The following is a 72,089-nucleotide window of genomic DNA, read 5'->3' as shown; positions in this document are numbered from 1 at the left end:
TAGACTCAACTCGCCGAGTTGGTCCATCAACTCGTCGAGTTCCATAATCCATAAAACCCTTAAATCTCAATCCTACTCGTTGAGTCCTTTCATGAACTCGTCGATTTCATCCTCATAGCACAGTCAGAACCTTTTACCCATAACTCTCCGAGTCCCTCCTTGAACTCGTCGAGTTTCTCAATCTTCATAACCCAAACCATGTCCAACTCGTTAAGTCGTCTTCTAGACTCAACGAGTTTACTCGGTAACAGAAAAGGTTGGGGGGACCACGACCTAACTCGCCAAGTCGTATGAATGACTCGTCGACTCTCCCTATAGTCTAAATCTATACAGTCATTAGTCATTTCTAGTTAGGCTTACTGCATTCAAATCATAGATCTGGTTTCCTAGGGTCGATGCATCACGTAAAGTTTCTAACTTTACGTCCATGCATGGGTTATTTAGCTCAAGAATCCCTAAAAAGTGGTTCACATGTTGCATGGGACTCCCATGGCCATAAAGTTGGCACCTTTATGCCATGGAGTCCCTCAAAGGCTCCAGATCCGATGTCATGACTCCAAAACATGCTTGCATCCATGAATGGTTCCGAAATATACTCTTTAAAGCCCTAAACTACTCAATAAAGAGATCAACTAAATGAATAGTCAAGGTATAGACTTTATACCTCAGACGAGTCAGAAATGCAGCACAACTCTCAGATCTACTGGCTTCCTCTTGAATCCTCAAGCTTCTCCTTCGTTTCTCAAGCTTCAAAATCACCAAGAACACACAATAATGGCTCAAAAACACTCAAATGTGGATTAGGGTTTCGTAGCTAGGGTTTGGGGTGATGGAGGCTGCAAATGAGGCCACCCTTAGAAGGTTAAGGTGCTTAAATAGGGTGCAAACCCTGAAAATTAGGGTTTCACTTTGGCATCCCTACTCGTCGAGTCGAGGCTCCTCAACTCGTCGAGTAGGCTTCAAGTGTCGCGTCTAAAAATCCCATTCCTACTCGACGAGTTTGGGGCCTCCAACTCGTCGAGTCCCTCTGTAAAAATGAATAATTCTAAATAAAATACATGCCAGGAACTGGGCGTTACAAATCTCCCCCACTTATTTTAGACTTTGTCCTCGAAGTCTGGTGCATCTGGGAAAAGCTCGGGGTAGTGCTCCCCCATCTCGTCCTCCGGCTCCCAAGTCCATTCTGAGCCCTTGCGGTGCTGCCATTGCACCTTCACTAACTCGATCTTCTTGTTCCTCAGAACCTTTGTCTTCCTGTCGAGGATGGCTACCGGCCGCTCGATGTAGTTCAAGCTCTCATCCACCTGAATATCCTCTAGAGGCACCACTGCGGAGTCATATACCAAGCACTTTCGCAGTTCGGAGACATGAAAGGTGCTGTGAATCTGACTAGGCTCGGCTGGTAGGTCCAATCTATACGCCACCTTGCCTTCCCGGGCCATAACCCTAAAAGGACCAATGTACCTGGGGTCCAACTTGCCCCGCTTTCTGAAACGGATGATACCTTTCCAAGGTGACACCTTCAGGAGGACCATATCTCCTACCTGAAACTCCAGGTCCGAACGGCTCTTGTCGACATAACTTTTATGCCGACTCTGAGCAGTCTGAAGCCTGCTCTGGACCAGCTGGATCCTCTCCATCGTCTTGAGTACCACTTCGGTACTCCCCATGACCCTCTGCCCAACCTCACCCCAAAATATCGGGGTTATGCACTTTCTCCCATAAAGCATCTCAAAGGGAGGACGGTCGATGCTCGCGTGGTAGCTATTATTGTAGGAAAACTCTGCCAAGGGAAGGTAGGTATCCCAGGTACCACCAAAGTCTATGAGACATGCTCGCATCATATCCTCCAAAGTCTGGATGGTCTGCTCGCTCTGACCATCCGTCTGCGGGTGAAAAGCTGTGCTAAAATGAAGACGAGTACCCAACTCGTCATGAAATTTCTTCCAGAATTTGGAAGTAAATCGCACGTCTCGGTCAGAAATTACGGAAACTGGCACTCCGTGTCGAGCTACTACCTCTCTGATGTAGATGTCGGCCAACTTCTTGGCCGAGATGCTCTCCTGAATTAGGATGAAATGAGCACTCTTAGTCAACCGATCCACGATGACCCAAATCGAATCCACTCCCCGTGCGGTCCTGAGAAGCTTTGTGACGAAATCCGTAGTAATATCTTCCCATTTCCACATAGGGATATCCAACGGCTGTGTCTTGCCGTGAGGCCTCTGGTGCTCGGCTTTGACCTTCCGGCAGGTCAAGCACCTTTCAACGTACCAGGCTACATCCCGCTTCATGCAGGGCCACCAGTAATCAGGACGAAGATCTTTGTACATCTTCGTTGCCTCGGGATGGATAAAAAACCTGGATTCGTGCGCCTCCTCCATTAAAACCTGGCGCACACCTCCATGATACAGAACCCACACTCTATGATGGAGTGTCAACAACCCGCGGCTATCATAGTCGAAGGAGGAAACCTGACCCACAATATGCTCGCTCTTCTGATGCTCCTCCTTCATAGCCTCCTGCTGGGCCTCTCGGATCTGCTCCAGATGCGGAGTCACTACTGTCATCCTCAGACAAATGTCTCTAATCGGGGCTGACTTGCGGCTAAGTGCATCGGCCACAACATTGGCCTCCCCCGGGTGGTAAATGATCTCATAGTCATAGTCCTTCACCACATCTAGCCACCGCCGCTGCCTCATGTTCAAATTTGGCTGATCCATGAGGTACCTCAAACTCTTGTGATCCGTGTAAATGGTACAATGGACCCCATAGAGGTAATGTCGCCAAATCTTGAGGGTGAAAACAACCACCCCCAACTCTAGATCGTGCGTCGGGTAGTTTGTCTCGTGAGGCTTCAGCTGCCTCAAGACGTAAGCGATGATGTGCCCTCTTTGCATCAACACTGCGCCCAAACCTGAAATGGACACATCGCAGTACACTATAAAGTCCTCCACGCCCTCTGGCAGTGCTAAGATTGGAGCCTCGCACAACCTCTGTCTCAACGTCTCGAACGCCGCCTGCTCAGGCCCCCAATGAAATACAACAACCTTCTTCGTCAGCCCAGTCAAGGAACTGCTATCTTGGAGAAGTCCCGTATGAATCTCCGGTAATAGCCTGATAACCCGAGGAAACTACAAATCTCAGATGGAGACTTCAGAACCTCCCATCTCATCACGGCCTCCACCTTGGCCGGGTCTACCAGAATACCATTCTGGTTGACAAGGTGCCCCAGAAAATGCACCTCGCGCAACCAGAACTCGCACTTGGAGAATTTGGCGTACAAGATCTCCCTCCTTAGGGTATCCAACACCTCTCGCAAGTGCTCCTCGTGCTGCTCCTGCGTCTTGGAGTAAACCAAGATGTCATCAATGAAGACTATCACAGACCGATTCAGCATCAGTCTGCATACAAGGTTCATGACGTCCATGAACACGACAGGAGCATTGGTGAGCCCGAAGGGAATCACCATGAACTCGTAATGAACGTAGCGAGTCCGAAAAGCTACTGTCACACCCCCAAACCGAAATGGCGGAAACGTTCGGGGGTGGAGGACGTCATGTGTAGTATCACAACAATTGCATCATAGTAATCAAAGTAAACACAACCATTACATTAGATAAGTAAAATATTTACATATGTTTGATACATATTTGTATACACCAAAAGTATAGCAAAATATAAAAAGATGTGACTCTATACGCTCCGTCTTCTCAAAAGCTGCTGGAGTACCTGTCTACTGATTTCTTGAGAATACAAGCGGTTTTGAAAAGAGTATCAGCATAAAGCTGGTGAGCTCATAAGCAATGTTTTTGGTAATGAAAACCTGTTGATGAATCTAAGAAATTGTTTGTATGTTTCCAAGAAAATCCAATATTTTCTTTTATAAAAGCGTGATAACACCAGTTCCTTCTATGACCACTTAGTTCACGCTAGTTATGTATAAACCAATATCGAACAAACAGTTGATTATGTGGATCTTCCCTAGGCCCACAACCAAACAAGGAATAGGAAATGAGGCGGAAACCACACATTCCACAATATATCGAATATTCTTCATACATAACCCGGGTGCATAAACTAAGGAATCATAGAATTAACTCTGAATGTTTGTTACTGTATCCTGATGTAGTATATGAAAAATGTTAGTTTGTATGCTTGATTACTACCAGATGTATTGTATGGTGAATTCTGTATGAAAACCTCTATATAGAATGTTCTGTATGAAAAACCCTGGCTACCACCAATATGTATAGCAGTTTCATTAATTAAAATAAAACTGTGTGTTTTATCCCCTGGAATCCTCCAGTATATTGTATAGTAGTTCTATCAATGAAAGTAAAACTAATTGAAGAAATGAACCCCGTAAACAAATGGTTAGTTTATAATGTTGTGAGTCGTATAACCATGCTTGATATGACCTAGTGACCTCTACGACGTTCTTCAAGTGTTGGATGTTATGACATTTGTCACCCCAGGCATGCCTGCCTAACTGTAGCTAGCAGTTAAGGTGTGAGATTTTCAGTCCCGAATAGATCTATTCACAAATCTCACGCTCTCCCTCCAGGATACTCTGGTTATACTATGTTAGGATTTTGTTATGTACCCCGAAGGGTACAAATTGAAGTAGTGCCTCACAACCCTGTATTAACTAGTTTACGTGTTGTTTACTATCGTTCTCTTGTACTTGGAATCGTATGTATACTTTACAGAGTAGTAATAATTATACTTAAATAATTATTTAGTATGATACTCTTGTATCCAGAAAGTAGTAGTGTATACCATAAACTATATCTGCCATAGTTTATATGATTGTTAATGTAATATCCTGAGATGATAAAACTGTGTATTGAAACCCCAAACTATACCTATTATAGTTTGCATGTGTGCATCTTTGTTAAGTAATCGGTTCCTGTATTGTTCTGAAAACTATGCAATTATAGTTGTGAGTTAAAAACTTCCCTTATGCTTAGCATGTTACAAAAGGGATAAAATATCTAAGTATTTTATAAAATGTGGTGATCTTCTGGTTGTATCAATTGCATAATTTTTAATCCTGATGAAATTTTGTGTATAGAGAGTTCACAAAAACTATTTGTATTTGGCTTGTATTCCCCCTGAAAACGTTAAAATAGTAAAAGCGTAGGGGTATGAACGCACAGTTGGTTGCGTGTATGCCGGATAACGAGACTGGAATGAGGACCCTCGAGTTGTTGTACACGAAGCTAAAAGAATCCTTATGCTCCGCATGTTACAAAAGGGATAAAATATCTATGTATTTTATAAAATGTGGTGATCTAAGTATTTTATAAAATGTGTTGTACACGAAGCTAAAGGAATCCTAATAATAATTAAACACATATGTGCGTATTATTAGAGAAACCATTAATTATAGTGTTGGAAAACACTTGTTTTTGGTTATGGAATATTATCGAGACTCGATCGTAGTGGAAAAAATGGGTTTGCAGCCAAGATTCTTGATGTAGGCTGATTGCGGCCGTAAATGGGATTACGGCCATGAACTGTTCTCGGCCGTGAACAGTTCACTGCCTTTGAAGGGTTACGGTCTTTGAATGGTTCACGGTCTTTTCGTGGTGTTCTTGGTGAAATTATGAAGGTTTGAAGGGTTCACGGCCGTGAACTGATTTCGGCCCTTGAAGATTTGAAGATTTGAAGGGTGTACGGCCGTGAACTCAAGAACAACAATGCTTGGTTTTGATGAAAAGACGGATGTTTGATGCTCCAAAACGTGTTCTAAGGTGGATTGAGTGATAGATGAAGAGAAATCTAGGGTTTTTTGGGTGATGATTTTAGAGAGATTTTAGAGAGAGAAAGTGTATTTCCAGTCAGCAAAGTGTAAATGAGGGGTAGGAACACGTATATATATAGGCTGGGTTCATGGTCAGTTGCGGGGTCCACCAACCGTGATCGGTTTACGGCCGTGATCGGGTTCACGGCCGTGAACACCAGTCAGGCCGGATTTTTGCTGATTTTTGAAGAAAAACTTGGGTTTTCGCGTGATTTTGGTTCCGACTCTTATAAAAACAATCTTCTAAACCATAAGAATTTAACGGAACAAATAAAATTCAAAATTTATTTAACGGAATCGAGCTAACTTTAACGGAAAAAGGTTCGGGTTGTCACATCATCCCCCCGATAGAGGGAATTTCGTCCCGAAATTCTAACATAGAATACAAATCATGGACTCAGAAAAAGATGAGGGTACTTCTGTTGCATTGAATCTTCTCGCTCCCAAGTGAATTCAGGTCCCCGCTTGGCATTCCAGCGGACCTTCACTATCGGTATGCGACTTTGTTTTGTTTGTTTGACTTCCCGATCCATGATTTCGACTGGCTCTTCCACGAAATTAAGATTCTCGTTGATCTCTATCTCATCAAGAGGGATCACAAGGGTTTCATCGGATAAACACTTTTTAAGGTTCGACACGTGGAAGACAGGATGAATGTTGCTAAGCTCTTGGGGTAAACGAAGTTTGTACGCTACTGGACCGATCCTAGCGAGGATCTCGAATGGTCCTATGTATCTCGGATTCAGCTTTCCACGCTTTCCAAAGCGGATCATGCCTTTCCAGGGTGAGACCTTCAATAGAACACGGTCACCAACCCGGAACTCCAAAGGTTTTCGTCTCTTATCGGCGTAGCTCTTTTTTCTATCTCTTGAAGCTTTTAGTCGTTCTCGGATTTGTACTATATTTTCTGTAGTTTCTCGGATGATTTCTGGGCCAGTGAGAGAGCTATCAGGTACTTGACATCTAGCCAACTGTGTGTTACCCACCTCAGCCCAGCACAGAGGGGATCTGCACTTCTTGCCATAGAGGGCTTCAAACGGCGCAGCCTTGATGCTGGTATGATAACTGTTGTTGTAAGAGAACTCAACCAATGGAAAATGGGTATCCCACGACTTACCACAGTCTATAACGCACGCTCTCAGCATGTCTTCTAGGGTTTGAATGGTTCTCTCACTCTGCCCGTAGGTCTGTGGATGGTAAGCTGTGCTCATATCCATCTTAGTTTCAAGAGCTTTCTGTAGTGACTGCCAAAATCTCGAGGTGAATCTGCTATCCCGATCGGAGATAATGGACACAGGCACACCATACAGACGAACTACCTCTTGGAGATAGATTTGTGTCAGTCTCTCCATCTTATATGTTTCTTTGATTGGCAGGAAGTGGTCAGACTTAGTCAATCTGTCGACGATTACCCAGATAGTGTCATGGCCACTTGGGGTCTTGGGCAGTTTGGTAATGAAATCCATCGTGATTCGTTCCCACTTCCACTCAGGTATTTCTGGCTGCTGAAGTAGACCTGAGGGCTTTTGATATTCCACCTTCACCTTGGCGCGAGTTAGGCACTTGCCCACGAAGGTAGCAATTTCTGCTTTCATGTTTGGCCACCAATAGAGCTTTTTGAGATCCAGATACATCTTATCTGAACTTAGGTGAACGGAGTATCTAGTCCGATGAGCTTCGTTCATGACAACTTCTCTATAACCACCGAACTTTGGGGTCCAGATCCGGTTCATGAAATAATAAACTCCGTCTCCCTTGATCTCTAAGTTATTTTCCATTCCCCTCAAGGCTTCATCCAACACATTCTCTGGTTTCAAGGCTTCCAGCTGAGCCTCTCTGATTTTTGTGGACAGGTGGGAATGGATGGTCATTGTAAGTGCCTTCACTCTACGACCTAAATACTCTTTTCGGCTGAGGGCATCAACTACCACATTGGCCTTGTCAGGATGATAGCGTATTTCACACTCATAATCACTGAGTAGCTCTACCCAGCGCCGTTACCTCATGTTCAACTCTTTCTGATCGAAAATGTGTTGTAGGCTCTTATGATCAGTGAAGACAGTGCACTTGGTTCCGTATAGATAATGTCTCCAAATCTTTAATGCGAAAACCACTGCTCCCAACTCCAGGTCGTGAGTTGTATTATTGACTTCGGGTGCTTTCAGTTGTCTCGAGGAATTAGCAATGACTTTTCCTCGTTGCATGAGCACACAACCTACCCCTGATTGGATGCATCGCAGTACACAACGAAGTCCTCCGTCCCTTCTGGAAGAGACAAGATAGGTGCGCTGCATAGAGCCTGCTTCAATGTTTGGAACGCAGTGTCTTGACTTTCTCCCCAACTAAAGGTTACATCTTTCTGAGTCAGGGTGGTTAGAGGCTTAGCAATCCAGGAGAAATTCTGGATAAACCTGCGATAGTAGCCATCGAGACCCAATAATTGAAGGATTTATGTGGGTGTCTTCGGTGCTGACCAATTCTCGATCGCTTTGATTTTGGAAGGGTCCATGTGTATGCCTTCTTCGCTAACCACGTGACCGAGGAAAGTTACTTTTCTGATCCAGAATTCGCACTTTGAGAATTTTGCATATAGTTTCTCCGCCCTTAGAGTTTCTAGCACTAGCCTCAAGTGTTATCTGTGATCTTCCTCACTCCAAGAATAGACAAGTATATCATCTATGAACACTATTACGAACTTGTCTAGGAAAGGGCGGCACACCCGATTCATCAGATCCATGAATACTGCGGGTGCGTTGGTTAGACCAAAGGGCATTAGTACAAACTCGTAGTGACCATATCGAGTCCGGAATGTTGTTTTGGGAACATCACTCTCATGGACTTGTAACTGATGGTACCCTGATCTCATGTCTATCTTTGAGAAGTAGCCGGCTCCTTGGAGTTGATCGAAGAGGTCGTCGATTCTGGGAAGAGGGTAACGGTTTTTGATGGTAAGCTTGTTCAGTTCGCGATAATCTATGCACATCCGAAAGGACCCATCTTTCTTTTTCACAAATAAGAACGGGGCTCCCTAGGGTGAGGAACTTGGTCTGATGAATCCCTTGTTGAGTAGTTCATTAAGTTGGTTGGATAACTCTTGCATTTCTGCCGGCGCTAGACGGTAAGGGGATTTAGCTACAGGGGTAGCTCCGGGGATTAAGTCGATTCAGAACTCAACTTGGCGCTCGGGAGGAATTCCGGGAAGATCTTCGGGGAAGACATCATGAAAGTTGCAGATTTCGGGGATGCTCTCGAGGTCCTTAACTTCCTATTTCTCATTAACGACATGTGCTTGGAATGCATGGCACTCCTTTCGCAGATATTTCTGGGCTTTGATGCATAAAATGATACGAAGGGTAGAACTGAGTTTATCACCATAGATAATAAGGGTTTTGCCAGATGGCAAGTTGAGACGAATGGATTTTTCATAACAAAGGATATCAGCACGATTGGGGCTCAACCAATCCATGCCAATGATGACATCAAAGCTTTTTATGGAAACTGGCATAAGGTCGATTAGAAAAGAATGTTCGTTTAGGGTAAGGGTACAGCCTATGAATACGTCGTTAGTGCTCTCTTTCTTTCCGTTAGCCATCTCGACGGTGAATGTTTCGGTTAAAGGTTGGGATTTATGCTTGAGAAGATGTTTACATGCATGACTAACAAAACTTCTCTCCGCACCACTATCGAAAATAATACATGCATAAGAGTTGTCAAGGAGGAACGTACCCGTAACTACGGTGGGATTAGCGACCGCTTCCTCCTCGCCCATAGCTAGAACCCTCCCCGTGTTGCCAGCTGTTGCTTTTGGGCAATTTCTCTTGAAATGCCCGGTCTCTCCATAGCCATAGCAGGCGTGACCCACAGCCGCTCCAGGAGTCTGATTGGTTGGTTGGACTTGTGTCTTGCAAAAACGAGTTGTGTGTCCCTTCTTACCACAACTGTTGCATTGAAAATCATGGCAGGGTCCGTGATGATGAAAATTGCACTTATCGCACCTTGGAAGAGTACCAGCATATCTACTGGTAGGTGCTTGAGTTGCAGGAACAGCGGCAGGAGTGGTAGCAGCATGAACTGCCACTACTTGTTGTTTCTTGGAGGGCTCCTGCGAAGACTGGCCCTTACACTTGTTACAAAACTTTTTCTTCCCAATACTCGCCTTTGGTGGTTCAGGAACGGCTGCTACTGTTTCATGATCAACCGCGTGATCTATAAGAGTTTGCGCTAGACACTTGGCGTTGTCAAAAGTGGAAGTTTTAGCAGCCAAGACGTTCCCTTGAGTTGGAGGTGTCAATCCCCAAATGTACCTCTCAATTTTCTTGCTTTCCGGGGTGACCATCCCGGGACACAGCAGAGCCAGGTCGCTGAACCTAGCAGTGTACGCAGCAATATCAGAACCCTTCATCTTTTGGTTCTAGAGCTCGTGTTCTAGTTTTTGCATCTCGCCCTGTAACGACCCGAATTTATTGCCGTCATCGATATTACTTTCCGTTAGACAAATATTATATTCATAGGATTATTTTGGTTTTAAGGTTATATAACGAAATAAATTAAAAAAAAGAAAGATGTATTTAACATCTAAAATAATTAATCAATAATTAAGAGAAATATAATTAAATTAAAATGTAATTAGTTTATTAGGGTAAATGGTGTTGGGGGGCCAATGTGTCATAAATGGAAACTAAAAATGTTATGTTGTTAGGGTTAGAGGTGTTTGAAATTTAATCATGGAAGTTTAGGGACTTGATTGGAAAATGGCATTAAAAATCTCATGTATTACATTGGACGTGATTAAGGGGCTTTATGAGGATCAGCCGTTTTGATATCTTGGGGCCATATCAATCGATCAAAATAAATTTCCCCAATTGTTTATGTTGTGTGTCAAGTAGCAAGGAGAAAAAAAACGATCAATCATATTTGGGCGTGAAGTAGTCATCAGCGATTGCTAGGAAAGAAAAAGAAGAAAACCGAACGTGAAGGAGAGGGGAAAAAGGGCTGCGAGTTTTGTGAGTCAATTTGGGGCTAGGAATTGTCCTTGGTATGTCTTTGATTCTTTTCTTTTGAAATTCATTCATCAATTGATGAGAATTGGTTAATAGCATTGTCAATTCCTTTCTTTTTGGTGTTATTGATCATATCATCTTCTTCCTTGCAATCTTTGAATGTTCATATGTTTAATTCTAGTTCTATTGGGTGTAATTTTGATGGTTTATTGCTGTCAAAATTGCTTATGAACACCTTCATTAAGTTTATTGCTCAAGTTTATGTTTTGATCAAAGTTTTGGAGTCACAATTCTTCTTGTTGATTTCTAAAACTTATGTTAAATTCCACCATGAATCAAATGGATATGTTTCTGTGATTAAATCATGCTATTTCTGTTAAGAAGTTAATTTTTACCCTTATAGGTGTTTTTAGTGATGGCTTAATATGTTAAGTGGTCAAAAAACCCTTGAAACCCAAAGCTGGAAAATGCAGCAATAATTACCAATCTGTCCCTGTGTTGGAAAAATTATAGAAAAATAATCAGAAATCGAATTAATGATCTGTAAACTCTCAAAGTTTCCATTTTGAGTCTAGTTTATCCATGAATTTTTCCAGAACCTGTTGTTGCTTCTAACTTAGGTGAAAATCGCCTTTTTCACCAGCTGGTCAGAATTTAGCTGCATTGATAGGCAGATTTGTAAAAATCATATAAAATTGTAGAAAAATCGTTTGGACCTTTAAAAGTACATTCTGAAAAGCTAAAAGTCTGAACTTCTGTAATATGAAATAAAAAACGAAAGTTATACAGGTTCTAAGTTTGCTAAACCAGCTCTAAACAGGTGGCTGTTTTGGGTTCAAAACTAGGAATTTTACTTGTTAATTGATTTATGTGTTTGGCTTATAAACTTGTCATCTTTGGCATTGTAGAACTCCAATAACCTTGTTATTTGAAATTTAATAGGGGCAAGGGTGATACTTCAACCAATACAATATTTGAAGTGTGAGTTGGTCATATTTTTTGGCAAAGGTGAGTCAACTTTGTGGTTTTAAAAGTGCATTGTTAGGAGTATCCCATATCTTAGATGGATTGGGATGAACCTAGTTATCTAGGATGCATGTGCCCTTTTGATGATTGATTGTTATGCCATTATTGTTGAAATGTTTTATGTGTAATGACATCTAGGGTGTTTCATGCTAGACTCTTCCTTGTTTGGTGTGAGATGTGAGTTAGGGTCATGCTAGATTGAGTGAAGTGTATAAACATTATGTGATATGAGCATGTTAATTCTTGTTTGAAAATATTTGTTTAAAATGTTTTAGGACAAGCATGCTAGTGTTGTATTAACTTCATTGATGTGTTGTGTATGGAAGTAGTGTGTAATAACTTCATGAAATTAGATGTTTGCATGAAAATAACCCTTAAAGAGGTAATATGTTAATAAAAGAAAATTCATAATATTTACATGATTACTTGAAAGGGTAAAAGTGTAACTCCTTATTTAATTAATCATTATTAAATTAAAACGGGGAACACACTAGTGGGGCGAAGGGTAGAAACCTAGACATAGGTAAATACCCAATCCGGATATTATGATGGCCTAGTGGGTTGAAAGATACCTATAGGAAAAAGCGCTTAAGCCAACTTTGACGCCGACTGGTTTTTCTAGACAACCACTCGGGACATGGTCTTGGTACACCTTGGTATACCGGGACTGGAGTGATGTTGGTCAAGCGGTGGGACCAGCGCAAACATCACGTGGGATTTGGGAGGTGTATCTGTTGGAATTGGCACCGTTCGTACCAATCCTGAACGACAACGCATGTATACGTATGTGCACAGTCGGAGTAGCGAACGCAGCGCGCCGGGGGTAATGATTACGGGTGAGAGTCGAGCCTCACTTAGTGCATTGGGTCGTGCCGGTCATGTTAGTAGCGAACGGGGTCTAGCTTTGGGGAGGTTTTTGCGGTGAATAAATAGACCCTAACTAGGAGGTAATACTTTAATAATTACAACGATGAGCGGTGAGTGATTATTAATGTAAAGCGGAGAAACAAAATATTATATATTAATATTTAAGCGGTGAGATTAAATTAGTTACAACGGCGTTGAGGAGAGTAACTAATATAACAAGCTCTAACTGAAGAACTAAAATAAATTGAGCTAAACATGTGTTTGTTATGTGGTGTGATGTTGTATGTCTTGCTAGTGAGTCATTGACTGTGTGTGGATGTTTTGTGTGAATCCATCTATGATATGAGTGTTCTCTTAACACTGTACTATATTGACTCACTTAGCTTATGCTAACACTTGTTCTTTGCTTGTTGGTTTCTGTGGAATGGAACAGGTAGCTTGACATGATGCCTTGGTGAGGATGGGAATCTTTGGGTAGTATAATTTAGTATCTTTAGTTATGATACCATTTGGACATGTTGGGTTTTCATCATCATGTTTTTGTGAACTTTATATTTTGATGAGTTTATTTTGACATGAAAGTAACATTGGTGATGTTTCTGAAACAATCATAATAAGTCTTCCGCAACGTATTCTGTTAAATAAGTGTTTTAAAAAAAAAAATTTGGATGAAAAATCGCGATGTTACACGCCCCTCGGGCAATACTCTGCAATCATTAACTCTTTCAAACTCTCCCCGCCCATGGCATTGGCTACCGGCAGAGTTAGGGATTTGACTCGGCTATTCCACCAAGTCAGCGCTCTATCGGTGAAGGTGCAGGCGGCAAACTTCACCTTGCTTGCCTCAGGGCATGCACAGATCTCGAAAATTGATTCGATCTTCTCGAACCAACGAGTTAGGGCAATAACACCTCCATTTTTGTCGAATGATTTGGGTTTAGCGTTCATGAAATCTTTGTAGGAACACTCCTTCGGGTGTCCCTGACCGCCAGCGAGATTGAGGGGATGGGTACCACTTCCTGATTCGCTAGAGCCGCCAGAATTGATCTGCGACATTGCAGCAGCCACATTGGCTGTAACTGCTGCCTGGAACATGACAGGATCGAATTGAGGAGGTGGCGGTGGCGGAGGATCGTTGTTCTTTCTGTTAGGTCTCTTCTTGGGAGGCATCTTTTCTAAAAGATACAAGGGGAAAATGACGATAAGCCTTCTAAATTGGTCAAAAGTCAGATACTTTCGAACAAGATAAATCTTAATCCTACAACGTTAACAGAGATCTACAATAAGGGCTTACTAACATAAACATGGAATTGCAGGTCTTTCATTTGAGAGGATTAGTACTACTTGTAACAATTATGTGCAGTGTTATAAAATACTCCTATAGTATTTTAACTATGTGCTTCATTAGTATAGGATTTGGCGAGTTTTAGACTTGTCGCAACACCACAGTCACTCCCAGACACATGTTGATCATATCTCGGACAAATATAGTTGATCAGGTTATATTGGCCCCACATATGACTACATAACTATCCAGGTTTAACCGTAGTGCCCAACTCGCCCTAAATACTTTTATGTAATTCTTACTACGTTATTGCTTCTTGTAAGTATGTGTACTTGTATACTTCTTGTAAAATACTTATATTTTAAAGTATACTTTTAGTTTCAGAGCACTTCGACCCCTTTAGTGTTTATAGTTGTATACCATGTAAGGTTCGGTATACTTAGTTCATTATAAACAACAGCTCTGATACTAATCTGTCACACCCCCAAACCGACATGGCGGAAACGTTCGGGGGTGGAGGACGTCATGTGTAGTATCACAACAATTGCATCATAGTAATCAAAGTAAACACAACCATTACATTAGATAAGTAAAATATTTACATCTGTTTGATACATATTTATATACACCAAAAGTATAGCAAAATATAAAAAGATGTGACTCTATACGCTCCGTCTTCTCAAAAGCTGTTGGAGCACCTGTCTATTGATTTCCTGAGAATACAAGCGGTTTTGAAAAGAGTATCAACATAAAGCTGGTGAGTTCATAAGCAATGTTTTTGGTAATGAAAACCTGTTGATGAATCTGAGAAATTGTTTGTATGTTTCCAATAAAATCCAATTTTTTCTTTTATAAAAGCGTGATAACACCAGTTCCTTCTATGACCACTTAGTTCATGCTAGTTATGTATAAACCAATATCGAACAAACAATTGATTACGTGGATCTGCCCTAGGCCCACAACCAAACAAGGAATAGGAAATGAGGCGGAAACCACACATTCCACAATATATCGAATATTCTTCATACATAACCCGGGTGCATAAACTAAGGAATCATAGAATTAACTCTGAATGTTTGTTACTGTATCCTGATGTAATATATGAAAAATGTTAGTTTGTATGCTTGATTACTACCAGATGTATTGTATGGTGAATTCTGTATGAAAACCTCTATATAGAATGTTCTGTATGAAAAACCCTGGCTACCACCAATATGTATAGCAGTTTCATTAATTAAAATAAAACTGTGTGTTTTATCCCCTGGAATCCTCCAGTATATTGTATAGTAGTTCTATTAATGAAAGTAAAACTAATTGAAGAAATGAATCCCATAAACAAATGGTTAGTTTATAATGTTGTGAGTCGTATAACCATGCTTGATATGACCTAGTGACCTCTACGACGTTCTTCAAGTGTTGGAAATTATGACATTTGTCACCCCAGGCATGCCTGCCTAACTGTAGCTAGCAGTTAAGGTGTGTGATTTTCAGTCCCGAATAGATCTATTCACAAATCTCACGCTCTCCCTCCAGGATACTCTGGTTATACTATGTTAGGATTTTGTTATGTACCCCGAAGGGTACAAATTGAAGTAGTGCCTCACAACCCTATATTAACTAGTTTACGTGTTGTTTACTATCGTTCTCTTGTACTTGGAATCGTATGTATACTTTACAGAGTAGTAATACTTATACTTAAATAATTATTTAGTATGATACTCTTGTATCCAGAAAGTAGTAGTGTATACCATAAACTATGTCTGCCATAGTTTATATGATTGTTAATGTAATATCCTGAGTAGATAAAACTGTGTATTGAAACCCCAAACTATACCTATTATAGTTTGCATGTGTGCATCTTTGTTAAGTAATCGGTTCCTGTATTGTTCTGAAAACTATGCAATTATAGTTGTGAGTTGAAAACTTCCTTTATGCTTAGCATGTTACAAAAGGGATAAAATATCTAAGTATTTTATAAAATGTGGTGATCTTCTGGTTGTATCAATTGCATAATTTTTAATCCTGATGAAATTTTGTGTATAGAGAGTTCACAAAAACTATTTGTATTTCGCTTGTATTCCCCCTGAAAACGTTAAAATAGTAAAAGCGTAGGGGTATGAACGCACAGTTGGTTGCGTGTATGCCAAATAACGAGATTGGAATGAGGACCCTCGAGTTGTTGTACACGAAGCTAAAAGAATCCTAATAATAATTAAACACATATGTGCATATTATTAGCGAAACCATTAACTATAGTGTTGGAAAAAACTTGTTTTTGGTTAAGGAATGTTACTGAGACTCGATCGTAGTGGAAAAAAATGCGTTTGCAGCCAAGATTCTCGATGTAGGCTGATTGCGGCCGTAAAGGGGATTACGGCCGTGAACTGTTCTCGGCCTTGAACGGTTCACTTCCTTTGAAGGGTTACGGTCTTTGAATGGTTCACGGTCTGTTCTTGGTGTTCTTGATGAAATTATGAAGGTTTGAAGGGTTCACGGGCGTGAACTGATTTCGGCCCTTGAAGATTTGAAGATTTGAAGGGTGTACGGTCGTGAACTCAAGAACAGCAATGCTTGGTTTTGATGAAAATACGGATGTTTGATGCTCCAAAACGTGTTCTAAGGTGGATTGAGTGATAGATGAAGAGAAATCTAGGGTTTTTTGGGTGATGATTTTAGAGAGAGAAAGTGTGTTTCCGGCCAGCAAAGTGTAAATGAGGGGTAGGAACACGTATATATCATGGTTGCAGAAATCGGGATTAATCGACGATTAATCGTGGATTAATCGTTTGACGTTCTCCAACCGTCGAGGATTAGGGTATTAATCGGAAATTTAGGATTAATCGGGTTTGGCGGGATTAATCGGTCTTGGCGGGATTAATCGGTAAAACAAAGTCAAAAAAGTCAAAAACAAAGTCAAAAAAAGTCCAAAAAAATTAAAAATTTTAATTTTTTTTAAAAAAATCAACTTTTTTTTTTACTCCAAAATTTTCAAATTTTCAAAATTTCAAATATTATACCAAAATGTTCATATTTTCAAATTTTCAAATTACAAAATTTCTTATTTTCTAATTTTGAAGTCCTTGTTTTTCTTATGATATATTAATATCTGATTAATTTTAATATTTTATTAATAATCTATGGTCTCTGATTAATCCACGATTAATCCTCGCCAAGACCGATTAATCCCTTAACACCGGTCGACCGTCGAGCTACCGTCGAGCGATTTTTACAACCTTGGTATATATATAGAGGCTGGGTTCATGGTCGGTGGTGGGGTCCACCAACCGTGATCGGTTTACGGCCGTGATCGGGTTCACGACCGTGAACACCAGTCAGGATGGATTTTTGCTGATTTTTGAAGAAAAACTCGGGTTTTCATGTGATTTTGGTTCCGACTCTTATAAAAACGATCTTCTAAACCATAAGAATTTAACGGAACAAATAAAATTCGAAATTTATTTAACGGAATCGAGCTAACTTTAACGGAAAAAGGTTCGGGTTGTCACATGTACATCCTCGTCTCTGACTCTCATCTGATGATATCCTGAACGCAAATCGATCTTGGAAAACCAAGATGCCCCCTTCAACTAATCGAAAAGTTCGTCCATTCTCGGGAGTGGGTAACGGTTCTTCACCATTACCTTGTTCAGCTCCCGGTAGTCTATACACATCCGATGCGACTCGTCCTTCTTCTTCACAAACATGATCGGGGGTCCCCAAGGCGAACTGCTCAGCCTAATAAATCCCTTATCTAACAACTCCTGCAGCTGTGTAGACAACTCCTGCATCTCGGGAGGAGCCAACCGATATGGTGCCTTGGCTATCGGAGCCGCACCAGGGACTAGGTCGATCCTGAACTCCCCCTGCATACTGGGGCACTAGTAAGGCCCTATCCCTGAACTTGGTGGTAATCTCCACCACCGACTCAGTCGTTTGCCTCATATCCATAAACTCCCAGGCCAGCTGCTGAAGCTCCACAGCCGGCGCAAACTCAGCCCTAAACCTGGTCACAAAATCCGACCAGGTCATAACCTCAATGGCTGGGGCTCCCAATGTGTCACTGACCGCCTCCCACCAATCTCGAGCTCGGTCCCTCAAACATCCTGCAACATACCGAACCTTCGACCCCTCAGGGCAGAAACTCGTCAACTGAGCAGACTCCATGTCTGGAATCCACCTCCTGGCCACAATGGGTTCCTTCACCCCGTGGAAGTATGGCGCACCACTTCCCCTGAAATCCTTGAAGGAGAGTGTGTGTGTCCCTGACTGGCCAGATTCCATGTCGCTCCTGAACGCCCTGATATGATCCTCCATCAGCTCAATGATCCCTTCCTTGATCGACCCGAAAATCATCGGGGTCGACTCAAGGATGCCTCTCGTAATCTCGGATGCGATGAACTCGCGCAGTCCGTCATCGACTGGCTCGAAACTCGAACCCGAACTTGATCCTGACCCAGACCCTGAACCTCCTGTTCCGTGACGTGTAATCACCATTCTAAAACAAAACACATAATCGTCAGGGTCAGACATAACCTCGAGAGGTATCACACACTCTACAAGTTCCCTGGTTCTATCTCAGCCCTCCTTGACTCGAGTACGGATCCTATGCTTTCAGTAGTACGGGCCCATACTACCTTCAACATCTATCCGTACTTTCCTGAAGGATTGCCTTGACTTCACCAAGTCCCTTCTACTACTATCGTTCTACATACTATTCTCATCCTAGGCTTACCCTACGGTAATCTCCTACCCACTCTCCACCATCAGCTGCGTAAGAAGTCCATGCTATCTCTCCCTAACTAGCTCGCGAATACCATTACATATCACTAGACCAGATAATTCTTCGAATGAGAGGTCCTACCCTACAACGGTTAGACTCAAACGAGAGCTGCGAAATAGGGCTAGACCTAACCTTCTGAAATTATTTAGTCCTTGTAATATGTAACTTAACGTATTCGTTTACTAATTAATTAAAGATAACTAGAACTCCTAAAAGCACAAAGCAAGTAGCATTCGGGCTTTGAGTAACCAAACCAAGCATATCCTATTCACGCCATCATATTACTGACTAATCAGTTCTAGCATAAGCACATATAGAAGGCACATAAGGCATCTTCCTAGATCCTTAGCCTAATCTAGCATGCAGTTCTCATACACATAAAGCAGACATATAAGGCATCTTTCCTAGATCCTTAGCCCTAATCTAGCATGCAATTCTCATAATCATATTATATATCATATCAACATGTATGGGTATCTTGGGGAAAACTTATTTGAGCTCGGCCGATTGCACGCATCACACTTCTTTTTCTTTCTCAAAATCTTAATTTTTAATTCTTAGAAAATTTGTTTTTGTAAAAACTTTTCAAATCCTCGGTTTGAGTCCAGACACCCCCGAAGGTGTGTCCGAATCCCTCAAACCAAGGCTCTTATACCAATTTGTAACATCCCAAAAATCATGACCAAAAATTTCATTTTTGATATAACGATTCATAAAACAATTTATAGAAAACATCATCGAGTTATTTCATTTCATAAAATCCATAAATCATATGTCTCAAAAGCATGTCATAATATGGTAACAATGTTAGAGTACAAATCCCTAGAATCTCATATGCGGAAAATCGTATGTGTGATGCGCTGCAGTCATGCCGGCTCCTTCCCATTCGAAGAAGAGGTACCTGAAACCAAAATTGTAAACCGTAAGCACGAAGCTTAGTGATTTCCCCCATCATACCCAATACCATACAATAACATATTGTCGGACATATCTGGGTGTCCGACCTACCCTGCTGAGCATACCGAGGTGCTCAACCTACCCCTGTTAGGCATACCGAGGTGCCTAACCTACCCCTGTCAGACATACCGGGGTGTCCGACCTACCCCTCCGGTTTATCTCAACCGGTTATGGGGACTATTTCACCCCTAACACTATCACATAATAACATAACATAAACATACTGTCAGGCATACCGGGGTGCCCGACCTACCCCTCGGGTCCTTTCGACCGAATACGGGGACTATTCCCCCTACTACCACTATCATGTGACATCATACCAGGCTAGCACATAAAACATAACAGATAGTGGCATACCAGACAATTATCACAAAGACAATCATCTAACAAACAACTCCTACTAGTGGCCCGACATTGTGGCCTTAGACCCAATTCTACTGGAAGGTAACTCACCTCGAGTGTCGTGTAGTAGCTGAACTGTCCTCGGCTATGGGATCAACTCCTCTCAAACTCCTACACATAACAATCTCCTTTAATTACTCTTTCATACTCATAACCCCTTTATGGGTCAACTCTGGTCAATGGCCAAAGTCAAAGTCAACATCCTGGTTGACTCAACTCGCCGAGTTGGTCCATCAACTCGTCGAGTTCCATAATCCATAAAATCCTGAAATCTCAATCCTACTCGTTGATTCCTTTCATGAACTCGTCAATTTCATCCTCATAGCACAGTCGGAACCTTTTACCCACAACTCGTCGAGTCTCTCCTTGAACTCGTCGAGCCTCAATCTTCATAACCCAAACCATGGCCAACTCGCTGAGTCATCTTCTAGACTCAACGAGTTTCCTCAGTAACAGAAAAGGTTAGGGGGACCACGACCCAACTCGCCGAGTCGTATGAACGACTCGTCGAGTCCCCCTATAGTCTAAATCCATACAGTCGTTTCTAGTTGGGCTTACTGCATTCAAATCATAGATCTGGTTTCCTAGGGTCGATGTATCACATAAATTTTCTTACTTCACGTCCATGCATGGGTTATTTAGCTCAAGAAGCCCTAAAAAGTGGTTCACAAGTTGCATGGGACTCCCATGGCCATAAAGTTGGCACCTTTATGCCATGGAGTCCCTCAAAGGCTCCAGATCTGATGTCATGACTCCAAAACATGCTTGCATCCATGAATGGTTCCGAAATATACTCTTTAAAGCCCTAAACTACTCCATAAAGAGATCTAGTAAATGAATAGTCAATGTATAGACTTTATACCTCAGATGAGTCAGAAATGCAGGACAACTCTCAGATATACTGGCTTCCTCTCGAATCCTCAAGCTTCTCCTTCCTTCTCAAGTTTCAAAATCACCAAGAACATGCAATAATGGATAAAAAACACTCAAAGGTGGATTAGGGTTTCGTAGCTAGGGTTTGGGGTGATGGAGGCTGCAAATGAGGCCACCCTTAGAAGGTTAAGGTGCTTAAATAGGGTGCAAACCCTGAAAATTAGGGTTTCACTCTGGCAGCCTTACTTGTCGAGTCGAGGGTTTCACTCCCGCGTCCAAAAATCTCATTCCTACTCGACGAGTTTGGGGCCTCCAACTCGTCGAGTCCCTCTGCAAAAATGAATAATATTAAATAAAATACATACTAGGAACCGGGTGTTACAAGGACTGTACACACTCATCAACAACATTGAGGATTTCACATTCATTATACTACTCTGATTTTTAATAATTGTAATTAGGAACAGATGGCTTTCTTAAATTGGTTTTACAATTGGAAAGTTTTACTTTAAATAAAATGAAAATTTTCAGTCGTGAAAACGGGACCTTACACTTTGTTGTCTAATTTAGCAGTTATATTTGTAATTATAGTTATAGACTTATCAAATAGGGAGACTGTTGGATTAGGTGTCTAAGCCAATAATTGAATTTGTATATACTTGAGTTATTAGCAAAGTCCTTTTGGGTTGCCCTCAAACATAGTAATTGAATAAGATGACTTTTAGAGAGGGAGAATGATTTATTGATTTATTATATGATTAATAAATAGCAATAAATGAATTTATTAATATGTTATGAAAATAATATATTAATCAGAAATAGTAATATTTAATTAAGACTTAATAAGAAATTAATTAGAATTAATTTTGGGATTAATTGGATTAATTAAAAGTGCTGGGGTCTAATTGAAATTGTTCAATAGTTGAGCAAGAGTTTCCAGAACCTTCATCCTATGGAGGTGGATGGTTTCTGGATGAATATTCTAGGGTTTCTAGAATATCCTTATAGATAATTAGGGAGTAGATAGTTACCTAATTTGAGATATTAATATAATATTCAAATTAGGGTTATCTAGGGTTTCGCAATTCAAGTATAAATAGACTCTTATAGCTACAATTTTCAGCCACTTGATTATTCCAAGAGATAGCAAAAAATTCACCATCCCCTCTCCTCTCACTTTAAGCCTCCTTTTTGCTAGGGTTGGGTGTGAACCATTAGAGGCACAATATTTATGGTGCTAGTTTTCAAGAAACTACAAGAAGGATTGTTTGATTGTTTACTACAATAATCAAGAGGTATGTTTTCTTCTGTTAATTTCGAAATTACCTAGGGTCATAGGGTTATTGGTTTTCAATAGAATGTTACTTCAATAGATTTATGACTAGATCTAATAGGTTGTATGTACCCTTAAGTGTATAAGGATTTATCTGCGTTATTGCATGTAAACCCATCAATAAATCAAATAGTGAATTTCACTCTTTTCTTCACACCTCTTCATCCAATCTATTCCAAAACCCTCCCAAGGTCCCAAAGCCTTTTTCTAGAACTTCCTAAGTGTTAGTAGCGAAGCTTTGGAGCGTCAGAGAGCCCCGGGAAATAGAGCTTTTGGTTTAGAAGTTCTGCCTGCGTAAAGTTCGGTTTTTCGCTAAACCACCTGTAAGTTGTGTTATGCTTACCGTGCTTTAAGTATAATTTATGTTTAACTTCATTATAGTTATTATGAACCTATAAACAAGATTCACTAGTGATTCCAAGCCATTATACTGATTGATCTACTTACGGGGATGATGGCAAGACTAGATTTAGTGAGGTGTTTAAAGTGGGCTTTCCAAACAGTATACTTTGTATACCAAACAGACGCTATCTCCGATATGATCTTACATGGTTGTCCCTTATCAGCTATAAATCATTAGACTTTGATTAATGATGAATCTAGACTAATAATTAGTTGTAAGAAATATTAGACTAAGACTTAGTGATACCGATACTAGGTTACGCCAAAGGAAAAGACAGTTGCTAGCAGCGAAGCGTTGTCTAAGTTTCGAGTCATCACTTTAACAATTGAGTGCATAGTTACTTTCATATTACACATAGATATGAAGTATTTAAGATAATTACATGCTAGATGTGCATATTATTTGTGTTCCTGATATCTATTCTAGATGAACGATTTATACTTTTACTCGATTTAAAATGTATATGTATTTTTATACCTATAAATATATTGGGTAAAGATGGGTAGATGAAAGATGATATAGATGATGAGATATGAAAGATGAAATAGATGATGAGAGATGAAAGATGAAATAGATGATGAGAGGCCTTGACTTTAAAGATGACGTCATCTAGCAGAGTATAGATGACAACCACAGACTATTCTAGATAGTCCAGTGGAACGCTAGCAGACTCGTAACCTGTAGGTGTTTTTGAACCATGTATTCATCAGATGTACTCTGAAAACCCATTGACATGTATTGTGGGTGGACTCCCTAAAATAATACTGTCAATAAACAAGATGACCCCTAGGATAAATCCTTAGTAATATCTATAAAAGAAAACCTACTGATAAGTATCATGGAGGAATCCCTGAACTAGTAATGTCAGCATAGATGATCCTTAGGGTAGATCTTTAAGAAAAAAGAAGATAATGGGGATGAGAAATTAGGTTAATTGTTTGATGATTAAACATATTATTAGTATTATTGTGGGTTGAAAATCCTATGTACTCACCAGGTTTTCCATCCTGGCCCACTTAGTTTATTGTATCATAGGTAGTGATATAAAAGATACATTCTGCTGAGAGATTTGAGGAGTATTAGACCACTAGTTTAATTATTGTAAGGCTTTTAATATTTCGTAATGCTTATGTTTCTGTATTGACGATGACATCCCAATGCTTTAATATAAATAAAATACATTTCTTCTGAAATGTTTTGATAATATCATTATCATGTTTTTGTGAACAAATTCAGCAATATTATTCCTCAAAAAGGATACTCTGATTTTAAATAATCATAAACAAATCGGTCTTTTTTGGTCATCAAATTGGAGATGTCACAGAAAGCGGATTATGAAACTTATGTGTAACCTAAAAGCCCAATGTACTCGACCTAGGTAGGGAGTACTCGACTAAAGTAAATTGTAGAGTAACTAATTTTAGAGAAATTTTATACATCACAAATATCATAAGGTGATCAATTTCATAATAAATTAGAAAAACACAATAAAAATATATATGTTTGAATGTTAAATTGGTTTTATAATTAAACATTTTAGTCTTGAAATTCTTGAAGATGATACTGAGAGAGGTGAAAACATCGACGATACGTTTATCCAATATATTTACTTTAATTTTAATTTTAGAAGAGTAAATTACACGAATGGTCCCTATGGTTTGAGGTAATTTGCGCGTTTAGTCCCTAACTTATTTTTTTAACTCGGAAGGTCCCTACTATTTGTTTTTGTTACGCGCTTGGTCCCTATTGTTTGTTTTTGTTACACGTTTGGTCCCTATCTTACCTAAAAAAACTATTATTTAAATATGAAAAAATGGTGGGATAGGTAACGTAAGGTGAGGGGTGCGGTTGGAGGTGTGTTTATTTAAATAAATTAAAAAATCAAGGGAAAAATAGTATTTTTAGGTAAGATAGGGACCAAACGTGTAACAAAAACAAACAGTAGGGACCTTCCGAGTTAAAAAAATAAGTTAGGGACCAAACACGCAAATTACCCTAAACCATAGGGACCATTCGTGTAATTTACTCATTTTAGAATGATATATACAGTATACAATATACATATTAATCTTGAAGTTCTTGCGATTTTCTCATTTTTAAGTCAATTTTGATCTTTTGACCGATTTGACCCGAGTTGTCCTAAGTTTGATTGAGTTGGTCTGAGTCCGAGTAGTTTTGACCGATTTCCTTTTACTCGCCTTAGTCTAACATTGATTACCGAGTACTCGTCGAGGTGGTCGAGTTTTGCAATAATGGTTAATAGTATGAATTCAACTTTTTGAAAATGGACATGTTCTCACCGATTGCTAAACCAAGATATATAAATGGGAAAGAAGCGGATTATGAAACTTATGTGTAAGTTTGTTTAATTTAATATGTAAATTAGTAAAATTACTGTGTAAGTTTGCAATACAAATTTATGAATCTCATGTTTAACACATCATAAATTTCATGTTTGTTAACTTTTCTTTATAAGTGTACGTCTTATATTTTTTATTAATGAGGTGATGGGTACATATTCAACACATGGATCATGCATTAATGAATTATAATGTGTTTCGACCCAAAATTCAAATTGGAATAAACTGAATCGAGGCTTTCTTGGGCATGTCTTCAAAATGATACGGCGATGATTTCGAAGTAGACAATGTTCAAGGAAGATTGATTTGCTATTTATAAGACCTTGCTGACCGTGAGGCTCTTTTAGAATATTAAATATTATCATTAACCATCCTAATATTATAAAAAGTAATGTCCCTAAAATAATCTGATGGACGTGCTTCCTTCTTATATTCTCATCATATACATATATATTTGTAGGAAATCAAGTGTTACCATGATGTACCAACAAAAATCATACCATAATCTTTTACATTTGTAGATCTTTATGATACAACACAAAAACATTTAAACACCTGAACAACCATAAATCATAAAAACCTTAAAAGACCAATCTACAACATTGAAGTCACAACTAGAAAAACAACAACAGTAAAACTAATGGTGATTGTGTTCAAGCTACCTGCATTTTTTGATGCATTGACCCGTGCAGTAGGAGAGTACTGGGGGATGGTGGAATTAGGAGGTGTCGTGGTTGGCGTGGTTGTGGTCGAGGAATTGGTCGGAAGTGTGGTTGCACCACCGGTAGTGGGAGCATCCGCGGGCGGGCTTAGGGCGGGGGCCGGTGCAGTAGCTAGAGGACCCTAATCAATATATATGTAATAGAAGTTAAGGCTAAATGCAAACTAAATAAATAAAACAATGTACTTTCATTTATGTGTTTCTTATATGTATCATTATGCTTTCATTTTTTCTATTCAAGGATTGGATTTTCAAAATTTCTCTTATTTGTACTTCTTTATTGAAAAACTATACTTTGAAAATCTACTAAGGATGGCTTTGATAAAACTAGTTTGTCGCTGGTAGCCGAAAGGTAAAACTTTTGTCCGGTATAAGTAGTTGTAAACTTTTAGATAAGTGAAATCAGATAAAACTACAAGTTAAAAACTTCTAAAAGTTAAGATCTCTAAAACTAAAAGTTTCAAGTTTGAACTCCCAAAATCTAAAAGTTCAAAACTGCTAAAGCTCACTACCCAACATATCCTAAGTTATAACAATAACAATTCATTTGTATTAGGATAACTTCAATAAGATGTTAACCTTACCTGACCAGTTTTGGAGAGTCCGATATCATATATTGACGTTAAATCTGTTTTATAGATCCCAAAATATCGTTCTGAACCCGCACCAGGTTTTAAATCCTCATCATATAATGCAAATAGATACGTATCAATGGATTTCCCAGGCATCAATGGAGTTCCGACCATGGATCTAAGATGAGCAACCAAGTTGCCATTGTAAGCCTTCGCATTCTCAATGGTTGCACCATGCTCAGTATCGCCGCCTTTATATGGCCAACCTGTCTCAGCAACCACAATCTCAACATCTGGAAAGGTCATGGCGTTCAATGCCGATCTCACTGCATCCACCTTCATAAAGTGGTCAAACATAGACTCATAAGTCATATAATAACCACGAACATACGGTAAAATAAATGTTTGGAAGCTTTATAAAATAAAGGGTACATTCAAAAAATAATAAAGTAATAAAAGGATTTGATTATTTTATTGATGTAAACGAATTGTTTTTTTATGTATTTATAATTTTTTTAAAATTATATTAGCAACACTATGAAGTCTTTTCTTTTTACAAATAATAGCTTCATTTAACCTAAGACTCTAGAAATATAATTTTCATTTTACTCATAATATCAACACATGTATGACTTTTTTTTATCAATGGAATATATATATATATATATATATATATATATATATAGTTCTTGTATAAAAAAATATAATATATGTAGATAGTTAGGAAATGGTTTAAATAAGAACCACAAAAAAATGTTAGAAACTATGAGAACGTGATATTGAAAATATTAAACTATGAATACTGTAAAAAGAATATATTGTGGTATTATTGTTAAATATATTGTAAAAGAATATATTGTGGTATTATTCACAATTTAATATAAGACCCATATTACAGTCCTTGAGTTTAGAGTTTACTACTATTTTCATAGTTCTAACATTTTTTAGGTTTTAATTTCAATTTTTCACTAGATAGTTATTATTGTTAAATACATTGTTATTACAAATAAATTATATATATGTTTTTCATAGCAAAACTCAAGTTGGCATTTCTTTACGATTTTTCCAAAACTAAATATTAGATTAGATTAAAAAATATATTTAATATTATTGAAACAAAGGTACGAGTATTATTTTTAATTAATAAATGAATAGTCGGTGTACGTCATTGTAGTGTATACTTGTTGTGGGCTAAGTACGTGGCGCACGTTCCGGCGAAACTTGAGCCAATTTTCAAATTAAAACAGAAAAAAGAAAAAAAAGATGCAGATGCTAACCGTGTCCTGAAACAATTTAAATTTAAACTCACCTGAGCATCAAACATATTCATATACTTCACATTCGTGCCGGAATCCGGCCGGCCGGCGTTCGGCTCAAACAGGCAAAATGCCAGAGTATCAGGCCGCGGATCACTCTGGTAAGCAAAGTAAGGATAAGGATTGATCATGAATGGCGAAGCAGTTGCTTTGTTAAACTCCAAAAATCCCTTCAACAAAGCCTCATATTTTGGATCAAATCTTCCGGCAGACGGCGGCTCCGATTGTCCCAACACCGACATCGGGTGCACCGTTGACACCTTTATCTTCCCACCCAATGAAGCCGCTTCAAGGGCGTTTTGGAGATTTTGCATCGCCGGCAACAGTTGTGTCTTCAGGTTCTCGTCGGGGTAGTAGAGGACCTCGTTGCCGACGTTGATGATGATGATCTTACTCGCCGGATAGTATGGTGATACATTAGAACTAATCCATCCTTTTGCAAAGTTCAAGTCGGCTGCCAACGCCGGAATATCACTGTTGGAAGTACCGATTGTGATGCCGATGCCGGTGTTGGCTAAAGCTTTGATGATGCCTGCGTCGACTCCGTACATCCTTACTTTCCCGATTGAAGTGGATTGAAGTAGCTTCGCGGTGGCTGACGGCGGTGGAAGGTTGTCGGCGGTGACGCCATAATTTACTCCGATATATGATTGCGATCCTAATTAAGTTATAAAATCGAACATACAAACAAATATCAGCGAAAACCCATATTCGTTACACTAATCGATTTCTTGAAACAGTTTCATAGTAAGTATTACATGACCCTCAAAAGAAATTGAAAAATTGGGAGTTTGAGAAGCTTACTGACGACGGCTGCGGTGTTTAGGAGGAGGAGGAGGAAGAAGGAGGTGGTGGTTGTTGAAGGCGGAGACGCCATGATTAGGAGCTTTGAGGCACCTTATTCACGTGTGTGTTTTTGAAGAGAAAGAGAGGGACAAAAATGGAAAATGGGTTACTTAAGGACTACGGTCGGCAACATGGGAAGCGTCATTGGTTTAGGTTAATGTTTTTTTGTTTCGTATGAAATTAAATTTAGTGACTTTTTTGTTTTAACGTGTATATTTGTAAAGTTGAATTTGAGAAAATACAGTGGAAAAGACATCTTAAAAAATATGTTTAATAATTGTCCTTGATTTTGTTTTTCATCACTTTAAAAACTTAACTTTTTCATTCTGCCTATTTAATTATAAGTATTTGGAAACCATCCCTTTCTTACTCCTATCAAGATCTTTTGTTTTTTATTTTCTTCTATCTTTTTTTTTTTTTGGGTTAATGGCCTAGAAAGGTAATAAACTTTTGTATTTGTCCATATTAAGGTAATCATGTTTTTTTCGTTCACATTTGACCATTGAACTTGTTTAACCTGTTCAAAATAGGGTAATATGACCGGTAATTACGGTAATATTACTCTATTATGAACAGGTCAAACAAGTTTATTTGTCAAATGAGTACAAAAAAATATGGTTATCTAAATATGGACAAAAACCAAAGTTTCTTACCCGTTTTGGTAAATACTGGACAAGAACCGTCTTAGGGACTGTGTGCCTTGGGATCAGGCTCTGACAGTCATTGAACAATTAGGTTAGGCTTGATCTAACCCAGTTTAGTCCCGGCTAGTCATGGGCTAAGCTGTGTTGCTCGGTCTTTAAAACACATACAACCTAGCCCCCTTAAGCGTATACAACCTAACCCCTAACTAATTGGGCCTAAACTGGGTTGGCCCAAGACTTAACCATCTCCTCATACACAAGACCGGACAACCCAATTTCATTTCACATCAATGGATCTTATGACTACTTGCACTTAACATAAAGAACCCAATATTACCAAAATAGGTAATGAACTTTGGTTTTTGTCCAATTTTAGGTAATCATGTTTTTTTCGTACACATTTGACCAGTAAACTTGTTTGACCTGTTCATAATATGGTAATGTTACCGCTAATTACCGGTCATATTACCCTATTTTGAACAGGTCAAACAAGTTCAATGATCAAATATGAATGAAAAAAACATGGTTACCTAAATGTGGACAAAGACCAAAGTTCGTTACCTTTCTAGGTCATTAACCCTTTTTTTTGTGTTTCGATCTAACATCCAAAAATATGCTTCATACATAAAAAATATTTGTTGCTAATAAGATTTATGATTATTATTGATTTATATACGACATTAACATTTTAATGACAAGTTATAAGTCAAAATAATAAACGATCACAATAGATTACGATGGTTTATAATTGATTTTTGATTTACAGTATGCCAACAAGAATCATCGAGAATCACCATAAGCCTGCCCATGGAGAGCTTAAACTACTACGTTACCTTCAATAGTTCTTTCATCAAAATTTTCAACCATTGTGAAAGATCTATTGCAAGGATGAATTGCCATGACTACTTAGAATGGGTTAAACCGGTTTATACTTCACCATCATGAAGTGTATCACCCCTTATAAACATAATATATTTATCCAACATAAGCAGGACCTCACATCCAACAAACTAGGAAACATAAATTGATTTTATTCGAACCAATGTTATTATATTCCTCTGATGTTGTCTTGTCTGCTAACAGGGTATATGACTTATCGTACATATACCATCGTCGGGAAAAGATTCACGTTCGGTTCGGTATAGACGAACCGCCGAACCATAAAGAATCACTCCGAATAACCGAACTAGTCTAGTCGGGACGGTACACTGTGTAATTTGACAAAACCATTGAAGAACAAACGATGAATCCACATGATGGAAGAGTGATTAACGAAATTGGTGTATTTTAGTATTAATACCATTAAGATACAGACTGTAACATAGTTGGATCTTAGCAATACTTAAGATCTAACAGAAATGACCAATAACGTTACCTAAGTAAACGCTTTTGTACCTTCGGTTCCATGAGCATTAAATGCAATGAGACAGGAACATGCACGGTAAGACGAATGGGACGATTCCCAAGCAAAGGGATATATAAATACAGGTACGCACTCATAATACATATTCTACTCGTATGTGTTATTCTTTACGATCGATTCAATCCTGGGTTTATCATCAAAGCGTTTTTCCGGGATAACTTCCCGGTGAACAGCTTACGATTTGTGTGTTCCTCAGCTTCAGTATTCCAGTTAGTGGTGGCCTTAGGGGTGTGCGAGTGGTGCGGTCGCACGGGGCTTCCTGTTTTAAGGGGTCTCCAAATTTAGGGACAAATATATAGTAATGGTGTTGTTATTTTCATAAAATACATTTATATGTGTTGTTAGTTATTATTGAAGAATATTAGCATGTAACTATATACACAATGTAGCATGTAACTATATACACAATGTGACTTTTGATTGCAATCTTAAAGTAATTTTAATCGTGAAAAAAATCAACAAAAATCAAAAAATCAAAAAATCAAAATCTTATCATAATTCTATAATTTATCAACAAGTTAAGGAAAATATCTATATCCAAAAAACACATATATGTTTCTAATATAAGTTCAATCAAACGTTATAGATTTTTATAAAAATCACCAAAAATATCAACCTCTAACAAACCTATTAACAGTTCCAGTAGATCGTTGGTGTTGCTCGTTTATCTCGCCAGAAACTATCGTTTTGTTGTCTTGAATCTTGATATCTCGTTGAGTCGTTGGTAGTCGGTTTGTCCTCCTCTAAGCCCTCTAACTGACTCACTGACAATATGTTAATATCTCTTATCTCTTTATATTTCCTAAACCTCAACCATGCTTGACTGTTTTCTCTTCCAGGCTAAATGATCCTTTTTATTTGAATGATTTATTTATGAATTCAGAATGGAGTTAATGAAAAATAAAACATAGAAAATCAAAAACAATGTTTTTCGCTTATCCATTTGTACATTACAATGTCTTGTGAATTGTGTTTATCATTCTATTAATATGCTTTATTATTTTAGCTTTTCAATATTTGGTATCGGTGGATTTTAAGGTGGGGTAAGGGAGGGGGACAATGGGTTTCTCCTTTTTTTTGGCTTCTAAAATATTAATATAATATAGTCTAATAGTTAGAAATATTAGTAAACAAAAATTTTGTTTGATGCTCTGTCTTAAATATTATTTTTTTTGATAAATATTACAAATATATATATATATATATATATATATATATATATATATATATATATAATTTCACGATTGATCCCCTATGGTTTCAAAAAATGACAACTTACATAATGTTAGTCAATGCTATACAATTGGTTGTGTGGTTTCCAAATGATGAATAATTGGTCCTTATGTAACTTTGTTATCATGTGTTAAGTTCGAGTAAAATGATCAAAAAACGACTCATTTTGTCTCTTCTCTACTTTTCTCAAATAGCAAGCAAATATATAAATTATTTTAAAACTAAATAAGAACCCTAATCGATTTACCAGCCTCCCATCATTCCCTCCAAGCTCTCCGCCTCTATTTCCCACCTCCAACACAATTTTGCTATGATCTTCCTCAACCTCTGATTGCTTCAACTTTAGATCTAAATTACAACATCAGTCTAGGTTTGCTTGCTATCTGAAATAAGAAATAGATACAAATTATAGACAAATGGTGGGGGAGGAGGGAAGAGGGGGATGGTGTTGGAGCTCGTTGAGAGAAGAAGAGGGGGGGGGAGGGGGGGAGGGAGTGGTGGATGGGAGTTGGGTGGGTCGTTTCTATTTTCCAATTATAAAAATATAAGAATGCATTATAGAGTTGTATAATACAACATTTTAAAACATTAATTGTTGTGTATGGAGAAAAATTATAGTGTACAAATCATCTCCCCATACAAAAATATAACAAATATATATAAAAAAATATATTAATCGCATATAATATTTAGTTTTGACAAAGACAAAATCAATAACGAAAACCTTCCAAAAAAGACCATATCTATAATTTTATCCAAGAAAATGACAACACACAATTGACTATTTTTACAATTTTGTCAAGAAAAAAAAAACGTAACGTAGAACTCTAGCTGTGGATAACAAGTAGAATAATTCTGTAATTTATACTCTATAATTTTATTTCTATTGAACTCCAGTTCTATATAATTTAAAGAGAAAAAAATAGGCAATTTAAATCTAGTAGTGGCGGAATACAACCTCAGCAAGTTATCCTTGTTAAATAAACATTATAAAAAACGTTGCCTTTTGACCTTCCTTTGTTGTACCTAAAGCTATGTTGTGTGGTTGTTGTCCATCCAATTTGTTTGTTTCTTGGGCAACATCCCCTTTCCTTCACTATTATTTGTGGTTTTAGTGGAAGTTCGGGTATTCATGTTTAACATAATTTTTCTAGTTTGTTTTGTTTTAAGTTCTTTCAAAAATCTAAAAATGCATATTCAATTAGTAAACTTGTATCGTTGTTTTTAATCATTTTTCTAAAATTATAGTAACTTATTGATCTCATCGAATTAGGCCTAATGGATGTAAAGAATTGCGTCAATTCATATTCTATGGATAAGACAGAATTTGTAGTTTTTAATCAATGAATAAAAAGATAAATGAGTTTTACTATAAATTGGAATGTTATGAAACGATTTCCATTTAGGGAAAATGACATAAAAGCCCTTAAGTTTTCACAAAAATATCGGTTTTACCTTTGGACGTGTTTTATGTCCAGTAAAACCCGAAGTTTTGTTTAATTTGTTCATTTTTACCCTTGTAGCCGGTTTCCAGGTAACCTACCGGTTACCTAGGTTACCTAATGCCAGTAAAGCCCTTCAATTTTCAAAAATGTTTGGATTTACCCTTAAGTTTTTCAAAAATGTTCGGATTTACCCTTACCTTGATTATTATTATTATTATTATTATTATTATTATTATTATTATTATTATTATTATTATTATTATTATTACATTTTTAATTGTATAAAAATATTTTTTACATACATTTTTAAATGAATAAAATTTTTTCATACGTTTTTAATACATTTTTATACATATTATTATTATTATTATTATTATTATTATTATTATTATTATTATTTTTAATACATTTTTAAATGTATAAAAATATTTTATACACACATTTTTAAAAATGTATTTATTTGTATTTAGTAGGTATAAGTATAAATATATATTTATTTCATATAAAAATATATTATATACATATAAATATAAAAATACATATTTATATGATTTATATTATATAAAAGATATAATTATATGTGTTTGTACATATTACAAAGTATAAATATGTATTTATTATCAATCATACTAAATAGATAAGCAAAATAAATATTCGTTAATTAAAAACATAACGTAACAAATATAAAACCCTCGTAATTAGAAAACCTCAATAAAAACACTCGAGTACAGATAAGATTTAGTATAAAATTTGAAAAAACCTCTATTATTCAACTATATTAGGTTAGTAGTGAGTAGATAACAATAAATGATCAACAAATAACACTCGTAAATGGAAAATACATAATATAATTAAAAAACCCTCGACAAAAACACTTGATCACTGTAAAAATTAAGTATTATCAACTTAAAATCATTCATTAACTATTTTTATCTCAAAAATTGATAACGAAATGTCAAATACGAGTGTAAACTTCATTTATGTTTGTTGTAAGTTCACAAAAAAAGATCACGAAATGCATCATTTTTTATATTGATCTGAAGCATTTGTTTTTGCAAAATCAGTCATTGACGACATTTTTTACTTTATCAAGCTTTTTCTGTTCGATTCAACAATTATAGATGAAGATTTAGGGTTTTCAAATGTATATAAATACTAAATACAAGTACATATTTTTTAAAAATATATTTATATTAGTAAAAATATTTTTATACATTTAAAAATGTGTGTATAAAATATTTTTATATAATTAAAAATGTAATAATAATAATAATAATAATAATAATAATAATAATAATAACAACAACAATCAATGTAAGGGTAAATCTGAACACTTTTGAAAAACTTAAGGGTAAATCTGAACATTTTTGAAAATTCAAGGGCTTTACTGGCGTTAGGTAACCGGTAGGTTACCTGGAAACCGGCTACAAGGGTAAAAATGAACAAATTAAACAAAACTTCGGGCTTTACTGGACATAAAACACGTCCAAGGGTAAAACCGACATTTTTGTGAAAACTTAAGGGCTTTTATGTCATTTTCCCTTCCATTTATATCGGTATAAATATATTAAATATGAATTTATATAAATTATCAAGTGTTTTGTATATGTTGGTATAACTTATCAGATGCGGGGATATGAAAACGCCCTTTATCACAAGATGATCAAAGTAGACGGTCAAACATTCTTCTTTTCTCCGTTTGTACTTTGTAGAAGAAAATGTACTGTTTATAATATTAATTTAAATTAGGTTCTATGATTATAGATAAAGAAAAATACATATTCAGTTATATGTAAATAAATATAGACACGGAAAAATTACATTTCTATTATAGATAAAGAGAAATACATATTCAGTTATATGTAAATAAATTAGATACGGAAAAAAAGCTAAAAATGTAATACCCATGTTAATGTAATTATTATTCCATGTAATATTAAATCCTTATAACTATTTATTGGTTGTCCACACAATAAGTTTATATAAATAATATGCATGCTTGTTTTAAAATTTGACACAACCAAAATATTATTCGTGTTTTGTGATTTATCTTTCATTTGATGGGCCTTAGGATTTACAATAAATATTATTGGTGCATACTTATGAAATTCTAATATATATATATATATATATATATATATATATATATATATATATATATATATATATATATATATATATATATATATAAAGGAGTGTACAAAATCTAGATGCTCATATAATTGACCAAATATTGATTTAAAAGATTTTGAATTGAATTTAAATGTATAAGTCATTGAATGTTGAAACAAGAGCAATAATCGAACAATGTGGGGGCAATGGGGGTTCAAAGCATAGTTTTATGACATAATGAAGTAAAGCATCCTTTCCCTTCAATTCAATTGCAACAAAAAGCAAAAGCAAAAGTGAAAGCAAGTTTCCTCATTAACTTAACTTGGTTGTTCATCTTTTCTTTGAATAATTCTACAATGGTTCACTCTAAAGAAGGATCGTATGGGCAATGGGACCATGCATGTTTGCCAAATTTTTATGTTTAAAATGAAAAAATGAAAAAATGACATTAAACTCATTTATTGCCATTAGAATATAATATCCACGAAGATTAAGATTGTGTATCCTTTTAGATTTTATTATTATTTTGATTATTTACTAGTTAACGTTTTTTTTATCTGTGGAAGAAGATTATATATAAAAAATAGCCAAAATGCTAGAAGCACTGTTGTAAAGATCTAGACTAGGTCTCGATAAATCACTGATTAGTTCCTATGTATTACCCGAACGACTAGAAGACGTCTAACGATTAATCCATGCCTATACAGTGAGTGGAACAGTAACAAATAATGAAATTTTAACACTTTGAAGAAGTTTTATCACAATAAAAAGTATTTGAAGAATGTTGATTGGTTTGCTTTTCGGAACTCTAAGGCTTGTGTTAGTTGGATTGATTGGATGCGTAATCCGCTGACGCCTTAATTTTGTACTTTTTTGCTAGCTCCTAGCTAGCTTTTTTCTTATTTTGAGTTTTGTTGCTGTTCAAAAAAAAAATTATTTGAGGAATGATTAGTTATGTACTAATCATATTAGCCTATTTTTTATGATAATAATGGTATTACGAATTTTGTTATGATATTAGTCATATTTAATTCTTTAAAATTCAACGAATTAGCAATTTATGGTCCCCGATTAATATCCGTCTAGTCGGTTAATCCCTTTAACCAAGTCCACCGACTAACTAACGTCAATTGTTTTTTATAACCTTGATTAGAAGTAACATTATAAAGAGGACGAAACTAAAGTTGGATTCTAAAACCAACCAACTCAATTAACTTTAAATTTCTTACTACTATGGAAAATCCATAATACGATTAAAGTGACGTTTTTTTTCCAATAAAGAAGCTTTCTTCGGCTTGTTGTGTTGAAATAAACTAGCATTCAGAACTCTCCAAAGAACTCATATAGTCGTAAGAATTACAACCTCCAAACATTTCCTGTGAACACCACCAATAGTCCAATGAAAAGAACAAGGTGGTCATCAAATGAAAATTTGGAAAACTGATACCCCACCAAAATGCAATTTTTTTCAAACTTCGATAGACGAATAACAATGAAGAAAAAGGTGGTTTGTGTTTTCTACACGAAGCTCACAAACCTATTCTCGACAAAAACATCTTGTAGAAGAAATGGAAAAAAATCTCTCGTTGACTCTGACTTCTAAATTCATCTATTACGTTTTTTTATCAGTCAGTAAAATATATTTAATAATTAATCTCAATTCCTCCCCGTTACATTTTTCCAGCCCTGCCTCGAGGTTCCCTTCATAAACAACTCGGCCAAACACTAATAACGCAACGATCTTTAACCACAGACGATCTATTCATATCCCATGTATAAACTCTAAGGAAATTGAATTTTAAAAGTGATATCCCCACACCACCCATTTTCCAAAAACCTAGGTGAATCTCTAATTCCCCCATCATTTTACAAAGGGTTAAAGACCTAAGAAGGTAACAAACTCTTTTTTAGGTAACCATTTTTTTTCATACACGTTTGACCAGTAAACTTGTTTGATCTGTTCAAAATATGGTAATATTACTGGTAATTACCAATGATATTACCTTATTATTAACATGTCAAACAAGTTTACTGGTCAAATATGTACGAAAAAAATGGTTACCTAAATGTGGACAAAAACCAAAGTTCATTGCCCTCTTAGGTCATTAACCTTATAAAAAATGACAATACTCTTCCAAGTGACCCATTCCGGACCCGAATTATCTTAGATCCCCTATATATAAACCAAAGTTTAAAAAAGAAAAAAATTAATAAAAAAAATTAAAAAAAAAAAACTAAAGAAGTTTTACGAGATGAAGAATGGGTCCTTCTTTGGCTGAGTATATCATGGGTCATGTTACTTTTACATATTTTATTGTACGATTTATGGATGATGATGTTAGGTCAAGTGACATGACCTAAACAACATGACATCACTACTTGGAAACACCGCATATCAGCACTGCATGACAGCACCACACGATAACATTGCCTGACTGTAACGCCGTGATTTTTCACTTCCATTCATTTATTTAACAAACATCATTTAACAGATTATAGAAACGTAAGTCTTACTTCATCGATGGAGCCTGCTCTAGGGGCATAGTCCTTGGTTTGGTTCTAATAATTTTATTCTCTGATGGCAGCTAGGAATCAAGTCTGGAATTCTCTAACGATGCCTACTCCATATCTACGATTCAGATTTGACACCAAAGTCAACAAGTCAACTCGGTCAACTCCACTTGTACTAATATGTTAGGGTTTAAGCTATGTTTCCTAATATGTTACAAAGTAAATCTCTCCCAAATCTCTCTCAATATCTCTAATCTCTTTATATCTCAAATCTCTCCCAAATCTCTCTCTATATCTCAAATCTCTCCCACATCTCTCCCAAACCTCTCTTGATAACAAAAATCGCATTTCTAACCTTTCACATAAACACCAACATCATTCCATCCTTTCCTTTGTTAAAAACAGCCCAAAACGGGAGTAGAAAACCCAAAAGAACAAGCCCATTTCGGATCTTGAAGGTTGACTTCAGAACTAGAGGTTTCATTTCGGAATCCGCTACCTAACTTCGGAACTAGAAGGTTGACTCCAGAAATCGAAGGCAGACTTCGGAACCTGTTCGCCTCCGGAACATGAAGACCAACTTCGGAACTTTCTGAGTCGACTCCGGAACATGAAGGGCGACTTCGGAATTGGTTGGATGACTCCGGAACTTGAAGATTAGCTTCGGAATTCACCATTTGACTTCGGAAATGGCTGTGTGACTTCGGACCCACTCCCGATTATGACCATTTCGGACATTTCCTTCATTTTAACAGATTTTGACGTCGGGAATTCCCTCAAACTCGTATTTTTCATAATTAAGACCCTCTAAACTCCTATTTTATGCCAAAATTGAAGCCTTTAAAGCACATTTACATAAGAATAATAAAAATATTTTAAATCCTAAAGAAATTACCCACTTGGCCACTTGTGTTGCCACTTGATGATTAATTCCTTCCCAATGTGATATATTACTTTTACCAAGGCAAACATCACTTCACTTACATCACCTCATCTTACTTTATATCTTCATATATATACACGATTTAAGGCATTCCCAAACTCAATTCTCAGTAAACAAACTTCACCACTTTTTCTCTCAAACTCCATATTCTCTCAAGATCAAGTAACTCCAGGAGACCATTTCTTCAAAGTTATAAATAGAAATTTGGGTAAGCTCATCATCCATCTACGATTCTTACAAACACTCTCCTACTAGTTTCATATATTCACACATTATTATGTGTTCAAAATATTAGGATACGACTAGCTTCCCGTATTCTAACTCGAAGTTCACCGTTGTTGCCTCGTCATCAAACCGCAACTACATATAAGGTGAGTTCAAACCCCTATATTTTTCAATACTTTTTCTATGTTTTTAGGGGGGGGGGGGATTACAAGTAACACACAATAATATTTTCATTATAACGCAAACATTTTAAATACGTTACTATACTATTTTACGAAAAGCGTTAAATACACGAAACGGTTTTACTATCAATCGCGTATGATTTCACGAACAACATTTTGATAAACATTACATTATTCATACAAATATATATATATATATATATATATATATATATATATATATATATATATATATATATATATTTCAAATACAAAACGTACATTTCGTCAAAACTTTACAAATATAGTTTACGAAACTTTACCCAATTTGTAACCTGTTGAGCAAAGGGTAAAATTATATAAAGTGCATATATAATTGTTTTACGACATTTTCGACATTATCCTGAAAATATTGGATAATGTCATTTACACACGTTTTCATTTCAAAAACACGTACACTCGTTGAATGGAAATTGTGAGACGCTGTCTTCACCGTACCTAACTGAGGTATATAAGAAAGTCTTGTATTTATAATTGGAATCTCCGATACGAGAGCGTGATACTTGTGTATAGATATATACGGGACTGATGATCCCACACCCTGGTTGATAGCTACAGCTAGACCGGCAGGTTATGGGTGATAAATGTCATAAATATCTCGGCGCCTGAAGAACGACGAGGCAGGCATCACATCTTAAAAGCACGGTTATAAAAACTCACATATTGAAACAACGATACGTTTATTTTACACGAATACACATTCCTTCAAACGGTTTTATATACGAATAAAACTACATATTACTACTTTAATGTATGGAAAATACTAGTACATTTCGGTTTTGTAACTTTTACAGCTTACATCTCATTCATTAGAAAATATCGGATTTTCTGGAATAAACATTATCATTTTACAAGTAAACGAATTACATCTCATGCTTTAGAAAATATTGGATTTTCTGGAATAAACACCCTTATTTTACAAGTGAACATCTTACCTTTCATTTGTTAGAAAATGTCGGATTTTCTGGAAACAAACACGATATATTTACACGGAAAGGCCTACTATTTTCATAACTAACTCTTATGAACTCACCAACTAATTGTTGACACTTTTTCAAATAACTTGTATTCTTAGGAAATCAGTAAAACAGGTAAACACCCGCTTTTGAGGATGGGGCGCTAGGGCGTCAAACAAGTCTTTTTGTCATCATAATGTAATTAACTTTTGAAACATGTAATACTTACAACGATGTAACTTTTTCAATTATATATATGATGGTCATGTTTGCTTTCTTTACTATTATTCAACTGTTATGATACAATACATGAAGGTCATCCACCCCGGGACGTTTCCGCCATCCTGGTTTCGGGGTGTGACAGATTGATATCAGAGCATTGTTTATAGTGAACTAAGTATATCAAACCACATAAGATATACAAACTATAAATACAATGAGACTAAAACTCTCTGATGTAACAATTTCATACAAACATACTTTGGAATATTATAAGTATTTTTATACGTATATGCATACATACTAGGAACAATGTCATAATAAGTAACATATAAAAAGTATTTAGAAAAGTTGAACACTGCGGTTAAGCCTAGACAGTTATGTAATCATATCTGGGGTAAATATAGCTTGATCAACTATATTTATTTGAGATACGACCAACATGTGTTTGGGAATAGTCGTGGTGAACAACGAGCCTAAAACTTACCAACACTACATACCAATAAACACTAGAACAAAACATAAAGTTAAAATACTATAGGAGTATTTTTATGACACTATAGAACTATGCAACTAGACCCTTCATGTGTCTCTTAATGCTATTCTTACGCAGTAGTTAAGACACTCTGTTTTGATAAATGCTCGATTCTTAGACATTATCAAAGACTTATCATTATCCCACTCTTAAACCTTATGGCAGACAGATGCCACCATGTAAATCTATCAGGCGTATCAACAACACCTCATACAAAGACACTCCAGAACCAAACATAAAGTTTAAAATACTATAGGAGTATTTTATGAGACTATAGAACCACACACTTAGATTCTCTAGGCACCTCCATTCTCGCTCAGACAACATGACCGGATCACACCAAGACAACCCCTACCACCCTATAGCAAACAGATGAATAGAGGAGAAGATAACCGCTATAAGACGACAAATCCTCGCAGCTGAAACTAGAGCAATCATAACAGAATAAGGAAAGAAGGAAGCCACTTGCGAGATGTGTGAAGTGGCAGGGCACCTTGTGTAGCATTTGGTATATGATAGACTAGTATAGTCTAGTGAGTTAGTGACTATACTACTCACACTACGTGGTAGACTTATTGCGTCCTTCATCACAACTAGTAGTAGTAAACCAAGTAAGATACGCCCTCCCAAAACCCATGAAACCCGAACCAACTTAAGGTTTTGACATCTCTGTATTATTTTTATAACTTAACATTATATAATACCTACTACTACTCACTATCATAAAAACATCACAAGGATGTTGGCTGAAACATTGAGAAATCGTACAGTAAAACATGAAATTTATACGTGTATATAAATAGATGAAATACAAATAGCAACGACCATAGTCACTTACGAACTCGTTTTATACCATACAACAAGAATCATGCCATCACACGGAAGTAACCAGCACACCGGTTCAACACCCGTTCTACAAATGGACCTTGCCACATTCCAAGCCGCTATGGCAGCTGCTGCAGCAGTCGCCGTGACAGCCGCCATGACACAACTTAACGCTAACAACACGAACAGAAATAAGAACGGTGCCGACAATTCCAATTGTGGGGATAACCAAGGACATCAGCGAGTATGCTCCTGCAAGGACTCTCCAAATCATGAACCTAAGAACTCCCACGAAAATGGAGAAGTAGTACCCAAGAAACGAAAGCCCTGGAACAAGAGAAAGGGTCGTCCGACTCAAGGACCCACCAAAAGACAACAAACTGTGGCGGCCCATACTACCACTATCCATACTACCTCAGTACCGACTAAACCATATGTTGGAAACCTTCAAAATTGCAACAAGTGCAACTTTCATCACCGTGGAGCCTGCCGGGTGTTGCACTGCAAGAATTGCAACAGAAATGCGCATACCACTCGTTTCTGTAGGATGTCAACTCAACAAACCACTCAAACCATCAATGCCAGAGTAAGCCGAACTTGCTACAGATGTGGTGAAGCGGGGCATTTCAAGAGGGAGTGTCCGAATGCAAGGAATGCCGGAAGTATGGGCAGAGTTCTAACAATGAAGCACGAGGATGATCCTACCGTAGTTACCGATACTTTCCTCCTCGACAATTCTTATGCATGCATACTTTTTGATATTGGTGTGGAGAAAAATTTCATGAAAAACACTTACTTAAATGAAAATCCCAAATCACTAATGACACATTCATCGTAGAAATGGAAAACGGAGAGGCAAAGAACACTAATGATATATATGTAGGATATACCCACACTCAACACAACTATTCTGTCCAAATCAACCTAATTTCGGTCACAATAAAAGCTTCGACATCATTATTGGCTCGGATTGGTTAAGTCCTAACCATACTGATATCATGTTTTTACGAAAGGGCCGATCGCCTTAACCTACCGACTAACGAAAACACTTGTAATTTATAATGACAAACTCGAAACAAACCCCCGTATCGCCTCTTGCCCCAATGCCCATAAATACCCACACGAGAGGTACCATGCCTTCCTAGCCTACGCAGTAGATGAGAAACAGGAAGCGTAAAACATCAAGGATGTTCCATAAATCCGTAAACTTCCCGATGTATTCCCAACAGACCCCTTGGGAATACCACTCAGCAAGTCAAGTTCCAGGAATCGACCTAAAGCGCAGTAGATATGGAAAAAGTAGTTATAATTACCTTCTCACCCAAACTAATCACATCACTCATGTAGGAACTAAGGACCCCTGCTGGTAATTTATCCTTATTAGGTGCATACGTAAGGGTGGTATATAATTAAGATCCTATAGACTTAGGATGTGTTATTCCGCCTTGAATCATGTTCCGTGTTTGGTTGTGGGCTTAGGGCATAATCACTTATCCGACTGTCCTTCTAGTCTTAATTATATACGACTTGTATACATAAAGCAATGATAGATGAACCAATTATGATACATACCACGAATCCCAAGACAAAAATTGCCCGGGACTACGGGTGGACATATTAACATTTGAGTGATGAACCAGACCCATATACTTCCTACCGATCAAAGAAAAAAGGTGAAATAGAAAAGCTGACAGGAACGTATCACAAGGAGGCTATGAGACTGCACAGTATACCACTATTGGTTATTACGGATAAGGGACAATCAATTTTCTTCGCACTTGTGACCGTCATAACATAAGTCTTTGAAAATCCAACTCGTCTTGAGTATAACTTACTATCCCTAAACGAACAGTCAGAATGAGTGAAACATCCAAACATTGGAAGCTATGCTGAGAGTTTTCATGATAGACTTTGGTAACGCTTGGGATGCCTATTTACCTCTAGTCGAATTCTCATACAACAATAGCTATCACACTAGCATCAGAGTTGGTCCATTCGAAGCCCTCTATGGCCGCAAGTGCAGATCACCTCTGTGATGGGCTGAAGTGGGTGACACGCAACTAGCAAAAGGGCAAGTCCCTAACAACACTCTCACCGGCCCTGAGATCATAAGGGAGACAACAGATAAGATCGTGCAAATCCGTAAACTACTGAAAGCGTCTAGAGATCGGCAAAAGAGCTATGCGGATAAAAGACGCAAACCCTTGGAATTTCATGTGGGTGACCGCGTTCTACTAAAAGTCTCACCCTGGAAAGGTAGGATACGCTTTGGAAAACGTGGGAAACTAAATCCAAGGTATATCGCCATATCGGGCCTTTTGAGATCCTTGCCAGGATTGGCCCGGTGGCATACAAGCTTCGATTACCGCAGGAACTCGATAACGTACACCCCACATTCCACGTGTCTAATCTAAACAAATGTTTTTCCGACGAGACTCTCGTAATCCCACTCGATGAAATCAAGGTAAACAAGAGCCTCAACTCCATCGAAGAACCGATGGAAATCATGGATCGAGAAATCAAGAGAACAAAGCAAAACCGGATACCCATCGTGAAGGTCCGTTGGAATACTAAATGAGGACCCAAATTCACCTGGAAATGTGAAGACCCGATGGAACAAAATACCCACATCTTTTCCGCAACCCTTGAAGTCCCACTCAAAATGCTAATTTCAGGACGAAATTCTTTCTAACGGGGTGATGATGTGACAATCGTCAAAATTTAGGTCAAACAAAGTCAACAAGTCAAATCGGTCAACTCGACTTGTACTAATATGTTAGGGTTTAAGCTATGTTTCCTAATATGTTACAAAGTAAATCTCTCCCAAATCTCTCTCAATATCTCAAATCTCTCTCTAATCTCTCTATATCTCAAATCTCTCCCAAATCTCTCTCTCTATATCTCAAATCTCTCCCAAATCTCTCCCAAACCTCTCTTGATAACAAAAATTGCATTTCTAACCTTTCCCATAAACACCAACATCATTCCATCCTTTCCTTTGTTGAAAACAGCCCAAAACGGGAGTAGAAAACCCAAAAGAACAAGCCCATTTCGGATCTTGGAGGTTGACTTCAGAACTAGAGGTTTTGATTTCGGAATCCCCTGCCTGACTTCAGAACTAGAAGGTTGACTCCAGAAATCGAAGGCAGACTTCGGAACCTGTTCGACTCCAGAACATGAAGACCAACGTCAGAACTTTCTGAGTCGACTCCGGAACATGAAGGGCGACTTCGGAATTGGTTGGATGACTCCGGAACTTGAAGATTAGCTTCGGAATTCACCATTTGACTTCGTAAATGGCTGTGTGACTTCTGACCCACTCCGGATTATGACCATTTCAGACCTTTCCTTCATTTTAAGGGATTTTGACGTCGGGAATTCCCTCAAACTCGTATTTTTCATAATTAAGACCCTCTAAACTTCTATTTTATGCCAAAATTGAAGCCTTTAAAGCACATTTACATAAAACTATTAAAAATATTTTAAATCCTAAAGAAATTACCCACTTGGCCACTTGTGTTGCCACTTGATGATTAATTCCTTCCCAATGTGATATATTACTTTTACCAAGGCAAACATCACTTCACTTACATCACCTCATCTTACTTTATATCTTCATATATATACACGATTTAAGGCATTCCCAAACTCAATTCTCAGTAAACAAACTTCACCATTTTTTCTCTCAAACTCCATATTCTCTCAAGATCAAGTAACTCCAGGAGACCCTTTCTTCAAAGTTGTAAATAGAAATTTGGGTAAGCTCATCATCCATCTACGATTCTTACAAACACTCTCCTACTAGTTTCATATATTCACACATTATTATGTGTTCAAAATATTAGGATACGACTAGCTTCCCGTATTCTAACTCGAAGTTCACCGTTGTTGCCTCGTCATCAAACCGCAACTACATATAAGGTGAGTTCAAACCCCTATATTTTTCAATACTTTTTCTATGTTTTTAGGGGGGGGGGGATTACAAGTAACACACAATAATATTTTCATTATAACGCAAACATTTTAAATACGTTACTATACTATTTTACGAAAAGCGTTAAATACACGAAACGGTTTTACTATCAATCGCGTATGATTTCACGAACAACATTTTGATAAACATTACATTATTCATACAAATATATATATATATATATATATATATATATATATATATATATATATATATATATATATATATATATATATATATATATATATATATATTTCAAATACAAAACGTACATTTCATCAAAACTTTACAAATATAGTTTACGAAACTTTACCCAATTTGTAACCCGTTGAGCAAAGGGTAAAATTATATAAAGTGCATATATAATTGTTTTACGACATTTTCGACATTATCCTGAAAATATGGGATAATGTCATTTACAAACGTTTTCATTTCAAAAACACGTACACTCGTTGAATGGAAATTGTGAGACGCTGTCTTCACCGTACCTAACTGAGGTATATAAGAAAGTCTTGTATTTATAACCGGAATCTCCGATACGAGAGCGTGATACTTGTGTATAGATCTATACGGGACTGATGATCCCAAACCCTGGTTGTTAGCTACAGCCAGACCGACAGGTTATGGGTGACAAATGTCATAAATATCTCGGCGCCTGAAGAACGACGAGGCAGGCATCACATCTTAAAAGCACGGTTATAAAAACTCACATATTGAAACAACGATACGTTTATTTTACACGAACACACATTCCTTTAAACGGTTTTATATACGAATAAAACTACATATTACTACTTTAATGTATGGAAAGCACTAGTACATTTCGGTTTTGTAACTTTTACAGCTTACATCTCATTCATTAGAAAATATCGGATTTTCTGGAATAAACATTATCATTTTACAAGTAAACGGATTACATCTCATGCTTTAGAAAATATTGGATTTTCTTGAACAAACACCCTTATTTTACAAGTGAACAACTTATCTTTCATTTGTTAGAAAATGTCGGATTTTCTGGAAACAAACACGATATATTTACACGGAAAGGCCTACTATTTTCATAACTAACTCTTATGAACTCACCAACTTAATTGTTGACACTTTTTCAAAGAACTTGTATTCTCATGAAATCAGTAAAACAGGTAAACACCCGCTTTTGAGGACGGGGCGCTAAGGCGTTAAACAAGTCTTTTTGTCATCATATTGTAATTAACTTTTGAAACATGTAATACTTACAATGATGTAACTTTTTCAATTATATATATGATGGTGATGTTTGCTTTCTTTACTATTATTCAACTATGAAGGTCATCCACCCCCGGACGTTTCCGCCATCCTGGTTTGGGGGTGTGACATATATCTTGAGATAAATAAATCATACACCATGTAGAATCGAACAAAATAACCATAAATTTAGCATGTTATATTCAAACAATATAAGCAAAATCCAAAAGGTAAACTTTAAGAAATAAAAAATAATAGAAATTCGGATCTATAAAATTATTAATCATATTGTGTATTATAGTAAGTGATAGACATGTGTTTTAACCATATTCTTTTTTAGTATGCAATGTGTTTTAAACATGTATAAATTTCGATATTCTTTTTATACCTATTGAGAACTTGTCGATGTGAAAATCTGGTTGGTTTTAGTTTTTCTTTATATGAGAATATTCATGACAATGAAACTCTTATTTATCATGAAATTTGTTAAAAGAATATATATATATATATATATATATATATATATATATATATATATATATATATATATATATATATATATTATCACACCTCCAAACCGGAACGGCGGAAACGTTCGGGGGCGGAGGACGTCATGTACAGTATCACAACAATTGTATAATAGTAATCAAGCAAACACACAACTTTTTACATTGATAAAATATAGTATTTACATCTGTTCATAACATAGTTTGTAAGACATCAAAAGGTATAACAAAAGTATAAAAGACGCGACTCTAAAAGTTCCGTCTTCTCAAAAACCTGCGGGTGTACCTGTCTTATCGGTTACCTGAGAATACAAGTGATTTTGAAAGTGTATCAACATTTAAGTTCGTGAGTTCATAAGCATATTTGTAATTGAAAACCATCAATTTGTTCCTTGAAAATGTAAGTGTGTTTTCCCAGAAAATCCTATATTTTCTGTTGTAATTTGTTGAACTCGAAACGTGTAAATGTTATAGTAAAAAAAGTTTTAATTCATATAAAACTATGAATATCTGTTTTCTCTGTGCTGGAATAATCTTCTGTTTTCGTACTTATGTTAAAACCCTCTGGATTCACCAGTGATACTTGTAAAATAATGTTTTATAGCCTTATCATTTAAATCAAACTATGTGAAGTGGTTACCTATTCATACACTACCCGTGTTGTTCAATACCAAATTGTGAGTTCTCATAACCATACTAATACGACGGATGGCCTAACACGACGTTCTTCAGGCGTCGGAATCGTTTATGACATTTGTCACCCCAGGCTTGTCGGCCTAACTATAGCTAACAGTCGAGGTGCGGGATTGTCAGTCCCGTATAGATCTATACACAAACTCACGCTCTCCCTCCAGGAGACTCTGGTTATTAAGGTCAGGACATTTGTTGGCACTTAAATAAGTACTTTAAGACGTTATCTCACAAAGCTATATCGACGGTTAAGTGTAGAATAATTGAAAATCCTTTGAAATGAATGACTGTTTATATGTTCCATAAACTATACATAATATAGTTTATATGTTTGTTACTGTGATAAAACATGTACTTAGTAAGATAATACTTATGTTCCATAACCTATACCAATTATAGTTTATATGTTCGTTTGTTTTGTATCTCTGTATTTTGTAAATATGATGTCGGTGTTCCCTAAACTATACCTACTATGTTTATAAATATGATCCATTTGAAATGTGATTATTCTAAAAAGTTTTCCTTTGCTCAGCATGTTACAAAGGATTAAAGGATTGTACTCGTAGTTATATAAATAACAATATATATAAAAGTATGTTATTGTAAGAACAATGGTTGCAACTGATTGAAATAGTTTAAAGTCATTCGAAATTGTTTATAACCGTTGAAATCGTTGAAAACGTTTGAATGTTTACACAAATTTAATTGTGTTGTACTTGTATTCCCCCCTAAAAACATGGAAAAATATTGAAAACGTAGGGGTATGAACTCACCTCGTATGTACGTTTGATTTTGGGATAGTGAAGCGGTAGAGACGATCCCCGGGCTATCGCACGTGCGAAATAACGTTACCCTAAAATATTTGTATTCGACGTCGTATTTAAATTAATAAGATATTAATTTAAATAATAGGTTAAATAATAATTTAATTATATAAGAAGGAATTACATCTAAATTGGAATTAATTGGAAATGTTGAAAATGAGTTTTTGGTTGGAAAATGGGGTTTACGGTTGGAGGTTATGGTGTTTACAGTTGGATCTTGGTGCTCTTGAGGAGTTTATGAATACTTGAAGATCATATGAAGATTTGAAGATGAATTGAATGTTCTTGATGAAATCTGGGTAAAAGTTATGAAGATTTGAAGGTTCACGGATGATAGTTGAGAGGATTTTGGGAGTGTTTTCGGATGAAAAGTGTGAGAATTGAAAGTGTTTTCGCCATAACACTTATATATAGGGGTGGTTTACGGGTTTTAGTCAAAGGAAAGATAGGTTTTCGGATTTGGGTCAAAGTGAAAAGTGTTTTCGGATAAAAAGCAAGCGAAAACACCAAATTGGAATAATTTCAAACCGTAAACCCTCCATGCATTTATTACATTGGGCGTAAACTCCATTTCCTTTAATTACTTTGGGTGAAAACTCATTTAATGGTTATATTTATGTTTTAAAACCTTAGTATTTCAACCTATGTTCATTTATACTACTCTAAATTAGCTTAGGTTTCAATCCATACTTCGACATGATTTTCCACATAAACTTGTATATAAGTTAAATGAATCATGCACTCAAGGCATTTAAAGTTCTTATAACCACAAGTTAGGTTGTGAATTTACTTGTACAAGGTTGTAGTTTAGACTTTTATTGACTTGAAATAACGAGTTGTCACATCATCCCCCCGTTAGAGGGAATTTCGTCACGAAATTCTTGCTATAATGAATACATCATGGACTAGGGAAAAAGGTGCGGGTACTTTTGTTGCATCTGGTCTTCCTGCTCCCAAGTGAATTCAGGTCCCCGCTTGGCGTTCCAACGAACCTTCACTATTGGTATGCGACTTTGTTTCGTTCGTTTGACTTCCCTATCCATGATTTCTACTTGTTCTTCCACGAAGTTAAGAATCTCATTTATCTCGATTTCATCGAGTACAATCACAAGAGTCTCGTCAGATAGACATTTCTTTAGGTTTGACACACAGGATACAGGGTGTACGTTGTTAAGTTCTTGAGGTAAGCGGAGTTTGTAAGCTACGGGGCTGATTCTAATAATAATATATATTTTAAAATGCATATCATCATTTTCCTTTTATATATTTACACTTTACAACAAAATGAAATTACATAAAAACACAAAAATTAAATACTAACATACATTATAGAAAAAAACAATCAAATTTTATATGAAAATACAAATATATGAGATTATTATTTTACTTATTGTTCTATCAAGCGTAATGTTGTTACGTAGCCTCATGGATGCCTGATAGTAATCTGGTCCTCTATTCTTCTAATGCACAAATAGGAAGGCACACTGCAAAAGTAGATAAATGCTAGGTTAGAAAGCAATACCGAGGGATGGACCCCAATATTGCTTTCCGATGCCTAAGTTAGATGTCAGTTGTGAGTGTTGCATAATTGCTTATTGAGAGAAAATTTATGCCCTTACCAGTGCGTGTCGTGATCCTGATATACAAATGAAAGAGTTCCGGTTCTTGCTTCCTTGACCAGGTTATGCCTTTATCCATAGGTTACGAGGGTAATACCCTTCAATATAATAGTATTGCATTTTCTGTGTTTCCTGGGATGTTGCATAAGGATTTACACAAATGATTTTTTTCTATAAAATATTGACTTGCCTGCTGCATAGTTGAATTGGGCTGCTAAAGGTAGCCGGTATGTTAAGTTATGGGCTTACCGTGTTGGTTGGTTCTTTCCTAATGCGGCTGTGTCGCTTCTATGTATGGGTTAACCCCATACACCATTAAGCCCCCAACCCAATTGTTAAAGGCTGGTGGTGTTAGACAATTTTTAATGATTGGGCTTTAAATATCTTTTAATTACCCGGGTAATGAAGTGTCTGGCGTAGGTTATACACGCTTATACAATCGCGTAACTATTGTGCCAGTTGATTCGTCAGAAATCGACACTCCGTCCTATTTTCCCTCCATCACATCAGTTGTTTCTCTATCTCCTTCCAGTTACTCCATTTCACCATTGTTGCTCTATTTCCTTTGAGAATATGTCTCGATCTGCCATGCCTACTTTGTCATCGACAATGACTTGTGGCTGAATGGTTCAAGTCTTGGAGAAATATCATCTTGTTGAAGAGGATGGTGTTGTAATCCATAATTCTATTTCTATAATTGATCATCCTCCCTACGGTAAGATTGGCTTTTACCTTTATTATTTCGAGGTAGGTTTGAGGGTTCCCTCTTTTCCTTTCTTTGGGCAACCTAGCGAGGCTTACAGGATACATGTGTGCCAATTGAAGCTAAATTCCATATCGAAGATAATTTTCTTTGAGTTATTGTGTCATGCTTCACTTGTTGTTCCCACCATCGATTTGTTTCAATACTTTTTTTGTATATATAGTAGTGGTGCCTGGTTCTATTTCCGTTCCTAAGGAAAAATCTTTATAGAGGGTCTTCCTGAATCTATCGAGATATGGAAGAACGAGTTCATTTGACTAAATGCCTCACGTTTTTCTTATCATAATGTCTTTCATCTTATGGGTACTATCAAGGACCAGAAGCCTAATAGAACCCCTGATCTTGCGCAAGATATATTCAAAATCTCCAAATTGAATGTGTATATGAAGAAATTTCTCGAAGCAGTATTGGGCCAGGTGGGCATGAGTCCACATTGGACACCTATGGGAACTGTTCCCTCTTTATATGTTTGAGGACCAGGTTTTCTTCTTACCCCCTTTTTGTTTATTATTTTCGTGCTTTTTTGTTTTATTAGCAAGTCTTTTAACTGATATGTGCCCATCTTTTTGTGTAGATGGCAATCAATTTCCATTTATGTTGTGTGATTTTGTTGACGACAAGATTTTTGACTGGGAAATTGGTTCTGATAATTTCGAGTTTGCCTTAATTGATAATAGTATAAGTGGTGAAGAGGAGGAAGGTAGAAACAAGGAGGATGATTATGAGGGTGGTGAAGAGTCTCAGTCTTCTCTGCATGTTTACAATTTATATGATTCAGATGTTTGCGGTAATAATCAGACTCTAGTTAGTGGTATTTCATGTATTGTTATCAATGAGGACGATGTTGAGGATGAGGATTTGGATACTGGTTTGATTTCTTGGAAAAAAGGGTAGGAGAGCAATAACTTTGGTTGATTTTGCGACAACCTTGTCTGGTGGGGAAGGTAGTAGCGGTGGGCGTGTGATAAAGCAATCCCGCTCTTTGGATCCTGTCGCCTTTAAATCGTTTACAAGAAGCCTTGGTGTAATTATGCCCACCGTGTATATTTATCAACTAAATACCATGCGCCCTCCCTGAAATGTGGGATTTCCTCATACTATTGGGCCTTTCTATGCTCCTGATTAGGAGTACCGGCGAGATCAAAGCTTACAGGATCCAAAAGTTGCCATGTCATTCTTTGAAAATTTGCTTCTCCTGGGACCATGCTAAGTTTAGGGAAAAAGCGGCGGGAACATGTTCGAGACATGTTCAAGATCAAACTTGTAGAGAACTTGACTTTGGGAAGTGAGACAATGACCTGGTGTGATGGGAATGCTAAATTGCACTAAGAAAATCATGATTTGCGGGATGAGTTCAAAAAAGTAGTTGAGATTGTGAATCCTTTCATTACTCATTCTACGAGTCTATCTCATAATGTCTAGTTGTTTTGAGATAGATTTGTGGAGATGTTGAAAAAGATTATTGAATTGGAAGGAGCAAGTTCTAGTCTTTCTATGGTTCCCGAATCAGATTTGGAAAGTGTGAGGGGTGAAGTGAGATTTCTGAGGGAGGAGAAGATAATCTTGGAAAGTAAATTGGTTGATAATCATCGCTTGGAGGAGGAGATTGCGCTCTTGCAGGAAAAAATGGCTTAACTAGATTTAGATAAAACTAGTTATGTGAACAAAATTCCCATGTTGGAGTCAGACGTTCGGAATTAAAAAGATGATGTCGGGGCCTCTGGGTTTAAGAACACTGATCTTTAAGTAAGTGTTACCAACTTGACTGAACAAGTGTAGAAATTGGAGGAGGATGTTAACTGGGTTTTATCTGAAGTCATAAGTAAGGTGGTTGACAAGGTCTTTGGTGATTCGTCTTTTTTATGACAAAAACCAGGCACTTCAGTCAAAATGTATTGAGTTCAGAAAAAGGCAAGGTTGTGAATTGACGAATGGGGAACACTCTCTGGATCTTGCTGAAGCTGAAGTGCTATTTTATGACCCTACATGTTTGCAACAGATGGAGGATGCCTTTTCTGCCCTATTCTATGGTGATTTCTTATCAGATCTTGGATTACCTATATCCTCAGTTGGTGAACATTGGGATTTTGTGTTTAGTCGTGTTGGAGACGGTGCATCTACAAATAGTGGAGGTAATGAATGTGTTTAGAAAGTTATAGTGGTCGGTTTGTATTGACAGTGATGGTATTTCGTTGATGTTGCATGGACATTGGTTTTCTTTTCCTTATTTTGTTGTTTTTGCTACTAGGTTGTTGACTAATGTTTCTTAATATTATATTGTCCTTGTGGATTTCTAATTTATTGGTTTCATGGCCTTTGTGGTTGTTCGCTGTTATTTTTGTGCTTTTGCTTGTTTCGCGTTGGTTACTAAGTATTCATGAACAACCATCCTACTTGTCCCTGATAATATCATTTTGGGTTTTGATATATATATATATATATATATATATATATATATATATATATATATATACTTCTTAGGTGTAACGTCCCAAAAACCATAGTAAATTTTTTCAAAATTTAAAAGGGATAAAATCCATTTTCAAAGAAATCATACATCAACAAATATTTGTTTCACAACATGAAATCAAAATCATAGTATCATAACAAAACATCTCTCAAAATCATGAAGATAACTGGTTAGTGTGTATAGTCACGCCTTTCCTTTTCCCTGATCCTCAAAAGTACATGAAACATTTAAATCCACAAATATAAGCCAAAGTTTTGTGAGTTCCCCAAAATAGGCCACACAATAATACATATATGATGTATGCACACAATAGCCTTGAACACAAGACTGGTCTGCCCATTGAGCCTACAACATTAAGTTTGACCGCTCCTTTTGGCCTTAACCATAAAAATGGTCTGCCCAAGCATCTTGACCTTCAGCACACAGCTGGTCCGCCCTTAACCCACCAATATATGTCGACATATATAAAACAAACAACTAAAAAACAAGCAACCACATGTAATTATTAAACAAATCTACATGTCTAACACTATAGCATACCAACATCCTATCATGCAGAGGATCCATACTGCAGTATAAAGTATAGTGAGAAAACTCACCTCACAACCAAAGCAGGAAATCTCTACGGCTCACAGAACGTGAAGGTTGGTACAATAACTACCGAAACATATAATCCAAGTCAAATCTCAACATATGACATAAAACCCTAAATTTTGACCACAAGTCCACCCTAGTCAAAACTCATCGGTCAACGGTCAAAGTCAACTATCAGACCACCGTGTTCTGGCTAACTGTTGGGCGTACTGTGTTGCGTCTTGGGCTCGGTTGTTAGTCCAGTTTTGTCACCGGTTTGGGCCTGTCCAGCCGTGTGTTTGTTTTAGGGTTTAGTATATAAGTTGCATGCATGCAATCTTATCATTAACGCTTTTTATTATTATTTTATCAAGTGTACTGTAAACCCTAGCGCACCTCTACAATGGAAGTTCTTAATCGAGCTCTGCTGAGGTGTGACTAAATTTTAATCATTCGACATACGGATTGATTCATTGTGTGTTCCAGTATTTATTGTTCTTGCTTATTTACCTGGTAAAGATCTATCGATCTAAAAAGTTTTTAACTCATCAATTGGTATCATAGCAGGAGACTGTGTAATCTATACGCATCTCTTCTGTCGAACAAGGTTTCAGGGTTTTCTGCTAATATTGATCTCTGTTAGAAGCCGTCATCTTGTTTTTTACGTAGTTCTTGGATTTTGATTTTACCCTGACTTTGTTTACAAGTCTGATCTTGAATAGGTTTTTCACAATATCATCATGTCACTCGACGATTCCAACATAAACCCTATCAATATCTCCAACAACATTGGATCCACAACTAGGATTCCCATTCTATATACTCATGATTACGAAGTATGGACGCATCACTTTGAAGATTATGTGATCGGTTATGAAGACAATGGGTATTTGATCTGGGAAGCGATCACTGTAGGTCTGTTCGCTCACACTGGCACAAACCGAATCATAAAGACTCAAAAGGAGTACAACCAACTCATGGTTGATGTTAAAGATGTTCCTCAAGATGAAAAGGAGAAGTTTGTCTGCAATATCAAAGCGCTAAGAATGATCAGATTTGCCCTACATTCTGATACCTTTCGGTTGGTTAGCTCATGCACAACGGCGAAAGAGGTTTGGGACAGGTTGAAAGAGCTGTATTCTACCGATGAGGATCTTGAGCATTCAATCCAGACTCTATTGCTTTCAGAGTTTGGAGACTTCAAGTAGAAACCTGAAGAGAAGCTTATCCAAGCCTTTGATCGCTTTAATCATCTTCTTAGCAAAATGATAAAGCATGGCATAGAGAGGAAAGTTATTGAGCAGAAGGTCACATTCATGAATGGCCTAAGATCCGAATGGATGGCTGTAGTGTCTACTGTAAAGGCCCATGAACAATTCAAGGCTTACTCTTTGGCGAAGCTAGTGGGTATACTAAAGTCACATGAAGGAGCAGTGACTAAAGAAACAAATGTGGTTTCTAGCATAGGTTCTTTGGCTCTAATTTCCAAAGGAAAGAATGCAGTTGAAGAAGAAGAAGATTTAGATCTCTCTAAATTTGATCTGACCAATGAAGAATATGCTTTGATGGTCTCAAACCCAAAGAAGTTCATTCGCAGAAGGTTTCCCACAAATAAGAACTGAAACTAGCAAGGAAATTATAGTTCAGAAAAGGCAAAGGAGGAACCGAAGATCACTCCTCAGCAAGAAGAACCGAAGAAGGAAAGCAAGATGTCAAGTGATTCAGGATTTAATTGTCATTTTTGTGGAGACAAAAATCACTTTGCCAAGGACTGTATGTTGAGGAAGATGACTGAGAAGAATGAGAATGAAGACGATGAAGCATACCACCTGCGAAAGCTAGAAGAGATTAAGAAGAAGAAAGCTGCTGCAAATAACACTATAAATGTTCTTATTGTACAGGAAAATGTTGCAGATGATGAATTTGGTGGTGTTGAAGTCTGGTCCACTGACTCAGAGGATGAAGAAGTGAGAAAGCCTACACATGGCAGAGCTTTCGTGGCAAAAGAAGATGAGTATGTTGCTGAAGGAAAGTGTTTGATGGTGACATCTGGAGTGTCACAGATGAGGGGTTACACCACTGATGGGGGAGAAGATGAAGCGAAGGAACGAGAAGACAGGTGCTTCGCTGCCAAGCCTGTTGGCGAACAAATCAATGAGTGTGACCAGTTGATCAAGAAGGTACAATCTATTATCGAATCATTAACAATCCCTGTCACAAACTATGAAAAGGAATTGAACGGATTAAAATCTAAATTTTTTATTTTAAGTGGTGGTTTAACCCAAAATCGCCTCACAAATTCTAAACTAACTGATCAACTCAGCAGGGTGTCTTTGAAGAGTGAGGAGAGGCGAATGTGGATTGAGCAAAAGGAGAAAGAGTTAATTAGAATTAAGGATGAGACAATTTATTTGCAAAGGGATAATTTGAAGCTTTTAAAATAGAGAAATGTTTTTTGTTTAATTGCTAAACGTTTATATTCCAATATCACTCAATTACATCTGGATTGTGAAATAGACAGGAAAATTCACAGTATGATTATTCCTTTCCTTGAATTAAAGGAGGACGTAATTGATGCTGATGTTTATGATTGTGAAGTTGCAGTCTCGTCTGATGAAGTTTCTCCTGGCTATAAAATTGGTCTTGACAAAATTGAATCTTTTATCCAGTCCAAAGACCACAAAGACATGCTTAAGAATTTATTGGACGAAAATGATAAATTGAAAATTAAAACCGAAACTATGCAGAAATTTGATTCGTTGAATGCCAAGTTGAGTTCAGAAACAAAAATTAATGCTGAAAATACTTCTGAATTTGATGAGGATGATGATATGAGTGAAATATCTGTAGAAGATGAGGTTGACTGTTCTGAATTTGTCAAGAGCGAACCGAACCCACCAAAAATCTCATTTTTGAAAACTCGGTTGAATTCGCTCGTTTGTCCCAAAATAAATCCAAGGTTATGAAAGAAAAGGCTGTGGTGTATCAGAAGGTCCAAACCATGCCAAATCAAGGTTATGTCGTTATCGGCGTTACACAGAAGCAAACAGCCGAACTCACAACATTAGTGAACGAAGATAATGCTGATGGATGTGATGCATTTTTTTGGTCGTCACCTATAGACAATGCTGATGAAACGGTCGGTCTATCTGAGAAAAAATCATGGAGGGTTACAGGCAGATATGTGGCAGAACCACTTAACAAGCCTACACATTTTGTATGCCATCAACCAGTGGTACCAAAAAGATTCAAAGTGAATCAGTTAAGGTGACAAGCGAAACCTCCTCGTTAAAGAGCGAAACTCCTGATAAAAGATCGAAACCGAAGGCCAACATCCATAAAACTCCCAAACAGGTGTCTGAAAATAAACATCAACGTAACAGGAGATACAAGAAAAATCTCACTGAAAGGAAACAGTTTTGGCAGTCCCAAAACCCAAATTACGTTCGATCAGACAAGAGTTCAACCGCTAAGGATAATGGAGTGTTAAAGAATCAAGCTACTTCTTGTACTCCATGCTATTCATGTAGCCAAGCAAACCGAAAGGGAAGTTTCGGTCCCCAAAATAGAAGCGAAAGAAACCGAAAGAGTGGTTTCGGCTCTAAACTCAACAACCAAAGGGACAGTTTCGGTTCCTCATCCACAAGCGAAAGGACCCGAAAGCAAGGTTTTTCTTCTAAAACACATTCCTCTCACGCAAAGCACAATCCTAAAGAAGATGTGAAGGGAAAAAGGAAGATCGTTTCAGGAGATGAAAAGAAGATGAATACTAACCTAAGGAAACAAAACCAAAAGTTAGAAAACAATAAAGATCCAATTCCTAAACCTAAGGTTGAAGCGTCAAAAGATAATAAAATCAAAGTTTTTACAATCAAAAGAAAAGATGAAACAACCATAATAAAACGAACTTACTTGGTTGATTCTTCTATTGTTATACCATGTACTGTCAAAGGCTCACATGGACCCAAGAAACTTTGGGTTCCTAAATCTGCTTGATTTTTGCAGGTTATGCATGACGAGCAGTTCGACGACGAATGGTACATTGATAGTGGCTGCTCACGTCACATGACAGGGAGAAAGGAAGAGCTTCAGGAGTTTCGAGCTATTAAGGATGGTGGATGTGTCAAATATGGCAACAACTCATTTGGCACAATAAAAGGCTATGGAATGATCACAAATGGCAAATTCTCGATCAGAAAAGTAGCATACGTAGAGGGCTTACAACACAATCTCATCAGTGTTTCACAACTGGTGGTGGGAACTGGACTGAAGGTTTCGTTCGATGATGAAGGGTCTGAAATAGTAGAGAAGAAGACCAAATCAGTTCTATTAAAATCCAAAAGAAAAGGCGAAATGTACCCTCTGAATCTCAATCCCAATCGAGGGAAGCCAGCTGTGTGTCTGCTAACGAAAGCACACTCAGACGAAAGTTGGTTATGGCACCGAAGGCTCTCGCACCTCAACTTCAAAGACATCAACAAGCTAGTTCTTGGTGATCATGTGCGAGGACTTCCAATACTCAAGTTTGATAAAGAACATCTGTGTGCTGCATGTGAAATGGGAAAGCAAAGCAGGAAAAGTCATCCAACACGTGTCAACACGAAGATCATCGAACCACTTGAGCTTATGCATATAGATTTATGTGGACCTTCGGCTATTGAAAGCATTGGTGGTAACAAATATATACTAGTAATAGTAGATGACTTTTCTCGTTTCACCTGGGTATTTTTTCTTAAACAGAAATCAGAGGCTACACCAAAGCTCAAGGTTTTTATCAAGCAAATAGAGCTTCAACTGAGAAAGCTGGTAAGAAATATTCGAAGTGACAATGGGCTGGAGTTCAAAAACAATGAATTTGAAGACTTTCTTGCTGAAAAGGGAGTATCTCACAAATTTTCTGCTCCCTACACTCCACAACAAAATGGTGTCGTTGAAAGGCGAAACCGCTCGTTGTGTGAAGCAGCCCAAACCATGCTCAGTTTCGCCTCATTGCCTTTATATTTCTGGGCTGATGCTATTGCTGCTGCCTGCTACACACAGAACAGATCTCTTCTCAACAAGCGTTTTTCTATTACTCCATATGAGATCTTGAACAATCATAAGCCAAATGTCAAGTTCTTCCATGTGTTCGGTTCCAGATGCTTTATTTTCAATTCAAAGGAGCACCGAAACAAATTTGATGTCAAAGCTGACGAAGGGATTTTTCTTGGCTACTCCTTAAACTCCAAGGCATATAGGGTTCTGAACAAATGTTCCAAGAAAATCGAAGAAACCTATTATGTCACCTTCGATGACAACTACGTCAAAAAGCTTCAAACAACCGAAGGTTCAATGGAGGAAATCTTTCCAAAGTCTGGTCAAGTTACTGTTTCCATCTCGAATTTATTTGAGCTATATATGTCATTGTTCGATTAACCAGAGAAAGCCATTCACTCTGAAGCAAAGGCTGCTGACAATAAGATTGATTCCTTGTAGCAAATCATTGATGATGCAGCGAAGGATATGGAAAAAGAACAACCAGGTACTACCGAACAGCCTAGTCCAAGCGAACCTCCAAAAGAAAATTCTACATTTCAGGGGAGGGTTCATCTTCATCCGATAAACCTGAATTATCATTCCAGGGGGAGAACCCATCAACTACCATATCAACTGAACGTCCAGTTGAGGGGGAGAATTCAATGCCTGAAGGCGAAACTGTCTCATCATTTGAGGGGGAGAATGCAAATACAAATGATGATGATACTCAGTCAGAATTCGAAGAAGAAGTAAATGCTGAGTTGGATCCCTCCTATGATCCAAATTACCCACCTCTCACCAAATGGACAAAAGATCATCCAGAAACCCAAATCATTGGTGATTCATCAGAAAGAGTTCTTACTCGTTCTCAACTGAAAGCGAAGCAAACTGCATTATTTTCTCAAGTGGAATTTTGCATGTTTAATTCGTTTGTCTCCAAAATTGAACCGAAGACTGTCAACACTGCACTCGATCACTCAGATTGGGTACAGGCAATGCAAGACGAACTCAACGAGTTTGAGCGAAACAAGGTATGGAGGCTGATTCCTACACCAAAGGATGTATCTGTAGTTGGACTGAAATGGGTATTTCGAAACTAAATGGACAAAGAAGGGAATGTAATTCGTAACAAAGCAAGGCTGGTTGTGAAGGGATATTGTCAAGAAGAAGGGATAGACTACGAAGAGACCTTCACTCCAGTAGCCAGGTTAGAACCAGTAAGAATCTTTTTGGCCTATGATGCTCACAAGAACTTTGAAGTATATCAAAAGGATGTCAAGTGTGCATTTCTAAATGGAGAATTAGAAGAAACGGTGTATGTAGATCAACCACCAGGTTTTGTGAACGAGAAGTATCCAGATCATTGCTACATTCTGGGCAAGGCGGTTTATGGTCTGAAGCAAGCACCAAGAGCATGGTATGAAACATTAACTCGATTTCTAAAAATGTCAAAGTTTAAACAAGGTTCGGTTGGCCCAACCTTCTTTCGTAAGAAAAAGGGTGACCACCTTATGATTGTTAAAATTTATGTCGATGATATTATCTTCGATTCCATGAATCCTGGCTTAACAGCAGAATTCAGGAAGTTGATGGAGACTAAGTTTGAAATGAGCTCAATGGGTCCAATTAACTTTTTCCTTGGCTTAAATATTAGACAGGGACCCGAAGGCAATTTTATTAATCAAGAGGCTTACACGAAGACCTTGCTTGCCAAGTTTGGAATGATGGGAGACTCAAAAGTAAAGGTTCCTACGGCGTTTGGCACGAAGTTAACACCTTCTCTGGATAAACCGGCTGCTGACATGACCCTCTATCGTCAAATGATAGGGTCCTTGATGTATCTAACAGCAAGTCGTCCATACATAATGTTTTCTGTTTGTTTTTGTGCCAGGTTTCAAGCTAATCCACGCGAACCTCACATGTTGAATGTAAAGAATATCTTTCGATATTTGAAGCGAACCTCTTCTCTCGGTTTATGGTACCCAGCAAAATCAGGGTTCTTTGTTCAGGCATTCTCTGATGCTGATCTAGGAGGATGTGGACTGGACCGAAAGAGCACTACTGGAGGATGTCAGTTCCTTGATGACAAACTTGTCAGCTGGAAATCGAAGAAACAAACCTGTGTGTCTCTTTCTGCAGCCGAAGCAGAGTATATAGCTGCAGCATCATGTACTTCACAGGTTATTTGGATACAAAGTCAACTTCGAGACTATGGCCTGAACATGAAGAAAATTCCATTATATTGTGATTCTGAAAGTGCAATAAGGATATGTCACAACCCAGTGCAACACTCCAAAACGAAACACATAGCACTGAGGTATCATTTTATTAAGGATCACGTGGAAAACGGTAATGTCGAAATACATTTTGTAAGAACCACTGATCAATTAGCTGACATCTTTACAAAAGCCTTGCCTGAAGCAAGTTTTAATAAAATCTTACAAGGCTTAGGAATGATGGAAGCTGAATCTGTACCGAAATTGCTTTTGCCTCATTAAAAGTTGGAAGCGAAATAGAGCGAACGCTCGGTCTATTTCGGGTGCTGAATTTTCAGGAACCGAAATGAACCGAACGCTCGGTCCATTTCGCCTCATATACAATGGTGACATTTCGGTTGTATATTTTGTACACTTTATTTTATCTTAATTTATTTTATGTTTTTCTCTTTCTTTTCATAAAATTCAAAAATATTTTATTTTTTGTTTTTATTATTTTTCAGACAATTTCACAAACTCCAAAAATATTTTATTTATTTTTATTTATTTTTATTCTTTTTCAGAAAATTCCAAAACTTCAAAAATATTTTCTTTTTGCGTTTCGTTTTTGTTTCTTTCTCCATTAAGTTTGACGATCACAGAAGCTATATCCATTGGAGCTAGGGCAGGTATGATATTTCTATCTTTGTACTAGCTAAGTGTCCTTAGAAGCATGCTGCTGTATGTAGACCGAAGCCTCCAAGACTGTGAGTGAAGCCTTAATGATTCGATCGACACCAATTGTTTCTTCCCAATTAGGCTGCTAAATTCACTCAAGTCATTCTCATTTTGAGTTCAGAGTTTTCTGCTTTGTCATTCTAAAATAGCAGAGGCACTTACGATTCATTAACCACCTTATCTTATTTCTCCATCTCGTTTCGCTCCACAATTATAACCCTTGAGACTCTCAGCAATTACTACTGAGGTTTATGGTTACACAACATCTGTGTTGATGATCTTAGATACGTTTACCACGTGCTAAGTGAAACCCAAAATCCAACACCTTAAATGAATTGACGGTGATCGTGTACACGTTCAAGCTATTACTTGATATATCAAGAAATCTCTTTTTATTTTTTGCGTGATCTTTATGAAAGTGTCTAACACCAAGACGCTTCTTCCCATAAGATCCAATTTCATTTTTGTTTTTGAGATTTCATCCTAACACCCAGTCACTGAAAATAGATCCAAACCTACTTGTTTATAAGGCTACACCGGTCTCACAAGTACTTCTTCCACTTTCGGTCTTATGTCAAGTACCCTTGTGTGGATTGAAGCGAAAGCCACCTTAATAGCTTTATATAAAAAGATGCCTTTCAATGTCTCTTTACAGGCATTTGATCGTAATTCAACGGGAAACCAAACAAGCACTTTGGAGTCTCTCTTGACTTTGAAGGTAGAGATTCGTGCCCGCGATCCACTGTTTTTATGTCTTCCTAGACATCACCTATATCTCACAAATTATTTGCTTTATTTCTTTATCTTTGGCACTGTCTTGCACCAAAATCTTTGATTTTCCAAAGTCTGGTTCGGTTTCTAATAAGCTAATTTCAGAAATATAGCTTCGATTCATTGTGATGGAATGGAGTCTTTTCAAAGCAAAAGGATGACTCAGCATGAATTTGAAGGGTCTAGAATCTGGAACGATAAGGTTGAGATAAACATGGAAAGGCGCATGAATTTGAAACGATCGCTGATGTCACGCTTGTCATCGCCTTTTTCGGTGTAACAGTTGTCCAAACACGATTTTCTAGGGTCGATTGAGATTTTCTCGCCTGTGATATGATTGCGATTTGTTTCTCTCTCCTCATTGCTAGTATAAAGGGTTTTCTCAGCTTACCTTTACCCTTTTACTACTCTCATACTTTACAAAGACGATTACCAGCGGTTCTTCCTCCACTGTTCATCATCTTCTTCGTCGTGCTTCAACAATGGCAGAATCTTCTTCAGTCCAAGAAACCTTTGCTCGATCGCCTCTTCTATCTATCAAGGAGAATCAGAACCTTTTGATAGATCTCACACCGTTTGCGTATGATCCATACATGCTTAATATGGTGGAATGCCTCAAGTACTCCCCACTCATTATCGCATTGATGAAGGTTGAATCTGTTCCAATGTCTTTTCTCTCTCAGGTGTACTCTACTGCAACATACGACAAGACAAAAGAGAGGGTTTTCTTTGACGTTCTCGATCAAAAGACTTCGATTACCAAAAACCGGTTTTGCTCACTGCTAAGGCTTCCTTATGACGCCTCCATGGTCAACCCTGACTCCGTCACTACTACTCAGCTCTTTTCAATGTTCTACAATATGGGTATTCGGAGCTCCTCACGACTGTGACTAAAGTCAAGAAGTCTTGCCTTCCTCCTTAATGGAACGGCCTCTTCACTCTACTGTTCAAAGGCCTGTCTGAGAGAGTTTCTGGTTCAGATGGGGTTAGCAAGGTTTTCATGACCCTTCTCTATGGTCTCTACACTGGAATCAACATGGATTATGGATCTGTTCTTTGGATTCAGTTGGTGCAAAGTCTCTCCTCTGCTTCGCGTCATTCCGAAATCTCATGTGGAAGGTTTTGGACTCTCGTTACTAACTGGGCTATGGAATGGTTTCACGTCCCTATTATGGCAGACTCATTACTTTCTTTGATTGCTACTTTTCATACGACTAGGATCATAGTCACCGATCCTCTCAAGTTTTCCTTCAACGGGTCCATCCCAGCCTCTATGTATGCTTGTGTGCCTGATGCAAGCAAACTGTTCCAAGAATACAAGAAACTTCCATCGACCGGGCCAAGGGAGTTAACTCCAGAGATGATCAAGTCCATAGAGGAAGCAGATAAACCAGCAAAAAGGGGCAAAAGGCCTGATTTGAAAAAGAAGGAGAAGGAGGGTCAAGTGTCCAAGGTGACTACTCCAAAGAAGCGAAAGTCTGAGAAGGCATCTCCCTCACAACCAAAGAAGAAACAGGTTAAGAAAATGGCCAGGAATCCACGATGTGTTTCCTCCAGTGATTCAGACTACACTCCCTCAGATCAGCAACCGAACATTCCAACAAGCGAAAGCGAAAGTTCTGACTCTGACGTTGAAGGTTCAGTTCGTGGTGGCACACCTCCAATTTCGCCTACGCATGAGGTACCAGTTCTCTCCCACCCACCTTCACCTCCACCTATATCCATCCCACTATCCACAAATCCAATCCCACCTGTTATCACCTCCCAACCCACTACAACTATTCCCATTCCTTCTCCAATATTCTCTGAAGCAACCACCGTCACTGCTACCCACACTACCAAACCTGAGGTTCGTGCCAACATATCTGATATGGGGGTTCGTACCTCAGTGGCTGAAACCCCTGTTATCTCAAAACCTCTCTCTCCTACACCATCAACAGAAACCACCACAGTTCTTGGGGGTGCAGAAGTTGAATTTGACTCTTTCTATTATATTCCCTACATGGTGCAAAGTGATGATGATGATGCCCCTGTCACCAAGCGGCATCTCAAGGAACTTAATGAAAAGCTAGACAAGCTTATGGCCTCCTCATCTACTCAGGATTCTCCTTCTGAGTCTGCCATTCAAGGCATGATGGCCACCTGGGTTAAGGAACATGAAGCTTCAATTACAAAAGCCACTTCAGCTATTGATGCTTTAACTAAAGTCTGCACCGAAGCGACTGAAAAAGTCGATAAACTAATTTCTAGTGCTATTCTTTTTCTTGAGTCTTTACAGGGTGCTACAGAGCAAAATGCCAACAAAGTCAATGCCTCAGTTCAGACCCTAACTCAATCTCTTCAACAAGAGAAAGAGCACTTTGAGGCGTTCCGAAAGAACCTCACCTCTGATCACGTCAAGCATCAAGTAGCTGTCTCTGAGCGTTTGGATAAACTTTAGGAAGATCTTGCCTTGGACAGCAGAGTGATGGATGATCTTGCCCTAAAAACTACTCAACTCAAAACCCAGTCTCTGGAGTTCAGTCAAGCGAACAAGGAACTTGAAGCACTGCGTTCGGAGCGGTCTATGGTTAAAAGCTCAGTTGGGGATGTACACTCGATTCTTCTTCATCTTCTCGAAGCCCACGATTCAGTTCTTACGATCTCGGTTAGACGTCATTTATCTGAGAAGTTGTGATAACCCGAAATTTTCATTCGTACAAACCCTACAGTCCAACACTTCAATTAAAAGTTAAATACTTTTCTGCTAAATTTTAGCCGGTTTAAAGTCCGTTTGAGTATTTATATTAATTATTCATGTAACGAGCAGATAAAAGGAAGTGATTCTAGAATATCGGGATAGCAAGTGACCAACCAACACCGTAGTTAGGTGTTCACGGCCAAACAAAAGGAGTTTGGGCCGTGAACTCTATCATGGCCGTGAACTCATGCCTTAGGCATGAGTTTACTCCCCAAATGGTTCATTTCTCACTTCCACCTTCAAGAACACTTACCATTCTCTCTCAAGTAGCATCACGTTCTTCACCCGATCTTCCGAAAACGTAAGTTTTACTTGACTTGATTTGTTGTTATAACCTATCACCTAGTGTTTATACATCACTTCATCCATTCATTGTTGATTTTCAATTAGATCTTCAAAACACCAAGAACACCAAGAACACACACTAGTGTTCTTGGACCTTAAACACCCAATCGAGCTTCTATCTTGTAAGTACACTTGCCCTAGCTTCTTGTGTGCTTAATATGAACTTGATAACACTTGAAAATCATCAAGAATCATAAGAACAAAGGAGTTTATGGCCAAGGATGTTCTTGGGTCGTAAACCCCTTTCAAGGTGGTTAAATGGACTTTAGTCCCTTCCTAAGCCTTGGATGCCAACCTTGATCCTTCCTAGAAGTGTTTAAGACCTTAAACAACAATCAAAACAACTCCCCATAAGGGTTTACGGTCGTAATCACCTAAGGAAGTGGTCCTTAGGCCGTAAACTTTACATGTTAGTGTTATTGTGCCCCTAAAGCTTCCTAAGGCTTGGGCTTGATCATAGCATGCTTACTCTTGACTTATAGGACCTTAAATCACCAAATGGCACTAAGTACCATGAGTTTACGGCCGTAAACTCATGGGGGAAATGACCTTAGGCCGTAAACTCCATAAGGAGTGGTCCTTGGGCCATAAACTCCAATGCCTTGCCATACAACTTTTAGATGCAACCCTTTGGTACCTATAACACTTGAATCAAAGTGTTTTCATGCCCTAGGGTGTTTTAACTTGGTTAATTAGTTGTTAAATGACTAATTAGATACATATATGTTTGATTATATGTTAACTAGGATCATTGTGTGTGTACAAGTCTTCACTTGACACCTAGCATCCTACATCATCATTTCATCCAAACCACCCACTACAGGTGAGTTCATACCCCTTAATCAACCTTTTAAATGATTTTAAATGCTTTAATAGGGGGGGAATACAAGTAGAAAACAACATGTTGTAGAATCAATCACATGTGATTTATAAGTATGTTTTCAACCAACTGATTTCACATACTTCAAAATATGATAAACACAATGGTTTTCAGTCCTGTTATACTTTGTTATCAAATGAATTACTTTTGAAATGTTTTATAAAATGACATCAAGTCATCATTATTATTGTTCAAAACTCTTAAATGTTTTACAAAACCTCTTTCAACTTATTTTTAAAACCATATCTATACACTTATGTTTCATGTATATATGTATTGATATGAGAGCTTTCATTCTTCATTCAGTTCCAACACTCTTGGGTAGCAAGGGTGTATAAACCTACTTGGACACTCAACTTACATTCCAGTACACTATTATAGGTATAGTTTAGGGGATACAAAACATTATTCCTACTACAAGGAATTACACTAGAGTCAGTTCATTCATGAGTCTATACTAATACATCAATATGAAGAGATACTACCACATCAATATGAAGAGATACTAATACATCAATATGAAGAGATACTAATACATCAATATGAAGAGATACTATTACATGGATACTTGTACATAGATACTTCTACATGGATACTGTTGCATAGATACTATATGATGAGATACATTTACATATTATATGTGTAGATACTATTATATATGTACGGGACTAACCATTCTACACCCAACTGTTAGCTACAGAGGGAAAATGCACATCGACGGATGTCTACGGTTAATACTATTCGGCATCTTCCATGTCGTGTTTATCCTAGTACCAAAGGATAATACTTAAATGATTATATAATTTCCCTTTTACTTTTATTTTGTGACACATTCACATAAACGATGAGGTAGACTATATATTTATAATAATAGTCACATGGGAAAAACTTTCATTTACACAGAAATGCAAACTTCAAAGCATTCGGGTCTTGGTAGAAGACTACCTTTTATACTAGTAGGAAATATGGGATTTTCTAGGGTTTTCACACTTATATCAAATGTTTCATCATCAATTGCATGTCTTTCATATCAGCTTTCCAAATTAATGACACCATAATACTTACGAATTCACTAGCTTTATGCTGATCTACACTTTCAAAATAACTTGTATTCTCAGGTCACCAGTAGACAAGTACGACGACCAGGTTTTGAGAAGACGGAGCACAGACAAGACTCGTCTTTTATTTTGATTACATATTTTGGTGTCTTATTACTATGAAAGAACACTCATGTATTAAAACTTTACTTTTAATGCAATGGATGATGTTGTTGCTTGTTTACTACTTTGCACTGTTATGATACTTTACATGACGTCCTCCACCCCTGAACGTTTCCGCCGTTCTTGGTTTTGGGGTGTGACAGAAGTTGAGGTCTGCTCTTGACATTCTAAGTCGAATTGAGAGTGTTCCGGAGTCCGTTGTCCTTCCGCAACAAGGGGGAAAAGTGATGAAGCCTTCATCTAAACCACCGAAACCTCTACAACCGAAACCACAACAACCGAAGGTGGTTACTGAACCGAAGGGAAAAGAAGCTTCGGGTTCTGGTATACAAGATAAAGGAAAAGACATTGATGATGATGATGATGAGGACGATGTTGATGTTATAGAAGAAACGGCTCCTAAATCAAGTCCTCACAAAGTCAAGCCCACCGTTCAAGAGATTAAAGAAAAAGTTAACAAAGCGATTAATCAGGTGAACAAAACGAGAGAAGCGAATCTGCTTAAACAAAGGAAATTGAAGTTTCCTCTGTGGTCATTGGAAAGGCTTCGAAAGGAGGTTATTGAAGCTCCAAGCTCACATTGGCTAGAGCCTGTTCTTTTATTCGATGTTGAGAATTCTAAAGATTCTCAATTCGATAGGCCAATCACTCGTAAGGCTTTCATCTTTCATTGCTTTAAGTCTACAGTGGCGATTCCATCTCCTGAACCGAGGGTTGATCAAGACTTGCTCGAGTACTATCATGAGTTCTCTCAACCACAGTACCTGACTTGGAGTAGCAAGAAGATCACAACAGTTAAAGTAATGAAACCTACTGCAGCAGGGAAGTCCATTAATATCAAGCTCAAAGTAACCTGAGGATCAGATGGTTCGGTTCATACAATTTCTCTTGCTGATTTACCGAATTTGAATCCACATGATTGGATTCTCCTGAACAACATCTTACTTTCCAACCCGAAGGAGTATGAGCCAATTATAGGTCACATCAAGCGTATGCTGGTGTGTTATATTCATGAAGTAGCAAAGATGGATCAGGAAATTGCCACTGCTATACGAAAGAAGCCCTTAATCAAGCCAATCGGGAAAGCAGGTGATGTTAAGCTGATGACGATTGGTAAAATAGACCCACAGTTTCACACTGTTATGTTTCTTAGAGGCAAGGGTCAAAGGTGCCTATTTGCTCTTGTTAATAAACACCTATTCTCCAATTCCTGCTTGGAGCACATTCTTGAGATTATCCATGGGTGTGATCAAAACAGTGAGGCAGACAAGAAGCTGTTCTCAGATATGCTTCGGTGGTATATGGCTTTCAGACAGACTCTACTTGCCATCATTCCAAAGTTGTTCAAGGTTGTGAAGCGAACTTCTCAACCTCCACCGAAGTGAAGTCTCGCCCCAATTGACGCAAAGAGGGAGATTGTTGGGCGTACTGTGTTGCGTCTTGGGCTCCGTTGTTAGTCCAGATTTGTCACCGGTTTGGGCCTGTCCAGCCGTTTGTTTGTTTTAGGGTTTAGTATATAAGTTGCATGCATGCAATCTTATCATTAACGCTTTTTATTATTATTTTATCAAGTGTACTATAAACCCTAGAGCACCTCTACAGTGGAAGTTCTTAAATCGAGCTCTGCTGAGGTGTGACTACATTTTAATCATTCGACATACGGATTGATTCATTTTGTGTTCCAGTATTTATTGTTCTTTCTTATTTACCTTTTTAAAGATCTATCGATCTAAAAAGTTTTTAACTCATCAAGTGGTATTAGAGCAGGAGACTGTGTAATCTATACGCATCTCTTCTGTCGAAGAAGGTTTCAGGGTTTTTCGCTGTTATTTTTGTGCTTTTGCTTGTTTCGCGTTGGTTACTAAGTATTCATGAACAACCATCCTACTTGTCCCTGATAATATCATTTTGGGTTTTGATATATATATATATATATATATATATATATATATATATATATATATATATATATATATATATATATATATACTTCTTAGGTGTAACGTCCCAAAAACCATGGTAAATTTTTTCATATTTTAAAGGGGATAAAATCCATTTTCAAAGAAATCATACATCAACAAATATCTGTTTCACAACATGAAATCAAAATCATAGTATCATAACAAAACATCTCTCAAAATCATGAAGTTAACTGGTTAGCGTGTACAGTCATGCCTTTCCTTTTCCCTGATCCTCAAAAGTACATGAAACATTTAAATCCACAAATATAAGCCAAAGTTTTGTGAGTTCCCCAAAATAGGCCACACAATAATACATATATGATGTATGCACATAATGTCCTTGAACACAAGACTGGTCTGCCCATTGAGCCTACAACATTAAGTTAGACCACTCCTTTTGGCGTTAACCATAAAGCTGGTCTGCCCAGGCATCTTGACCTTCAACACACAGCTGGTCCGCCCTCAACCCACTAAAATATGTCGACATATATAAAACAAACAACTAAAAAACAAGCAACCACATGTAATTATTAAACAAATCTACATGTCTAACACTATAGCATACCAACATCCTATCATGCAGAGGATCCATAATGCAGTATAAAGTATAGTGAGAAAACTCACCTCACAACCAAAGCAGGCAATCTCTACGGCTCACAGAACGTGAAGGTTGGTACAATAACTACCGAAACATATAATCCAAGTCAAATCTCAACATATGACATAAAACCCTAAATTTTGACCACAAGTCCACCCTAGTCAAAACTCATCGGTCAACGGTCAAAGTCAACTGTCAGACCACCGTGTTCTGGCTAACCAATAACCGCGTCGTGGCAGCTACACGACATGATAGTCATGGTCGAAACCCATCACCACGTCATGGACAACCACCCACCACACTGTGGTGAACGCCCAAAACAACTTAATGGATTAAGCACATAACCCATAATCTCTAGAGCTCAAAAGCTCATATCTGAGGACTCTGATGATCTTAATGGATAAAGTTTCTAGGAGTTTCTCAACTCCAAGGATGTCTATAAAAGGGACTCAAATCATCCAAAAAGGTGCATAAACTTAGGTATAGAAAAGCAAAGGACAAGGTTTTGAACTTTATACCTCCAATGACTCTGGAATTTGAAGTAGATGACGGATCTAAGCTAGCTCCTTGCTTCCTTGCGCCAAATGGAGTTACTTCTTTCTCAAGCTTCACAAAATCAATAAAACAAACTCAAAAATCAAGTATGGATGCTAGTGTTTAGGAGGGTAACATTCTTAGGGGATGGCGGCTGCCAAATGATGCAACCCTAGGAGTTAGAGCCTTTTAATAGGGCTCCAAACCCGAGGTAAAACAAACTCAAAAACCAAGTATAGAGGCTAGGGTTTGGGAGGGTAACATTCTCAGGGGATGGGGGCCGCTAAATGAGGCAACCCTAGGAGTTAGAGTCTTTAAATAAGGCTCAAAACTCGGGGTCTAGGGTTTTGAAATCCAACCGCCACCACGTTGTGGCCATGTAAAATGATGCGGCCAAGTGAATGACGCGCCCACACCGTGACGATTCTCTGTCACCATGCCGCGGTCAGCCAAAACCCCCCAAAACTCCTAATATTTAAAAATAGTTAACCCAAAAGAATAGTAGCTGAAAAACATATGTTACAGCCCCCCCCACTTGAATCAGATTTTATCCTCGAAATTCGCAGCAGTAAATAAGTTTGGTAGTGCTTGCGTATTTTCTCCTCAG

General features: G+C 37.5%; 1 protein-coding gene and 1 long non-coding RNA gene across 2 annotated transcripts; one reads left to right on the top strand and one right to left on the bottom strand.

Moving 5' to 3' along the window:
• Positions 1-25,577: 25,577 nt before the first annotated feature.
• Positions 25,578-28,710, bottom strand: LOC145108393 (Glycosyl hydrolase family 17 protein). The gene is made up of 4 exons (XM_079045414.1): positions 28,509-28,710; positions 27,698-28,362; positions 26,401-26,724; positions 25,578-25,938 (listed from the first exon to the last, which is right to left on the bottom strand). The coding sequence occupies exons 1-4, from the start codon at positions 28,579-28,581 to the stop codon at positions 25,690-25,692; spliced, it is 1,311 nt and encodes a 436-aa protein (XP_078901540.1). The 5' UTR covers positions 28,582-28,710; the 3' UTR covers positions 25,578-25,689.
• Positions 28,711-51,120: 22,410 nt separating this feature from the next.
• LOC145108392 (uncharacterized) lies at positions 51,121-53,738 on the top strand. The gene is made up of 2 exons (XR_013708231.1): positions 51,121-51,921; positions 52,016-53,738. It is a non-coding gene; the product is annotated as an uncharacterized LOC145108392 (long non-coding RNA).
• The last annotated feature ends 18,351 nt before the right edge of the window (positions 53,739-72,089 follow it).

Source organism: Lactuca virosa, chromosome 4 (genome assembly GCF_052849685.1).
Source record: "Lactuca virosa cultivar CGN04683 chromosome 4, Lactuca_virosa_CGN04683_v6, whole genome shotgun sequence".
NCBI lineage: Eukaryota > Viridiplantae > Streptophyta > Magnoliopsida > Asterales > Asteraceae > Lactuca > Lactuca virosa.
This window is presented reverse-complemented; position numbering and strand designations above follow the sequence as displayed.

What these genes read in the sequence shown, in the direction of transcription:
- LOC145108393 (XM_079045414.1), bottom strand. Translation starts at nt 28,581, where the DNA reads ATGGCGTCTCCGCCTTCAACAACCACCACCTCCTTCTTCCTCCTCCTC. An exon ending in TGAATATGTTTGATGCTCAG is followed by an intron (nt 26,725 to 27,697) that starts GTGAGTTTAAAT and finishes CACTTTATGAAG; the next exon opens with GTGGATGCAGTGAGATCGGC. An exon ending in GACTCTCCAAAACTGGTCAG is followed by an intron (nt 25,939 to 26,400) that starts GTAAGGTTAACA and finishes TATATTGATTAG; the next exon opens with GGTCCTCTAGCTACTGCACC.